Source organism: Aegilops tauschii, chromosome 3, assembly GCF_002575655.3.
Source record: "Aegilops tauschii subsp. strangulata cultivar AL8/78 chromosome 3, Aet v6.0, whole genome shotgun sequence".
Classification (NCBI taxonomy): Eukaryota; Viridiplantae; Streptophyta; class Magnoliopsida; order Poales; family Poaceae; genus Aegilops; species Aegilops tauschii.
Window position 1 is genome coordinate 614,439,625 of NC_053037.3, and position 72,089 is coordinate 614,511,713.

The window sequence follows — 72,089 nt, forward strand, 5'->3', positions numbered from 1 at the left end:
TTTTCTAGCCCTCTGAATCGAGCACAACTTCGGTAAAGAGACGAGGCCCGAAGAAAAAGTTGCGCGCGGATGAAAGGTTTGAGATCACAGCAATCGCGCGCGACGGCCAACCGATTGAACCCATCCGGACAAAGGAAGACTTTTCTGCTCAGTGCGGGGTTCTTGTTAGGGACAAGATCCCGATCAGCATCCACCAATGGTATAAGCCTAAGAACGAATACCCTGAGGTGTCTTATTTCAATGATATGCAGAAAGATGATCTTTGGACTGAGCTGAAGGCAAATTTCACCCTCCCACCAGAGGAGGATCCGAAGAAGCCAGTTATAGAGCAATTAATCAAGTCTCATTCTCTTAAGAAGATGGCAGACCTATTCAGGAGGTGGAAGAATGAGCTGAAAAGGTTTGTCGACAAAGAAGAGACACGAGAATTCATCGGCAAATATGAGAAGATCAGAGATCAATGGCCCGCATTTGTGGCCCACAAGACATCGGAAAAGAGTAAGAAGATGTCGGCGACAAACAAGCAAAATGCTGCGAAGAAGAAGCTTCACCATCGCACGGGGTCAGGGGGCTACCTCAAAGCCCGGCCTAAGTGGGCAAAGGCTGAGAGGGATCTGCTTGATAAAGGGATCAAACCAGAGACAATGAACTGGCCAGACCGTTGCCGGACTTGGTTCTTCGGGGCTGGCGGGACCTTGGACCCTGTATCAAGGAAGTGTCGTTGGACGGACGAGCAACTTGCAATACCCGTCAAGAAGCTTAAGCACTATATCAATGCAGCGCAGGAAGGGACGTTCGTTCCAGACAGAGAGAACGACGAGCTCACAATGGCCCTCGGGAATCCTGAGCACCCTGGACGGACACGGGGCACGCCAGGCTCCGTTCCGTGGAAGGCTGGTTTTCTGGATGCAGGCGGTTACAAATGCCAGGAGTGGAGGAAAAAGTGCAGAAAATCCAAATTCAGGCGCTGCACGCAAGGGTACAAGCGATTGAGGAACGAGAAGCAAATCGCAGCAAGCGACCTGCCGAAACTACCCCGCCATCTCAGCGGAGAAGCAGCCAGGCTTCCACCGAGCTGGTTCAGCCTGACTTCACGGCTCCTGCTAGCTACCCCGTAGATGCTATCACGGAGTCTCAGCATTGCCACCTTATGACGCAGTGGATGCAATTGAAAGTCAAGGCGGCTGTTGGCTCTGTTGCACCTCCTGAACCTGGCGCAACTTTTCACTGCCGGCCGATTCCAGAAGGATATGCTAGGGTGATGGTGGATGAAATCACAGAAGGATTTGAGGACCTCCAGCTTGACCACCCTACGGGTGAAGGGGAGACTCGGCTGGGTTCTTGTCTGAAGACTCCATGCCTATGGCGGAAGGAGCTCATCAACCTTCCGAACTGGATGCCTCCGCCCCCTCCTCCTCCTCCGGCGAGTCAGGGCACTCCGCCTCCTCCACCGCCTCCTCCTCCGGCGAGTGACGATCAGGGCACTCAGCCTCCTTCTCCGGCGCGTGGCGGCACTCCGCCTCCTTCTCCGCCTGCGCCGGCGCGCCCAAGCAACCACCAGCCTCCTTCTTCTCCGCCTCGCCAGCAAGGGCGGAAGAGACCCGCCGCCGCCACAGCTGCTCCGGCGCGTCGTACTCCTTCTCCTCCGCCTCGTAAGCAAGCACGAAAGAAGAAACCCGCAGCCGCCCCGTCTGCTCCGGCGTCTAGCAGTACAGCCAGAGGCGTGAGGCAATACAGATACGGTCCACCTCTCAAGCCTCTAGAGAAGTTACCGTACGAGAGGACCCCATACGAAACCGCGAAGATCGTGTGGACCGAGGTGAAGGACTTCTTTCAAGGGTTGAAAGCAAAGAGACATCCACCTCCGGAGGAGAAGGTAGATCCGGTGAAAGCAAAGCGCACTATCGATGCCCTGAGGAAACCACCAAAGTCTCCGCCGAAAACCAACTATGAGCGCATTACTGAAAAGGCATATCTTGAAGCGGAGCGGTCGAGAAGTACTGTCAGTGATCAAAGGTTAAAAGACCGACCAGCTGGGAAAGAAATTGCCCAGCTCGGAGAAATAGCGAACCAATCATTCCCCCCGCTCAATGTGTCTAGCGACATCGTCGCTAATGCTCCGGTGATGGTGCCCGGTTATAGAAATTCTGGAGATTCCCTGCCCGACGATGTACATGATGATTTGTTGGAGGTGGACGAACACATATACGAGTACGGGAAGCCTCTCGTAAAAGATGAAAAATCTCTAACAACGATGATGCGAAGATTCCATAATTGGTACATGAAAACCTGCAGAGAGTCTGGGGGGACAAATACTTTGTATCTGAGAATTAAAGATGAGCACGACCTCATTGGAACTGATCTGTTGCCTGTTCCATTTGAGGAGTTCTTCGCGTTTTTCAATCAGAAGGCCCTCGATAAATTAACGGTCACTTGCTACTGTCTGTAAGTACTGCTTCTGTCATTAAGTCTCTATATATAGCTCAGCTCTTTCATTGCATGTATTTATAATTATCCTCACTATATTATGCAGATTGAAGGTCGTCGAGTGCAGAAAAGCAGAAATGTATGATATTGGGTTCATTAACACAAATCTCATAGATCATTTTCAGGTTAAAAAGAACGCCGACAAGGCCGAGGCCAACTTGCTCAAATCATTAGTAATAAATCAAAACAAAGATTTAATAATCTTTCCTTACAACTCCGAGTGAGAGTTACTGTCGTGTGCATATTCGGTTTCCCTTATTACTCGAGCGAGGTTATAGTAATGTAATTGATGAGTTATGCATGCGTGCGCAGCTTCCACTATATTCTCCTGGAGATTAAGCTTGAGCGGGGAGTAGTAACCGTCTTAGACTCGAGACGAAAAGATCCCGAGACCTATGCGGACATGACTAAAATTCTCAACAAGTAAGTTCAATCGATCATTATCGCACCATATCGGCAACTTTTTGTTCATTTCCTAGTATCTCAAGTAATAATTATTTTCTTTGTCTTGCAGGGTTTGGAAACAGTTCACTACAGAAGCTCCGGGACTGCCGAAGGAGCTGCGATATACATACCCGAAAGTAAGTACTACTAGCTAGCTAGTTGCGCGCATCTCCTGTTGATTCTAGCTACTTTCATCAATGCCATTTATAATGCTTCATTATCAGTTTGATTGACCTCTATTTCTCATAAAGTGCTTGTGGCAGGAACAAGGGAATGATTACTGTGGATACTACGTGTGCGAGTTCATCTACAACGCGACTTGCAAAGATAACCGGGGCTACTCTAAAAGACAATATGAAGTGCGTAAGCAATAATATTCACAATTTCATTTTATTACACCATCATTTCTGTTGAGTTTCATTCATATATATGTATTAACCCCCTTCTTCAAATTAGACGTGGGAGATGCGGAATGAACTCCTACCACAAGATCGCATGAAAGCAATTCAAGAGGAATTGGCGGGATTCTTTCTTGACCACGTCATCAATAAAGCCGGAGAATACCATGTGGAAGTTGAGTTCAAATGCTAGGGGATTGTAAGAGATCTTACATATTGTATATGTATGTAGCCAGTAGCGTCGGATAGATAATACGAAAACTTGTTGTTCGACCAATCTCTCGGAGAAGGAGAGGTCGATCACTTCTCTCAGTATGCACGACGAACTTCTATACTTAATGGTTTCCTTCATTTTCTTACTAGCTAGCGTGTCGAGGGCCTCTCTATACATATAGTACGTAGCGTCAACCAAGCACGGAGATAAGAGAGGACACTTTTCTCTCTATTAATTAATTAGCTACCTAACACAATATATGAAACACCTTAATTAACCATACAAAACCCCCAAATCCACCCCCCTTTCAGAAAAAAAAAACAAAAACACCAGCCAATGAAATGCTGACGCGTGGATGCCTATTGGTCCCGGTTGGTGCCACCAACCGGGACCAAAGGCCCTCCTGCCTGCGCTCCCTGCACCAGCCACGTTGACGGCCTTTAGTCCCGGTTCGTGTAAGAACCGGGACTAAAGGGCTAGGGCATTAGTAACGACCCTTTAGTCCCGGTTCCAGAACCGGGACTAAAGGCCCTTATGAACCGGGACTAAAGGCCATTTATGTACTAGTGTCACCCGCCCCGGGTTGATAATCCGAGTCACCTGGCGTTGGTGGTCGCACCACAGGTCGGAGGGTATAAGTTCACCAAAGTACTCATGGACGGAGGGAGCAGCATCAATATCCTTTATTATGAAACTTTCCGTCCAAGCAGAGGTATCCGCACTGACAGAAACTTGTATATGGGGTGTTAATGGCCAGCCGGAAGCTTAAGCAATATTTTTTGGGTCATCCCATCACTGTGGAATTCACACACCACTGGAACTTTTCTTAACTCTGAAATGTCCACCTTGTTCAATCTTGGTTGCCGTGATATTGTTCTTTCTTAAGCTGCAATCTTTATCATCTTCCCGTGATGATGAGTAAGAATTACAGTCCGATTGAAACATTCGATAAATCCCTTGTTGGTGGTTAACCAATCCATTCCTAGGATAACATCCAGTCCCTTATTTTCCAATACAATGAGGTTTGCCCGAAACTTTAGTCCCTCAATCTCAATAACCACACCTTGGCAGTAACTCTGAGTGATTTGCTTATTCCCGGGGGACTTGATGGTCATGGATTTTTCCAAGGGAAGAATCGGAAAATCCTGCTGCAAAGCAAATTTCTTTGAAATGAACGAGTGAGAAGCTCCAGAATAAAACAAAACCTTGGCAGGTATTGTGTTGACAGGGAACGTACCGAGTACGATATCCGGGGCATTCTGTGCTTCCCCCTTGGTCACATGGTTCAAGTGACCCTTCTTGTGATTGTTATTGGGGTTGAAGTTGTTACGCTTGGGTGCTGAATTATTTCCACTGTTGTTCGGCTTGGGGGCTGAGTTTCTTGTCTTTGCGCACTGTTTGGCATAGTGTCCTTCCTCTCCACAAGCGTAGCCAGTAACACCTGGGCGATATGTGAAATCCTTGTCTCTTGCATGAAATTTTTTGTTTGGTCGTGGAACAATGGCTGTGGATTTGTTTGCTCAAGTTTTCCAAAAATCAGTCTTGTTCTGGTTGTTGCGAGCATGAGTAGTCTTGTCCCTTTTGCACTTGCGAAAATCCTCCAAGCTGCGGCGCTCATTTTCCAAGGTAATAGCTTTGTCCATAAGTGTTTTGAAATCCGGAAAGGTGTGCACGACCAGCTGGCATTTAAGTGCTGGTGCCAAACCGTCCAGGAATGTTTCCATCTTTTTATTTTCAGTCATATGTTCTTTGTTGGCATAACGAGATAACTGAGTAAACTGACTATTGTACTCAGCCACTGTCATGCCTCTCTACTTGAGGTCATCAAACTCCCTTTTCTTGATCTTCATAATGCTTCTGGGAATGTGCGCCCCACGAAAACCTTCCTTAAATTCCTCCCAGGTGAAGTTGTTTTCGTTGGGGTGCATGTGTAGGAAATTTTTCCACCATGATGCAGCTGCTCCAGTGAGGTAGTGAGGTGCATAAAGTACCTTGTCACGGTCCGAGCATTGTGCAATAATTAATTTCCTCTCAATGTCTCGAAGCCAATCATCGGCCTCAAGAGGCCTATCAGTGTGAGGGAACGTTGGGGGACGTGTCTTCTGTAGTTCAGACAATTTGGAATGCTGTTGATATGGTTCGCGGTGATTTCCCATATTGATAACATGGTTCATCATTTCTTGATGCTGCTGCTGGCTTTGCTCATAAAGGCGGCATACTTGAGAAAATGCTGCTTCACTGCCTAGCTGACTTGACTGTCCCTGTGTGAAATTGTTACTTGTCTGGGTACCATAATTTTCTTCTGGCGGACTTGGCATGGAACGAGTCCAGGGACGAGGCATTTTCCACTTTGGGGTATTTTTGCAGAACTCACGAGAAAAACTGAGTAGCAAAATAAATAATTTTGCAAAGGCGGAATCTTTAAAACTCCAAGATTTTTCAAGAAAATACTCGATTGCGCATGGAGAAGGACTGCTCAGTACATATCTTACATGCAAGCCGTAATTATACAAAACATCACTCAGGATGTGCGTACACAATCCTGACATGTAATTTAGGCTAGTGCACTTCTCCGAGTTCCTACATGATGCGCACACAAACTACTTCTCACCAAACCTATATACATATAAACATATCATACAAGCTGGTACATCACACGGCTGCTAGGCGCACTCAATCGTAGATGGTAAAAAATTCCCTCGGCCTGCCGAGGGTAAGACCCAGTGATGCTGTAGACTCAACCTCTTCCTCACTAATAGGCTCCAGGCGCGAAGTACTGGGTTGAAGGGCTGGTGCAGGCGCGGCAGGTGGTGTAGCACTGACTGGAGTAGGAGCAATGACTTGGTCAAACTTCTCAGTGGTAGGCAGGCGGCGAGCGGTGGCTCAGATGGCAGGTGTATAGGATGCGAAGGACGAGACGTATGTCAGTGGTGGTGTTGTATGGAGGAGCTCCCTCCTAATGGCGGAACAACCCTGCACTGAATCCATACGGGCGGCCACAAAGTCGTCCACGAGGTTATCAAAAGCTGCCTCAAGAGCTTTGAGATACTCAACAAGCATCTCAATAGCCTCATCTCGCTCTCCCCTAGGGCAAGCGAATGCATAGTGACAAGTGTATGGCACGTGGCAAGGGAGGTAGCGGTAGCGACGAGCCTTCATCGAAGGAAGAACATCCCGGAGACGAGCTATCGCCTCACGGGCAGCCATCTGCATGGCATGCCTCTCCGTAGGCATGGCCCTTCCAACAAATCGGAAGCGGCGTGACTCAGAACGTCCTCCCCTGAATTGCACCGCGGCCTGGTGCATAGACAAGCTGTCGCTGATCATGTGCTGGTAGAGGGTGAACTCCGGACGAGCCGATGGCCCGATCGCGTCCTTGACGATGGAGATGAGAAGCTTGATAAACCCCTCTGGTACATTGGCGAACGCCTGTGACTCACAGTCGCTGCCAGCCATCTACAAAAGTAGACAAAAATTCCAAATAGTCAAATCATAAATTTATGATGACTAACAGAAAATTGCTACAATTTGCAAAATGTTAAAATAGCACTTATTACGCTAATAACCGATTAGCGATCGCACCTAGTGGCTTCCTACAGTCAGCCTGGCTCTGATACCAAGGTTGTCAGGACCGGTTTTCCAATAAAACATTTATTGAAAAATTGACCATTTCATCAGACCAGTATAGAAAAATCTTCCTTACTGGTAGACAAATCCTTGATATAGAAATCCATAAGTACTCAATATTGTACAGGGTTGAGCTAAGGCTGCTCAACAATTTATTACAAGCACGCCGATATTATACATAAAGGCGGATATGACACAAGGGTATGGTGGCATAACTACTGACTCGTAATAAAAGTGGCGGTGGATATGTCACGGTGAAGTGGGTGACATGACTCCAATATCTTACAGCTCATCGAGCGCCGGAGTGGTGCTCGACGATTTATTTAGGGTAGCGGAAGCGTATATAATACAATGACCAACTCCAGGATCGCACGGGACTGACTGGGACTCCTCTAGGCGTCGGACTCGCTATCGTACTCTTCATCCATAAGATCGCCTTCGTCAACATCTGGCCAAATCAACAAGCCAGGTGGGTACTTTGAATGTACTCGCAAGACAGTTTGGACATAAGATATAACAAATGCAAACATGATGCACATGAGCAAATTAGTAATGCACACTCAGGTAATTAATTTGCACTGCATGATAAATAAAAATGGAAGTCAGGCGGTAGACCTCCCGAAATCCCAATAAAATAGCTGAAGACCGATCAGGTGTCTGAAGCGACGCCTCGAAAGGTAAAAAGGTAAATTAACATGCCGCAGTCGGGCGTCAGGGCGACACCACATAAAGGGCTTATATTGAAAAGTAAAAGACAGTACGTGCCACAAGCGGACGTCTATGCGACATCTCGAAAAGGGCTTATAATAAAAGTAAATAACAAGAATGCCACAGTCGGACGTCTAGGCGACATCACATAAAGGGCTTATATTCAACAGTAAATAATAAGACTGCCACAGTCGGACGTCTGAGCGACATCACATAAAGGGCTTATATTCAACATTAAATGATAAGAATGCCACAGTCGGACGTATGAGCGACATCACATAAAGGGCTTATATTTCGTGGTTCATGAAGGTAACATCATCCCAAGGAATATTCAAAATAAACTGGTTAGTCCATCCACAGGAATAACATTCGGCCGGGTTTACCATTCTCAGTTTCATGTTTACTCTCCGGAGACTGTCACTAAGACTGACACTGAGACTGACACTGACACTGAGATGTTATCCACGTCCTCGACCATGGACATGGTTACTCGAATGGTTTTGACTTTGCAGAGTTTGTACTCTTTAACCACAGCCAACACATTTCAGTAGTCACAAAGGACTAGTTCCGTTTACGGTATTTTAGGAGAAACACATCTAACCAGTACACACCCATTCCACATTCTGTTGCCAGGAATCACCCTAGGCAACGTTCAAGAAAAACTTTAAGACGGGGAGGCCACAACCTTGAATAGCATGGGATCAAATTTATACCGCGCGCTCTAAGGGGTGCCCCCCTCTCGGTCCCAAGCGGAAACACCCATGCCCCCTGACCGGATGACGGGCTTTAATCCAGGGCCATGGAACCCTCATCACAGTCCCTCTATTTGGTGTGTACAAGGAAAGAGATTTGCAACTGACTAAACCGTATCCTTTGCAGAAAACATGTGGCGGCACAAAAAGGGGGCAAACGGAAACAAGACTTGATCCATGTTAATACTGGAGTTTAAACGGTTGATATAAGACTGGCATGCTACAACAATACCAGCTTGCAACCTATCATGCCACCACATGGTTGGTTATGTCACCATCATAAGAACACATCAATATCGAAGCTCACTCGCAGCTTTCTTTGCATGAAATATCACCTTCACAATGCTCATATGAACATGCCACGAGAAAAATCACTCGAGCAAACATGCAAAACACTCATCATATCAAAGGTTCAAACATGCTTGCCTGGTTCGGAGTAGTCGGAGTCTAGCTCGACGAAGTTTGCGTCTCCGTCACCTCCTTCGGTATCTACGGTATAAAAGAAATCGGATACTAACGTAAATACCGTGCGTGTATAAAAAATGTTCCAAATATTTTTCAAATAAATATGATAAAAAACTAGATAGAAAAATAAAGATAACAGAAAAAGAATCAAGTCAAAATCCTCTTTTGTTTAAAAGTTATAAAGGTTTTAGTCCAGGGACTAATCTGTGATGAAACAGAAACTTTCCAGGGGCCAGTTTAGAAAAATAGAAAACGCTTCGGTTGGGAATACGTCTTCCAGAGGAGAAAACGTATCCGGGCCGAAGGCACCCACAAAAAACGGTTCGAAGGGAGGGGGTGAGGCTGACGAGGGGGTCCCACTCGTCAGGTTTAAACTTTGAAACATAGTACACCGGCGCCCGAGGCTCGCGGTGGTCGCCGGCGTTGATCCACGGTGAGGTAGGGGGATTGGAGGGTACCTACGGAATCACGGTGTTCTTCTGCGTCTGTGGGTGGTGAGCTTGGCCGTCGGCGAGCACCACGTCGACAGCGGCTTCTACTCCGGCGGACGGTGGTTCGGGCGAGGATGATTCTCTCCGAAGGGAGCTGCAACCTTCAAATTGAAGCGCGGATTAGTGGAGTGGGTGCACTAGGATGCTACTGGCATAGTTTGGGAGGCGGGGGTGCATTCACCAGAGTGAATCTTGCCGGAGCCCGAAGCGGATCGGGGCGGCCGGAGTCGGGGAAGAACGCCTCCTCGAAGTCCTCCTAGTGGCTGGGCGCGGCTCTGGTGAGGTGGAGGAGTGGTGCTGGGTCGAAGGCGAGCTCGGGGCCTCCATTTATAGCCAGCCCGAGGCGGTTGCCGAGAATGGGATTATTCCGGCGATGATTACGGCGAGGCAGTGGTCGGGCAGGAGGTTTAGGTGACTGGGCATTTTCGGATTGGTCCACTAGCTCCATTCAACAGCTAATCTTGGTCGGACTTGGGCCATACTCCAAGCCCTCGACGGAACGGAGCTCACGGGCTCGTCGGCGGCAGAGAGCGCGTTCTGCACCTCTCAGGCCACGGCGACGGTTCTGCAGCACGTACGGGGAAGAGGACGGCCACGCGGAGGCTCCTGGTGGTGTGGGCGGTGCTGGGCGGCGTCGTATGGTAGGGCTGGTTCCCTACTGGCCGCCACGGGCGGTTCTGCCACCGCGGGAGACGCCGGAGCTAACGCGACAGGTTGCCACCGACGCCCGCGACCGGCCAAACGACCTTGCGGCGCCTTGGATAAGAAGGAGGAGCAGTGAGCAAGAGGCCAGCGCGAGCACCGGCGAGATTGACGCCACGCTCTGAAGAAAACGACACTGTCGTCTGAACTGAACACTGAACTTTCTGAATTTGAATAGAAACAGTGCACACCAGCTGTTCGACGAAATGTTTCATGCACGTGGAAAAAATTTCTTGAGCTGAAACTTGGTGAGGAGGTCTCTTGATGCATCTAGAGGCTGCCTGATTTATCTCAGAATTTTTGGAAGACAAAAAGAATGAATTTCGCCAAAAATGGCAAATCTGGTCCAAACTTGCAGCAAGCAAATTTTAAAAAAAATGAACTGTGGACCAGTGGATCTTGATGGATCTTGGTTGAGGGCACTAAGGACTAGCCAGAGGAATTTATTTGGAACCAAAACTCAAAGGAAATCTAGTAGTTCCTTTGTAAATCCCTAAGGTCCAAATAAATGACAGAAAAAGATTTTGAGGTTAAAATAAATAGAAATAAAATCTAGGGGAAGTTGAAACTTGCTAGACTTGATGCTTGACTTGACCCAAAGTGGGGAGGTGGTTTTTGGAAGAAATATTTCAACATAGGTCATGGCAAGAGAGAAATTTTGAAAGGGGAAGAATGAATCCAAAAATTTATAGGAAATGCTTTTTAATGAAAGATATTGTAAAAAACTTCCAAAATTATCAGTGTTGAGCCAACACAAGATGAAAAACCTTCAAGACCAAAATCAAGGTTGGGAAGAACCCATAAAAGTATTTGTCATAAAAGAAAAAAAATTGAGAAGGAGAGTCTTCTAGAAATTTTTTAAATAACCTCCTTCCAATTAAATAAACAATTTGATAAAACTAAATCAAAATTTTTGGGGTGTTACATTCGTGCATAGTGCCGAAGAAGTGCTGAAGAGTCCACCGCCCTTCTGGATTAAACTCCCACATACGGAGAGGCCGCCGCTGGCATGGCAGGGTCCGACGGACTAGCATTACTTGAACAACGTTGACAAGGTCGATGCCCTTCTCGGCAAGGCTTCGGAGGCGACTCTGCAGAGTCTGCACTTCATTGAATGATCCCCAGTCCAATCCCTTATTAATCCATGAAGCAAGCCGAATTGGAGGGTCGGGTCGGAACGCAGGTGAAGCCACCCATCTGGAGCCACGCGGCTCGTTGATATAGAACCACCCCTGCTGCCATAGGTCGGAAGACTCGGCGAAAGATCCTCTGAACCAAACCGCGCTAGCAAGCTTGCCTATTGTGGCACTGCCGCACCCTGCCCGTTCCCCCTCTGTCACTTGCGTCCTCACGTCAAAGCTCTTGAGCCATAAACCAAAGTGTGGGGGAGTCCAGAGGAAGGCCTCACACGTGACGATAAATGTCGAGATGAGAAGAACGGAGTCCGGGGCCAGATCGTGAAAATCTAGCCCATAATAGAACATGAGCCCCCGGACGAAGGGGTTAATCGCGAACCCTAACCCATGAAGAAAGTGGGACACGAATACTACCCTCTCGCCAAATCTGGGGGTAGGAATAACCTGCCCCTCAACAGGAAGCCGATGGAGGATTTCTGGGGTCAGATACGTCACCGCGCGAAGCTTTGCAATACCCTCCTCTGTGACCGAAGAAGCCACCTACCTGCCTTGACGGTTGGATCCGGACATGATTGAGCTGGTGGTGATTGGAACCCGAGGGTTGGAACTCGAGGTGGCCAAGGTAGAAGAAGCAAGCGTGAAAGAGAAAGACGGGTCTGTATCCCTATATAAAGACCACGAATATCAAGCGTCTCCTCCTAGGCCTCAAACTTGCCTATCCCCGAGGAGTTGTACCCAAGGGACGGTTGGGTTATCCTTGACCGTATTAATGGGAATCCCATGATAAGGGGACACGATCTTTGCTTTGACAAGACGTGCCAATGAAACCGCATCTCAAGACGTGGGACAACCGGCTAGCCAATGGTTCGAAAATAATGACCGGGCGGGTGTGACGTCGTGTTACCAAAAGATTGTCAGCAGATTGGATTCAGGAAATATTGTATTTTCCACAAATTATGTATACAAGTCTGGATATACTTATTACGTCCGAAGACTGTTTTGGAGTTCGGGAGGGACAACCCGCCTTGCAATGCCGAAGACAAATCTGCGCGCCGGACTCCTCATCATTGAAGCCAGGTTCAGGGGCTACTGAGTGAGTCCTGGACTAAGTGGTCCTCAGGCGTCCGGCCTGTTAGCCATGGGCCGGACTGATGGCCTGTGAAGATACGAAGACCAAAGACCGCACCCGTGTCGGGATAGGACTCTCCTTGGCGTGGCAGGCAAGCTTGGCGATCAACTATGTAGATTCCCTTTTATGTAACCGACTTCATGTAACCCTAGATCTCTCCGGTGTCTATATAAACCAGAGAGCGTAGTCCGGATAGGGGGATACTCATTATCATAGTCATACAGGCTAGACTTCTAGGGTTTAGCCATTACGATCCCGTGGTAGATCAACTCTTGTAATACTCATATTCATCAAGATCAATCAAGCAGGAAGTACGGTATTACCCCCATAGAGAGGGCCCGAACCTAGGTAAACATCGTGTCCCCAGTCTCCTGTTACCATCGACCTTCGACGCATAGTTCGGGACCCCCTACCCGAGATTCGCCGGTTTTGACACCGACACTCTCTCTTATTCAAAAACTTTCAGATCTAAGCATTTTATTAAAACAACAAGTAAAAACAAAATAAAATGACATTCTAAGAATAGCACACATCATGTGAAGAAGCAAAAACATAGGCTCAACCGATACTAACCGATAATTGTTGAAGAAGAAAGGTGGGATGCCTACCGGGGCATCCCCAAGCTTAGATGCTTGAGACTTCTTGAAATATTATCTTGGGGTGCCTTGGAGATCCCCAAGCTTGAGCTTTTGTGTCTCCTTAATTCCTCTCATATCACGGTTTTCCTAAATCTCAAAAGCTTCATCCACACAAAACTCAACAAGAACTCCTGAGATAAGTTAGTATAAACAAATGAAAAAACCTTATCATTCTATACTGTAGCAAATCACTAAAATTAATATTCAACATTGCATACTAAATGCCTCTGCATATTTAATACTCCGATCCTCAAATAGAATCATTAAACAAGCAAACATATGCAAACAATGCAAACCTAACAGCAATCTGCCAAACCAGTACAGTCTGTAAAGAATGCAAGATTCATAATACTTACCTAACTCCAAAAATTATGAAAGAAAATTCCCACTGTAGAAATTTATCATATCTTATTATGCAAAAGGTTTCAACATTTTATCACATTCTGACTTTTCTAGGGAATTTTTGCAACAGCGGTAAACTTTCTGTTTTCAAACAGCAACATGTAGACTTGTAAAATAAGCATAGCAAAGGCTATCATTGCCACTTTTGTTGAAATAAAAGGTGGAAAACATTATTATAAATAACATCAAGCAAATACTAACAAAATAAATTGACTCTCCAAGTAAAACTCATATCATGTGACGCATGAAAACATAGCTCCAAGCTTAGTTGCTTGGATCTTCCATGAATATTACCTTGGGGGTGCCTTAGGCATCCCCAAGCTTACGGTCTTGTCACTCTTTATTCTCCTCATATCGACATCTCACCCAAAACTTGAAAACTTCAATCACACAAAACTTAACGGAACTTCGTGAGATAGGTTAGTATGATAAAGAGAAAACCATTTCACTATGGTACTGTCAAAGACAAGATTCTTAATTGTTCTCACACAATGGCTACTGTAGCATATCATTTCCACAATTTATATTGAGAAATATAATCCATGGAAACTAGAAAACAAGCAAACTATGCATTGAAAACATAATCTGTCAAAAACAGAACAGTTTGTAGTAATCTGTACTCAAACCATACTTCTGCTACTCTAAAACTTCTGAAAAACTTAGTACCACGTGAGAAATTTGTATATTAAACTTCTTCAAAAAGAATTAACTCAAAAGGACTCTTTGTTAAAAATGAGACTTATTTTCATGAGCATATAAGTTTCTGTTTTTCAGCAAGATCAACTCAACTATCACCCAACATTATCCCAAAGGCTTTACTTGGCACTTTATTGAAACAAAATCATGTGAACACACAAAAATAGTAGGTAAAAGTGTTGGTTTGTCTCCCAACAAGCGCTTTTCTTTAATGCCTTTTATCTAGGCATGATGATTTCAATGATGCTCACATAAAGGCAAGAATTGAAACACAACATCATGAAGCATATGAATAGCACATTTAAATCTAACCCACTTCCTATGCATAGGGATTTTGTGAGCAAACAACTTATTGGAACAAGAATCAACTAGCATAGGAAGGCAAAGCAAACATAACTTCAAAACTTTCAACACATAGAGAGGGAACTTGATATTGTTGCAACTCTTACAAGCATAAGTTCCTCGCTCATAATAATTTTCAGTAGCATCATGAAGAAATTCAACAATATAACCATCACATAAAGCATTTTTTTCATGACACAAAAGCATAGAAAACTTATTACTCTCCACATAAGCAAATTTATTCTCATCAATAATTGTGGGAGCAAACTCAACAAAATAACTCTCATGTGATTGGAAATTAAAATCACTAGTCGCCAACCCGTGCACTTGCACGGGCTAGCTATCACTGTAAACACATAATATACCACAACAATTAACTAAGTAGTAGAAACTACTCAGGTTATTAATATACCTCCGTTTAGACCCTATAATCTCTCAGCTCAGCATTTAAACATAAAAATCCATAAGATTCATGATCTTGCAGCTCATATTTTTCAGCAAGAGAGATTTTACAGTTTGATAGAACATATGGTGCACAACTATGTATGACAATCGTAGGGAAACATAAATGTTCTCACAACTTGAGAGTGGAAACCACAAATAACATTATTGTATCTCACAACATTCTATATCACTAGTAGAAAAAATCCCATTTGTCCCGGTTCATAAGGCCCATCTGTCCCGGTTGGGGAACCGGGACTAAAGGGTCGTTACTAATGCCCTCGGCCTTTAGTCCCGGTTCTTATATGAACCGGGATAGATGGGCCTCCACGTGGCCGCTCCGGCGAGCCCAGGCAGGAGGGCCTTTGGTCCCGGTTGGTAGCACCAACCGGGACCAATAAGCTTCCACGCGTCAGCATTTCAGGGGCTGTTTTTTTAAAAGGAGGTGGTTTAGGGGTTTTGGGGGTTAATTTAGGTTGTTATAGGTAGCTAATAGAGAGATGTGTCCTCTCTTATCTCTGTGCTACTGCCACTGCTATGCCTAAACATGACTTAGATTGAAGTGAGGCAACATGTGGTGCATGTCGAAAGTAATACTAATCCTAACTTGATCAAGTTTGGATTGTACTACTTTCGACATGCACCACATGCATGTTGCCTTCACTGCAATCCAATCCATGTTCATTTTACCCACAGATATATAATAACTCTTCATGCTCGCATCATGCATGATCATAATAACAAGTCCTACTAATCATCATCATACAACTTCTACTCGTTATTAATAACAAGTCATACGATCATCATCCTGATAGTCATCGAACCAACCCTACTTAATTGTTCTTAGCACATGATCATCAGTATTAGGCAGGACCTAAATACCCTATTTAAGGTAAAATAGCATAAAACAATATAGACCCTGACTCTCCATTATGGAGAATGGAGATCATCCTGTCTCCAATTCTTGCGTGGCGCTTCCTTTTGCTTCCAAGAACCTCCTTACGACTGTCCATACATTTTTTCTATTCTCTGATTAGCATGTCTCCACTTCTTTTAGAAATCCAGTATGGACAGTTGAGATACGTAGGATGACCTGGTTGTATGTTCAAAACATGGAGGCTACCATACTCATACATCAAATGAGGCACACAAGCCGTCGGGATTCTCTGTTGAAAAACATAGTAATAACTTCATAGTTAGCAATGATGTACTAGTTTTAGAAGTATGCAAAAGATGCACGGATCTCGTAATAGTAAAAAATCTTACCAGGGTATCTCCATGGTAGTTACCGTAGTTCAACACGTGCACTAGTGGCACATGTTGACCATAATGTTGAGGAGTTTGATTGTAGATATTGTAATTCTCAAGATCAGTACAAAATCCGACCAGATGATTTTTCTCCTTATAAGTTGACTCAGAGCCATCGGTGTAGTAGGTTCTGTCTACCATCTTCCGCACATTCTTTGAACAATCAAAATAAGCTGTCAATGCAAATAAGTTGTCAACTATTTTGAAATGAACAATATAAATTAGTTAATAATTAACTATGTTTGAGAAACTCACATAGCGGTAGAACTGGAGGCGTATCAGCAAGGACCCAAATGTCCACATTGTCTTGGTCGATGTCAGGATCACCAAGATCCATGGTGACAAGCTTACCCTCATCAAAACCATACATCTTGCAAAATGCTTCCCAATTTTTGCAACCAAAATGGGTTACGCTCTCAGAATTATACAGATTTACTGTTAGGACCCCGATCCCAAGTCACATCGATCCAGCGTGTAACACCACATATCACATTGCGGCCTCACGCACGGTAAACCCACGGGTGTCGCCTTACCATGGCCCGGGACCGTTTGCGCCTTTTGGCTCACGTATATGATGGTGTCGCTAGCATCCATATGACATAGAACCCGGGCCGACATGGCTAGTCGTGAACCCAAAGCGGCACTAACCTATGGGGACAGGCATACATGAATCAACATCGAGCATGTCGGTCAACAACGGGTGAAACCGGGCTATAGCACTGGGCTAACAGGACTCCGGTGAACCGGGCCGTAGCAGGCTAGGCAGGACTCCGGATGTCACCGTGTGACATTTCCCCGAAGGGACAGACATAGGAACGAAGTGAAACACATGCCGGCCAGTCAAGTGTCCAGAGCAGTAGTGCTGGGCTAGCAGGACTCCGGTGAAACGGGCTGTAGCAGACTACTATCGCTCTCGGAAGCACTTAGACTACATTTCCTCATATGAGAGGCTGCCAAGGATAAACAACTAGATTGTCGGATCCCACTCATACCAAGCATTTCAATCATACACACAATATGCTCGATATGAGTACATACAACATGGCATCACAACAAAACTCTACGACTCAAAGTATTTATTTAAAAGGCTCCGGGGAGCCATACAACATATTCATACAGGTAGGGGTCACAAGACCCAACACTCAAGTCATACAGTCATACAAGCACATGCGGAAGCAACTTAGTCTGGGTACAGACACTAGAAAGGAAAAAGGCTTGATGAAGCCTGTCTATCTACATCGGGCCCTTCACAAGGCTTAGACCACCACCTGGGTGGCAAGTCACTCGTCGATATCGAGGTCTATGTAGAACCCGTCATTGAGGGCGGTGTTGTCGTCTGAAAACATTGATTAAAGCAACATGAGTACAAAGGTACCCAGCAAGTCTTACAACAGAACCTAATATACATGCACATTCTCAAGAAGGTAGTGGAGTTATTGCAGCAAGCCAGCTTTGACTCTTGGCTAAGCTATCCTACGATAGACACCACTTGCAAAGCAATTGTCGCACACGAGTCCACTAATCACCATCACAATACTCCACCGTGGATCCTCCCTCGTCATCCTACGAGAGGGCCATCCGCGGTACTCACACTTATCTTGAGTCTTTTAGTAGTAACCATTTGCTTGTCTATGAACTGCATAGGTGACCAAGTAGTCCTTTACCACGGACGCGGCAATTCAAATAGTTTTATACCCTGCAGGGGTGTACTTCTTCACACACGCTCTCACCACTTATCGCCGCTACACGACATGTACTCGGCAACCTTCAAGCGGAAGCCCAGCGAGGGTGTCGGCCACGACCTGACTAAACACACGAGTCCCTAGTCCAGGTTTATCGCCTATTCGGGTTCCATCCGTAGGGAGTCCGGTCGAGGTTTCCACTAACGGCCCCGAACGATGTGTGCAGGGTTCCCGAGACACCAAACGGGCGACTCGGTACACCGTGCCACGTGCCTACCGCAACACATCCCACCCCTAAGGTCAGCGCTGCGTGCGGCCCCCAGCATACTACAAACACCAGAAACTACGTGCAACTCCTGGATAGAGGACGGGGGTGGTTAATAAGTCGAGAGAGTCAATTAAGGATCCCAATGTGTGGTAGTAGCTGAACTTAAATCACAGACACAGATCTCAGTTCTTAGTGACGGCCTCAATGAAACAACCCACCATGTACTCCTACATGGCCTCTCATCGATACCTTTACCAATTCGTGTTCAACACTTCACTTTCATCACCGACACAACGTTTCACTCTAGATCATCACCCTGATGAACCAGACCTGACACGACTCTAAGCATAGAAAGCATAACATGGTAGGAAACACAGACATGGCTCAATCAACTCCTACACATGCTAGTGGGTTTCATCTAGTTACTGTGGCAATGACAGGTCATGCAGAGGATAAGGGTTCAACTACCGCAGCACACAGCAGTTAGAAATGTGTTGTCTTAATGCAGTAAATGAGAGCAGAAGCGAGAACATGGGTTTGTATCGGATTGATCAATGGGCTGCTTGCCTGAGGTTGTAGTAGGGTACTGCCCTTCGATCGGAGGTTCGTGGGTATCCTCGGAGGCAGAACCTACCACGAAAGACATACCGAGCACAATCAACACATGACAATATGCAACAATATGATGCATGCTATGACATGGAAATATGAATGTGTCTTGGCCTAATGCAAGCTAAAACAGAAGGAAAAGAACCCATTTGAATCAAAGATTCAAATGTTAGCTCATTAAACCTAGCCATAATAGTGCATTACCTTATTTTGCAAAAACAGCAAGGTTATGATGTTCTCACATGCATGAAACCATTACAGATGGAAAGATTGGATTTTTTGATCATTTTTCATATATAAATCTTTTCATTTGGAGTTACAGATTAATTTCTATGATTTTTTTAAGTTTGTAATATTTTCTGGAATTTCTTATATAAAAATAATTCCAGTAATTGCATTATTGCGTCAGCATTGCGTCAGCATGACGTCAGTGGTCAAAGGGGGCGGTCCAGGTCAAACCTGACCAGTGGGGCCCACTGGTCAGTGACCCAGGCCAGGCTAGTGTGGCTTGCAGGTGGGGCCAGGTCAACGCCCACGTCAGCGGGGGTCAACTTGCCGGTGTTTAGCAGCCGGCGAGGCCAGACGCGGCGGTGGGGTGCGGGTTTTGTGCTCCGGCGACCAAAACGACGGCGGAGCACACCAACGGGTAGCTGGGAGTGAGCCGCGTCGTTTGGTGGCAGTGGGTGGAGCTGGGGTGGCCGGAGTCGTCGCCGGCGACGACCGTGGCGGACGCTGGAGTTCGGGTGAGCTCGGGGTCGACGCTGTAGTGGCCTAGGCGGGGCGGCGCTAGCACCTATAGCTCCTACGCGGTGCGGGGAGTGCAAAGGACACCAGCCCGGGACCATATGGTCACCGGAGCATCACCGGCGATGAGCACGGGCGGCGGCGCATTCGGTGAAGCATCGTGCGGTGGCTACGGGGCTCGAGAGTGAGAACGGAGAGGATGGGGCGACAGCTGGGCTCACGGAGGTTACGGCGGAGCAGACGACGAGGTCGGGGACGAGCCGGAGCAGTGGTGACGGCGAATGAGATCTTCGGCGATGGCAGGGTCGGGCGAGGTCGGTGCGGTGGCTCCGGGGCGAACAAGCGCTCGGGGCTCGGTCTACTCCATGGAGAGGAGGGTGGCGGAGCTTCTGGGCACGGCGAGACGGCGAGGGGTCGACGGTGGCCGCGGCTACGACGGTGGTGCGGCGGTACTTCCGCTCGGGCAGGGAGGAGGAAGGAACAGAGGAGGGGATGGACACGGGGGGAGAACGAGAGGGTGTCTAGGGGGGTCGAGGTGGCGTCGAGGGGAGGCGGGCGTCGCGGTGGCGCGGCGAGCGCGCGTGCGCTGTCCCTCCTCTGCCTACTGGCAGAGGTAGGGGGTGACTGGCACCAGGCCGGGTGGGCCGGCCCAGTACAGGTAAGTGGCCTCTGGCCTTTCTCTCTCTCTTTTCTAATTTGTTTTCTTTTCTATTTTTTCTGTAAGTTCTGGGCTTTATAAAAAATACCAAAACGCTTTCAAAAATCCTGAAAATAATCATGGGCTCTGTTTAGAATATTTCCAACAGCCCACACTTATTTCCAGAATTATTTGGGCATTTAAATTATTTTATAGCATTTAAATGCTCAAATGCAAAATACATATCATTTAATTCAGTGACCTTCTGTTGACCTAGAAAAATGTGCACCAATTTTGCCAGAGGTTCTGACCCAAGACAAAAGGGGTGGACTTTTTAGAAGGGCATTTCAGGTTCATTGAAAATATTGTTAGTAAACCCTAGTTGTTTTCAGGGGGGTGGGGTGCTGGGGGTTCTGTCTTCCCCAATTCAAGTTCCTGATGAAAGTAGACATGATGCAACACTCTAATGCACTCTAACTAGGGATGTGATAACTCACCCCTACTCAAAAGAATCTCGTCCCGAGATTTAGGATCCTTCGGGAAGAAGGTGGGGTACTCAAGTCGAAGACGATCCTCCCTTTGCCAAGTAGCTTCTTTCTCAGAATGGTGTGACCATTGAACCTTGAGAAACTTGATATTCTGTCGTCGAGTGGTACGCTCGGCTTGATCAAGGATATGAACGGGGTATTCCCGATATGTGAGATTATCTTGGAGATCAAGCGTTTCGTGGTCCACCCCACGGATAGGATCCGCGAAGCAACGCCTGAGTTGAGAAACGTGGAAGACATCATGAACTCTGGAAAGATGCGGAGGTAGTTCCAATTGGTAGGCAACTTCTCCTCGTTTGGCAAGAATGCGGAAGGGTCCGATGTAACGAGGAGCCAACTTGCCCTTGATACCGAATCGATGGGTTCCCTTCAAAGGAGTAACCCGAAGGTAAGCCTTCTCGCCAACTTCATAAGACATGAACTTATCTTTGCGATCATATTGGCTCTTTTGACGGGATTGGGCTGTTCTCAACCTCTCACGAATAATGCGAACTTGCTCCTCTTCTTCCTGAATCATATCCGGGCCAAAGAGTTGTCTTTCCCCGGTTTCGGACCAGTTAAGAGGCGTTCGGCATTTTCGTCCATAGAGAACTTCGAAAGGAGCTTTGCCCAAGCTAGCTTGATAACTATTGTTATAAGCGAATTCGGCGAATGGAAGACATTTCTCCCAATCCATACCGAAAGACATGACAGAAGCTCGGAGCATATCTTCCAGAATTTGATTGACTCGTTCTACTTGACCACTTGATTGAGGGTGGAAGGCGGTGCTAAAGGAGAGTCGCGTTCCCATAGCATTCTGAAAACTTTCCCAAAATCGGGAGGTGAAGAGACTTCCACGGTCTGAGTTAATCTCCAATGGAACACCATGAAGAGACACTATTCGGGAGATGTACAAATCAGCTAGCTGACTAGCAGTCATACTCTCACGAACAGGTAGGAAATGGGTTACTTTGGAAAGACGATCGACGACAACGAAGATAGCATTATTCCCTCTCTTGGTCCTGGGAAACCCGGTAATGAAGTCCATACCGATTTTATCCCATTTCCATTCAGGAATAGCCAAAGGTTGAAGGGTGCCAGCAGGCCGTTGATGCTCTGCTTTAACACGACGACAGACGTCGCAGTTAGCAATGTATTGAGCGATTTCTCTCTTCATCCTAGTCCACCAAAACCTCTGGCGTAGGTCTTGATACATTTTAGTACTACCGGGATGAATGGTGAGAGGTGAATCATGAGCTTCCTTAAGGATCAATTGTCATAGATGTTGTTTCTTGGGAACCACCAGACGGTTCTCAAAGAAGACAACACCTCGCTCATCCATGGAAAAACACGTAGCAGCGCCGCTAGCGATGTTTCCCTTAATCCGGGATATACCCTTATCGTACCGCTGAGCGGTTATGATCTGATCCGTAAGGTTAGGTTTCGCCACCAGGGTGGATAGGAATCCTCGAGGAACAATGTGAAGGTTAAGCTTACGAAATTCCTCGTGGAGAAGTGGTTGACCTTGTTGTAACAACAAGTTGTTACAATAAGACTTACGACTTAGCGCATCAGCCATGACATTGGCCTTGCCCGGGGTGTAAGTTATTCCTAAGTCGTAATCTGTGATCAACTCGACCCAACGTCTTTGCCTGAGATTCAAATCCGGTTGGGTGAAGATGTATTTCAAACTTTGGTGATCAGTGTAAATCTCACAACGATTACCGAGGAGGTAATGTCACCATGTTTTGAGTGCATGGACTACAGCTGCAAGTTCTAGATCATGTGTGGGATAATTATTCTCATGTGGGCGCAACTGTCGAGAAGCGTAGGCAATCACATGAGGATCTTGCATGAGTATGCAACCTAGTCCTTGTCGCGAGGCGTCGCAATAGATAACAAAGTCCGTAGAGAAATCAGGTGGCACGAGTACGGGAGCAGATGTCAGGCGTCTTTTCAGTTCCTGAAAACTGAACTCGCACTGTGGGGTCCACTCGAACTTCTTATCTTTCTTGAGGAGTTCGGTTAGAGGCTTAGCAACCTTGGAGAAATTCTCGACGAAGCGGCGACAGTAGCTCGCTAGGCCAAGGAAACTCCGAACTTGCTTGACCATTTCAGGTGGAGTCCAGTCAAGGACGGCTTGAACTCGCTCGGGATTGACAGCAATACCCTTACCAGAAATTACATGGCCTAGATAGGTCACTTCTGGTAACCAAAATTCACACTTGGAGAATTTGGCATATAGGCGATGCTCTCGAAGTTTCATCAATACTAGCCTTAGATGCTCGGCATGTTCTTCCTCATTTTTGGAGTAGATGAGTATATCATCGAGGTATACCACGACGAATTTATCCAAATACACCATGAAGATTGAGTTCATTAACCGAGAGAAGGTGGCTGGAGCATTGGTTAAACCGAAGGACATGACGGTGTACTCGTATTGGCCATAACGAGTAACGAAGGCCGTCTTAGGAATGTCCCCGTTCTTGATTTTGATTTGATGGTAGCCCAACCTCTAATCCATTTTGGAAAAGACTGAGGATCCAGCGAGCTGATCATACACATCGTTGATCCTGGGGAGCGGATACTTGTTCTTGATAGTGACCAAGTTGACAGGCCGATAATCTACAACCATCCGATCCGTTCCATCCTTCTTCTTAACGAAGAGGACGGGGCAAGCCCATGGAGAAGAACGTGGATGGATGAAACCCTTTTTCAAGGACTCATTGAGTTGTTTCTTAAGATCAGCTAATTCTAGGGGTGCCATCTTATAGGGTCTTCTAGAGATTTGGACAGTTCCTGGTACAAGGTCTATCATGAACTCGACCTCCCTGTCAGGTGGAACACCTGGCAGTTCTTCTGGAAAGACATCCGGAAAGTCACGGACTACCGGAATATCTTCAAGGTCTGGAAGAGGGTTGGCATTTAGGGAGTAGAGCAGGCACTTAGACTCTCGGGTCAAAACGTTGACTGTCTTGCCCGATGGATGGGTGAGTTGTACAGTTCTAGTGGAACAATCGATCTTGGCGTAGTGGGCTGACATCCAGTCCATACCCAATATGATATTTATGTCCGAGGACTTGAGAGCTATTAGTGAGGCAAGGAAGACCAATCTATCGACAAGGATTTCATTCCCATGGCTTCCTCTAGACGTTTGCCACTTAGAACCAGGGGTTTGAATTACCATGGAGGTAGGCATGTCACAGAATGTCGTGTTATGCAATCGAGCATAGCTCTCAGAAATGAATGAATGAGATGCTCGAGTATCGAAAAGAACAGATGCCGGATGGCAATTAACAAGGAGCGTACCAAGGACGACGTTGGGATCCTCATGAGTCTCTTCAGCTGAGACATAGTTGACATGGCCACGTGCAGGGGTGGCTGGCTTGGCATAGGGCACCTTTCCTGTTGGCTTGACACGGCCAACGGACTTTCCGAACTGATTGGGGTTGTTGTGCTGGGGACACTCACGACTGTAGTGACCCACCTCTCCACATTTGAAGCATGTGACAACATTGGGGTGCGAAGCAGCATTAGCAGCGGGGCCACCATAGGCCTTGGGCGGTGCAGACTACTGGTTGGGGCGAGGCGCCTCAAAGGATGGCCCCGGGGTGAACCTGGGTGGCAGGGCTGTGCTTGGAATCCACACCCGGCGCTTCTGCGGTCCAGAGCCGGATGAAGAACCAAAGTCACGGGAGTGCTTGCGTGAAGCATCATAGTCGGTCTGACTGGTCTCAGCACTGATGGCCTTATTGACCAGCTTCTGGAAGGAGGTGCACTCGTGCAGACGGAGATCGCGGCGAAGCTCGGGGTTGAGTCCCCTGCGGAACCTTGCCTACTTCTTAGCGTCAGTGGATACTTCTTCAGGAGCATAATGTGCTAGGTTACCAAACTCACGACTGTAAGCATCCACAGTCAGTCTGCCCTGTGTGAAGTTGCAGAACTCTTCCCGCTTTCGATCCATGAGACCCTCCGGGATGTGATGCTCACGGAAAGCCTCACTGAAATCAACCCACGTAGTGATTTGGCCAGCTGGGCGCATAGCCTGATAGTTTTCCCACCAAAGACTGGCAGGGCCTTCGAGGTGATAAGCCGCATAGGTAACCTTGTCAGCTTCGGCTACGTTGGCAGAACGTAGCTTGTGGATGATGCTGCGGAGCCAATCATCCGCGTTGAGAGGCTCGACCGAATGATGGAATTTCGGTGGGTACAACTTGACAAAGTCGTTGATCGACACCAGGTCGTTCCTCGGGTGACGTGCAGTATTCTCCTCAATGCGTGCCAACAAGCGGTTGGTCTCACGCTTGTTTCTTTCCGCCTCCAGCATGACTTCAGCCAGAGAAGGCGGGAGAGGCAGATTTCCATCCCTAGCTGCACTGGCTTCGCCCTGCTCCGGGGCAGCAGGGTTGTTGCGGGTGTTAACCATCCTAGGAAAAATGAAACAACGATTTAGACAAGGATGGCAAAACTGGCAAGGAAGTGCAGAATGTAATGGACGACATGGAATGACGAGATGTTCTTTGCACGACATGGTAATATAGAAACTGCCATATATATACCATCGATCATACACCGTACATAGTTTAGTACAAGCCCAGGCTAAAGTACAACTACGGTGAAAGACGTTACATCTCATCGGAGGCATTCCAAGCTCCTATACATTATTTTTCTACACCTCCGGAACGTGATACACACCAAGTCATATCCCACTAGTCACACAGGACTGTGGAGGATACCACTGTTACAATACTAGTGATACTACTACTAGCTCAGACAGCTCCATAGTAGTCCTCATAAAAGTCACCACCATAGCCCGGAAGCTCAACGTGATCATCCGGAAACAGATGGTCCTAGGGAGCTTGCGGACCATAGGGGCTAGGATGTGGTCTTGGACCAACAAACGGTGACAGACGGGGACCACGGGGTGGGGTGATGCCTCCCACATCACGCCAATCCATCACGGCGGGCAGGGCAGATCGCACAGGATACAGATCCCTCATGTCCATACATCCAACTTGCACGGCAGGTGCAAACCATGTCAAGGTGGCCCAATGATCGGCACGAGTGTTGAAGAGCTCCAAACGCAAGGCACGATTTTCACAGTCCTTGTCTTCAAGCAACTCGGTGGTGGTGCGGAGTAATGAATCCTCATAGCTGGAGTCAATGTAGAGGGCTTGGTAGTACCCCTGTGCCCCAGGGAGTGATGCTGGCATATAGCGGAAATCGGTGTTCCGAAGCAATGCAGTTCTGGCTCGTATGATAGTCATCATCGAGTAAGCAACATCTTGTACAGACATCTCAACAGTAACCCCGAGTCCATAAGAGCAATGGAGGGGTTCAGTAGCTCCAGGATATGATGGGTATATCCGGACGGTGCAAAGGTATTGGCTTTGATTGAAATCTCGAAACTGCTCCTCGACGGTATATTCCGGATACCACCGATAGCCTGTCTCGATCATCACTCGGACTAACATGGCCGTATGACCAGGCACATCAAGGCACCGAGTCAAACGGACCACTTGATTCTGGGTGCGGGTGGCCATCTGAAACACGAGATAATGCAAAGGCATTAGAATTTTCTAGGAGAAATCGGACAGCATAACGGCTATAAATGCTCAGAAAAAGATTTGAGACATCCACAACAGTTTGCAAAACCACTCAATAACATCATATCAAGGTTCTGGTTCAACTGATAACATAGCAGAAGTAGTAGAAACTGAACTGAGGCCAAATACCAACAATCCTAAGATTCTACGGATTAGTAACACGTGAACCTGATAGAGAGAAGAGAGCCTAGTCCTTAACCCACATAGAAAGAGAAGAGGATGACTCAGATCAGAGGGCATAAGGTAAAGGAGTAAAAAGAGCCTTACGTCCCTCCCACAATCAATTCCCCTACATATAACTAAAGCATTTCTAGACTCAACATCGACCAGTTTGGCTTGACGAACCTACAGGCAGTCCGGCTCTGATGCCAACGCTGTCAGGACCCCGATCCCAAGTCACATCGATCCAGCCTGTAACACCTCATATCACATTGCGGCCTTACGCACGGTAAACCCACGGGTGTCGCCTTACCATGGCCCGGGACCGTTTGCGCCTTTTGGCTCACGTATATGACGGTGTCGCTAGCATCCATATGACATAGAACCCGGGCCGACATGGCTAGTCGTGAACCCAAAGCGGCACTAACCTATGGGGACAGGCATACATGAATCAACATCGAGCATGTCGGTCAACAGCGGGTGAAACCGGGCTGTAGCACTGGGCTAACAGGACTCCGGTGAACCGGGCCGTAGCAGGCTAGGCAGGACTCCGGATGTCACCGTGTGACATTTCCCCGAAGGGACAGACATAGGAACGAAGTGAAACACATGCCGGCCAGTCAAGTGTCCAGAGCAGTAGTGCTGGGCTAGCAGGACTCCGGTGAAACGGGCTGTAGCAGACTACTATCGCTCTCGGAAGCACTTAGACTACATTTCCTCATATGAGAGGCTGCCAAGGATAAACAACTAGATTGTCGGATCCCACTCATACCAAGCATTTCAATCATACACACAATATGCTCGATATGAGTACATACAACATGGCATCACAACAAAACTCTACGACTCAAAGTATTTATTTAAAAGGCTCCGGGGAGCCATACAACATATTCATACAGGTAGGGGTCACAAGACCCAACACTCAAGTCATACAGTCATACAAGCACATGCGGAAGCAACTTAGTCTGGGTACAGACACTAGAAAGGAAAAAGGCTTGATGAAGCCTGTCTATCTACATCGGGCCCTTCACAAGGCTTAGACCACCACCTGGGTGGCAAGTCACTCGTCGATATCGAGGTCTATGTAGAACCCGTCATTGAGGGCGGTGTTGTCGTCTGAAAACATTGATTAAAGCAACATGAGTACAAAGGTACCCAGCAAGTCTTACAACAGAACCTAATATACATGCACATTCTCAAGAAGGTAGTGGAGTTATTGCAGCAAGCCAGCTTTGACTCTTGGCTAAGCTATCCTACGATAGACACCACTTGCAAAGCAATTGTCGCACACGAGTCCACTAATCACCATCACAATACTCCACCGTGGATCCTCCCTCGTCATCCTACGAGAGGGCCATCCGCGGTACTCACACTTATCTTGAGTCTTTTAGTAGTAACCATTTGCTTGTCTATGAACTGCATAGGTGACCAAGTAGTCCTTTACCACGGACGCGGCAATTCAAATAGTTTTATACCCTGCAGGGGTGTACTTCTTCACACACGCTCTCACCACTTATCGCCGCTACACGACATGTACTCGGCAACCTTCAAGCGGAAGCCCAGCGAGGGTGTCGGCCACGACCTGACTAAACACACGAGTCCCTAGTCCAGGTTTATCGCCTATTCGGGTTCCATCCGTAGGGAGTCCGGTCGAGGTTTCCACTAACGGCCCCGAACGATGTGTGCAGGGTTCCCGAGACACCAAACGGGCGACTCGGTACACCGTGCCACGTGCCTACCGCAACACAGCCCACCCCTAAGGTCAGCGCTGCGTGCGGCCCCCAGCATACTACAAACACCAGAAACTACGTGCAACTCCTGGACAGAGGACGGGGGTGGTTAATAAGTCGAGAGAGTCAATTAAGGATCCCAATGTGTGGTAGTAGCTGAAACTTAAATCACAGACACAGATCTCAGTTCTTAGTGACGGCCTCAATGAAACAACCCACCATGTACTCCTACATGGCCTCTCATCGATACCTTTACCAATTCGTGTTCAACACTTCACTTTCATCACCGACACAACGTTTCACTCTAGAACATCACCCTGATGAACCAGACCTGACACGACTCTAAGCATAGCAAGCATAACATGGTAGGAAACACAGACATGGCTCAATCAACTCCTACACATGCTAGTGGGTTTCATCTAGTTACTGTGGCAATGACAGGTCATGCAGAGGATAAGGGTTCAACTACCGCAGCACACAGCAGTTAGAAATGCGTTGTCTTAATGCAGTAAATGAGAGCAGAAGCGAGAACATGGGTTTGTATCGGAATGATCAATGGGCTGCTTGCCTGAGGTTGTAGTAGGGTACTGCCCTTCGATCGTAGGTTCGTGGGTATCCTCGGAGGCAGAACCTACCACGAAAGACATACCGAGCACAATCAACACATGACAATATGCAACAATATGATGCATGCTATGACATGGCAATATGAATGTGTCTTGGCCTAATGCAAGCTAAAACAGAAGGAAAAGAACCCATTTGAATCAAAGATTCAAATGTTAGCTCATTAAACCTAGCCATAATAGTGCATTCCCTTATTTTGCAAAAACAGCAAGGTTATGATGTTCTGACATGCATGAAACCATTACAAAAGGAAAGATTGGATTTTTCTGATCATTTTTCATATATAAATCTTTTCATTTGGAGTTACAGATTAATTTCTATGATTTTTTTAAGTTTGTAATATTTTCTGGAATTTCTTATATAAAAATAATTCCAGTAATTGCATTATTGCATCAGCATTGCGTCAGCGTGACGTCAGTGGTCAAAGGGGGAGGTCCAGGTCAAACCTGACCAGTGGGGCCCACTGGTCAGTGACCCAGGCCTGGCTAGTGTGGCTGGCAGGTGGGGCCAGGTCAACGCCCACGTCAGCGGGGGTCAACTCGCCGGCGTTTAACCGCCGGCGAGGCCAGACGCGGCGGTGGGGTGCGGGTTTTGTGCTCCGGCGACCAAAACGACAACGGAGCACACCAACGGGTAGCTGGGAGTGAGCCGCGTCATTTGGTGGCAGTGGGTGGAGCTGGGGTGGCCGGAGTCGTCGCCGGCGACGACCGTGGCGGACGCCAGAGTTCGGGTGAGCTCGGGGTCGACGTTGTAGTGGCCTAGGCGGGGCGGCGCTAGCACCTACAGCTCCTACGCGGTGCGGGGAGTGCAAAGGACACCAGCCCGGGACCATATGGTCACCGGAGCATCACCGGCGATGAGCACGGGCGGTGGCGCATTCGGTGAAGCATCGTGCGGTGGCTACGGGGCTCGAGAGCGAGAACGGAGAGGATGGGGCGAGAGCTGGGCTCACGGAGGTTACGGCGGAGCAGACGACGAGGTCGGGGACGAGCCGGAGCAGTGGTGACGGCGAATGGGATCTCCAGCGACGGCGGGGTCGGGCGAGGTCGGTGCGGTGGCTCCTGGGCGAACGAGCGCTCGGGGCTCGGTCTACTCGATGGAGAGGAGGGTGGCGGAGCTTCTGGGCACGGCGAGACGGCGAGGGGTCGACGGTGGCGGCGGCTACGACGGTGGTGCGGCGGTACTTCCGCTCGGGCAGGGAGGAGGAAGGAACAGAGGAGGGGATGGACATGGGGGGAGAATGAGAGTGTGTCCAGGGGGTCGAGGTGGCGTCGAGGGGAGGCGCGGGCGTCGCGGTGGCGCGGCGAGGCAGGCAGGCAGCCTGGTGGCGTGGCGCGGCGAGCGCGCGTGCGCTGTCCCTCCTCTGCCTACTGGCAGAGGTAGTGGGTGACTGGCACCAGGCCGGGTGGGCCGGCCCAGTACAGGTAAGTGGCCTCTGGCCTTTCTCTCTCTCTTTTCTAATTTGTTTTCTTTTCTATTTTTTTCTGTAAGTTCTGGGCTTTATTAAAAATACCAAAACACTTTCAAAAATCCTGAAAAAAAATCATGGGCTCTGTTTAGAATATTTCCAACAGCCCACACTTATTTCCAGAATTTTTTGGGCATTTAAATTATTTTATAGCATTTAAATGCTCAAATGCAAAATACATATCATTTAGTTCAGTGACCTTCTATTGACCTAGAAAAATGTGCACCAATTTTGCCAGAGGTTCTGACCCAAGACAAAAGGGGTGGACTTTTTAGAAGGGCATTTCAGGTTCATTGAAAATATTGTTAGTAAACCCTAGTTGTTTTCAGGGGGGGGGTGCTGGGGGTTCTGTCTTCCCCAATTCAAGTTCCTGATGAAAGTAGACATGATGCAACACTCTAATGCACTCTAACTAGGGATGTGACATTTACTTCAAAATCCACACCATGATGGGTCCTTAGGTGAATTTTCTTGTTTCGCAACTTTCATGGTCTTCAAAACCCATCCTCTCCAAGACATAGCGTCTTGCATGGCATGGGATAAGCTAGTCGAATTGTAAAATATGAAAAGTACACGTTGAAATATTTGAAGTCGTGCTTAATTACGAAAAATAACACTTGTCGTCGTTGCATACCGTTTCAACATCGAAGGTCTCCTCCAGCTTAATGCTGAAGCGCCGATCTTCATCCAGGTGAGGCCTGTCGCACTGACCTCGGTCGTCGTGGCACCAGCCGCACTCCCCCGGGAGACTTTTTTCGTCTGAGTACGACATTTCCTACGTTCATAATTCAAATATTAAACGTCCACAATTAAATATATGTACTAAAAAACCTAAGTTAGATCATTATTATTCATCACGGGTTGACTATCGGTCTGTCGAGTCTTTTCTTGAAAATTCTCAGCTCACGTGGTGTATACCTTCAACTGTTGGTGATGGTCGCTCCTCCATTCGTCCCCGAGTGCATTACACCAAAATATCTAGCACAAGGGAATGAAGGAGAAGCGACCCCCACGACAACAGTCGGGATTCTTCTTCCTCTCATATATATATGGTGGAACTCTCCCTCACTGATTCATGTCTGACATTTGTGACCGTCGGTGATGGTAGCTTCTCCTTTCGTTCCCGAGTGCATTACACCAAATTGTCTAGCACACGAGAACGAAGGAGAAGCTACCCCCCACGACAACAGTCGGGATTCTTCGTCCTCTTGTATATGGTGGCGACTCGATAGACTTAAAGTCAACCCGAAATATCATTTAATTATCTTTCTAAAAAAGGATTTGGCTGATCTCACCTTGAGGTCGGAGGGGGTCGGTGACGGGGACGACAGCGGGGATGATGGAGGAGGGCTCCTAGATTTCTGCGAAAAAAACCCTATAAGCTATCAACTAATCATATGCATACGCCTTGCATAGTGCTCTCCAATTTTAGCATTCAAAGTAGGAGTAGTTTTCCAATTTGAGCATTCAATAAGCAAAATCAAATCGCAAAATAAAGTAGTATTCAAATTAGGATGCATTCAATTATAAGCAAAACTACATCATCTCTTGCTTTCGTACATCGTCGAATATTATCACTAATACACCTCGAATACTATCGTACATATAGCATCGCTAGTACAGCTAGAACCGTAGCGCCCGACGGGTATCGGCGCAGGCGGTGGACACCCAAAGAGAAGGAACCATCACAGGATCATAGCTCCAGTGAGATCCTTGAAGAAGCTGCCGGGTATTTTCGAACCTGCCCTCCAACGCAACCATGTAGCGACGGACGTGCTCGTCCTCCTCGCTGACACGGTGACGTACCACCTCCGCCGTGTCCGGAAGCCTCGGCACCATCACAGGCCCACGCGACCGCCACCAAACAAGGATTGGGTCAATGATGGGCTGGCTCCTCACCAACCTACGCATCCCGGAAGGTAGCACCTCCCTATACCAGCCCGGCGGAGCCCAGTCCCAGACATGGCCCCTCTGATCAAGCCGGCCTCCTCCGCCGAGTCGACGACGAGGATGCGGGATAGGCATCGTCGATGTCGATGCGGGAATAATTGCTTGAACTAAAAAAATAAACTAGTTCTATTAAGTTTCTTGCTAAAAATAAACTAGTTCTATATATAGTAATATAAAGTAGTTTTCTTAAATCAACTAGTTCAACTACTACTAAGCACTTAATTACTATAAATAAAATAAAGTAGTACTTACTAAAAATATGGTCCGCTCCTAGCGTGCCTTTTCAAGTCAGTCTCTCGTCATACCGTGATTTAGGGAGACCTATCTTCTTAAGGCCAGGAATGAAGTCAACACAAAACCCAATGACATCCTATGTTTGATGGCCCATGGAGATGCTTCCTTCTGGACTAGCGCGGTTACAGACATATTTCTTTAGGACTCCCATGAACCTCTCAAAGGGGAACATATTGTGTAGAAATACGGGGCCCAGAATGACAATCTCGTCGAATAGATGAACTAGGACGTGCGTCATGATATTGAAGAAGGATGGTGGGAACACCAGCTCGAAACTGACAAGACATTGCGCCACATCACTCCTTAGACTTGGTATGATTTCTGGATCGATCACCTTCTGAGAGATTGCATTGAGGAATGCACATAGCTTCACAATGGCTAATCGGACGTTTTCCGGTAGAAGCCCCCTCAATGCAACCGGAAGCAGTTGCGTCATAATCACATGGCAGTCATGAGACTTTAGGTTCTAGAACTTTTTCTCTGGCATATTTATTATTCCCTTTATATTCGACGAGAAGCCAGTTGGGACCTTCATACTGAGCAGGCGTTCAAAAAAGATTTCCTTCTCTTCTTTGGTACGAGTGTCGCTGGCAGGACCTTCATACTGCTTTGGAGGCATGCCGTCTTTTTTGTGCAAACGTTGCAGGTCCTCCCGTGCCTCAGGTGTATCTTTTGTCTTCCATACACGCCCAAGAAGCCTAACAGGTTCACGCAAAGGTTCTTCGTCACGTGCATCACGTTGATTGAAGAGCGTACCTCTAGCTCTTTCCAGTAAGGTAGGTCCCAAAATATAGATTTCTTCTTCCACATGGGTGCGCGTCCCTGATACGTCTCCAACGTATCTATAATTTTTGATTGCTCCATGCTATATTATCTACTGTTCTAGACTATATTGGGCTTTATTTTCCACTTTTATATTACTTTTGGGACTAACCTATTAACCGGAGGCCCAGCCCAGAATTGCTGTTTTTTGCCTATTTCAGTGTTTCGCAGAAACGGAATATCAAACGGAGTCCAAACGGAATGAAACCTTCGGGAGCGTGATTTTCACATAGAATATGATCCAGGAGACTTGGACTCCCCGTCAAGAAAGAAGAGAGGCGGCCACGAGGGTGGAGGGCGCCCCCCCTAGGGCGCGCCCCCTGCCTCGTGGGCCCCCCTTTGCTCCATCGACGTACTCCTTCCTCCTATATATACCTACGTACCCCCGAACGATCAGATACGGAGCCAAAAACCTAATTCCACCACCGCAACCTTCTGTACCACGAGATCAAATCTTGGGGCCTGTTCCAGAGCTCCGCCGGAAGGGGAATCCACCACGGAGGGCTTCTACATCATCACCATAGCCTCTCCAATGAAGTGTGAGTAGTTTACCTCAGACCTTCGGGTACATAGTTATTAGCTAGATGGCTTCTTCTCTCTTTTTGGATCTCAATACAATGTTCTCCCTCTCTCTCGTGGAGATCTATTCGATGTAATCTTCTTTTTGCGGTGTGTTTGTTGAGACCGATGAATTGTGGGTTTATGATCAAGATTATCTATGAGCAATATTTGAATCTTCTCTGAATTCTTTTATGTATGATTGGTTATCTTTGCAAGTCTCTTCGAATTATCAGTTTGGTTTGGCCTACTAGATTGGTTTTTCTTGCAATGGGAGATGTGTTTAGCTTTGGGTTCAATCTTGCGGTGTCCTTTCCTAGTGACAGAAGGGGCAGCAAGGCACGTATTGTATTGTTGCCATCGAGGATAACAAGATGGTTTTTTTAATCATATTGCATGAATTTATCCCTCTACATCATGTCATCTTCCTTAAGGCGTTACTCTGTTTTTAACTTAATACTCTAGATGCATGCTGGATAGCGGTCGATGAGTGGAGTAATAGTAGTAGATGCAGGCAGGAGTCGGTCTACTTGTCTCGGACATGATGCCTATATACATGATCATACCTAGATACTCTCATAACTATGCTCAATTCTGTCAATTGCTCAACAGTAATTCGTTCACCCACCGTAAAAATACTTATGCTCTTGAGAGAAGCCACTAGTGAAACCTATGGCCCCCGGGTCTATTCTCATCATATTAATCTTTATCACTTTATTATTGCTTTGCTATTTACTTTGCTTTTTATTTTACTTTGCATCTTTATACCAAAAATACCAAAAATATTATCTATCATATCTATCAGATCTCACTCTCGTAAGTGACCGTGAAGGGATTGACAACCCCTGTTCGCGTTGGTTGCGAGGAGCTATTTGTTTTGTGCAGGTACTAGGGACTAAGCGTGGAGCCTCCACCTGGATTGATACCTTGGTTCTCAAAAACTGAGGGAAATACTTACGCTACTCTACTGCATCATCCTCTCCTCTTCGGGGAAATCCAACGCAGTGCTCAAGAGGTAGCAAGAAGAATTTCTAGCGTCGTTGCCGGGGAGGTTTGCGCGAAGTCAAGTCAAGAGCAATTTCTGGCACCAAGTACCTATCACAATCCCTTATCTCTCACATTACATTATTTGCGATTCGCCTCTCGTTTTCCTCTCCCCCATGTCACCCTTGCCGTTTTATTCGCCCTCTCTTCTCCGTTTGCCTTTTTCCTCGCTTGCTTGTCGTTATGGCTAGTCCCTTATCCACTCCGTTGTCCCCTGAGTTTGAAGTCTTTCACTTCAAACAAAGACAAGGAGAAAACTTAAAAGATGCCTGGTTGAGAATAATGGAGTCTTATCGTAATTGTACCTTGGAAGTAAATCTGAGAATACTGCTTCACAATTTTTATGTTGGATTAAATATGTCTCATAGACAACTTTTGGATTGCATTGCCAAAGGCAATTTTATTGAAATTGATCCCCATATTGCACTTGAAATTATAGAAGGTATAGTGGGAACACTACCTCAACAAAAGGGGCCTCATCCTACTCAGGAAATGGCACAAGTTCTTGAAAAAAATTGTGAAGTTACTAAGATTTTACAAAAGTCCCTTGAACCTCTTAAGAACATTAGCGGAAATATTCACCGCGTGAATATGTTGATCACTGTTTGCAATAAGCGGTTAGACTCTTTAGATTTAAAAATTTCAGAATATGAAGGGAAACGTAAAGAATCTCCCGGACTCGAGCTTGATCCCGCTAAAAAGTTGAAAACCAAAGATGGCAATACCTAGATCTATCCTTGCTTTTATGCCTAGCTAGGGGGATTAAACAATAGCGCTTGTTGGGAGGCAACCCAATTTTTTTTTGTTTTTTGCTTTTTGCTTCTGTTTAGTAATTAATTATCTATCTATCTTCTGTTTAGATGTGGTTTTATGTTTTAATTAGTGTTTGTGCCAAGTTAAACCTATAGGATCTTCTTGGATGATAGTTATTTGATCTTGCTGTAATTTCCAGAAACTTTCTGTTCACGAAATCAATTGTTAAAAATCACCAGAACGTGATAAAATAGTGATTCCAATTGCTGCTGATCAATAAACAAATTGCCTAGGTCGTCCTAGTTTGGATGATTTTTTGGAGTTCCAGAAGTTTGCGTTAGTTACAGATTACTACAGACTGTTCTGTTTTTGACAGATTCTGTTTTTCGTGTGTTGTTTGCTTATTTTGATGAATCTATGGCTAGTAAAATAGTTTATAAACCATAGAGGAGTTGGAATACAGTAGGTTTAACAGCAATATAAATAAAGAATGAGTTCATTACAGTACCTTGAAGTGGTCCTTTGTTTTCTTTCGCTAACGGAGCTCACGAGATTTCTGTTGAGTTTTGTGTTGTGAAGTTTTCAAGTTTTGGGTGAAATTTTTTGATGGATTATGGAACAAGGAGTGGCAAGAGCCTAAGCTTGGGGATGCCCATGGCACCCCCAAGATAATCTAAGGACACCAAAAAGTCAAAGCTTGGGGATGCCCCGGAAGGCATCCCCTCTTTCGTCTACTTCCATCGGTAACTTTACTTGGAGCTATATTTTTATTCGCCACATGATATGTGTTTTGCTTGGAGCGTCTTGTATGATTTGAGTCTTTGCTTTTTAGTTTACCACAATCATCCTTGCTGTACACACCTTTTGATAGAGCCATACATGAATTGGAAATTGTTAGAATACTCTATGTGCTTCACTTATATCTTTTGAGCTTTATAGTTTTGCTCTATGTGCTTCACTTATATCTTTTGAGCTTTATAGTTTTGCTCTATGTGCTTCACTTATATCTTTTAGAGCACGGTGGTGGATTTGTTTTATAGAAACTATTGATTTCTCATGCTTCACTTAGATTATTTTAAGAGACTTAAATAGCATGGTAATTTGCTTGATAATTTTAATATGCTAGGTATACAAAAATAGTAAAAACTTTCTTATTAATATGTTGGATACTAAGAAAAGTTTGATGATTGATAATTGTTTTAAGATATGGAGGTGATAATATCAAAGTCGTGCTAGTTGAGTAGTTGTGAATTTGAGAAATGCTTGTGTTGAAGTTTGCAAGTCCCGTAGCATGCACGTATGGTAAACGTTATGTAACAAATTTGAAATATTAGGTGTTCTTTGATTGTCCTCCTTATGAGTGGCGGTCGGGGACGAGCAATGGTCTTTTACTACCAATCTATCCCCCTAGGAGCATGTGCATAGTGCTTTGGTTTTTGATGTCTGTAGATTTTTGCAATAAGTATATGAGTTCTTTATGACTAATGTTGAGTCCATGGATTATACGCACTCTCACCTTTCCACCATTGCTAGCCTCTTCGGTACCGTGCATTGCCCTTTCTCACATCGAGAGTTGGTGCAAACTTTGCCGGTGCATCCAAACCCCGTGATATGATATGCTCTTTCACACATAAACCTCCCTATATCTTCCTCAAAACAGACACCATACCTACCTATTATGGCATTTCCATAGCCATTCCGAGATATATTGCCATGCAACTTTCCACCATCCAGTTTATCATGACACATCATTCATTGTCATATTGCTTAGCATGATCATGTAGATGACATAGTATTTGTGGCAAGGCCACCGTTCATAATTCTTTCATACATTTCGTTCTTGTTTCATTGCATATCCTGGTACACCGCCGGAGGCATTCATATAGAGTCATACTTTGTTCTAGTATCGAGTTGTAATCATTGAGTTGTAAATAAATAGAAGTGTGATGATCATCATTTTCTAGAGCATTGTCCCAAGTGAGAAATAAAAAAAAGGAAAGAAAGGCCATAAAAAAAGAGAAGGCCCAAAAAAATGAAAAGAAAAAAAATGAGAGAAAAAGAGAGAAGGGACAATGTTACTATCCTTTTGCCATACTTGTGCTTCAAAGTAGCACCATAATCTTCATGATAGAGAGTCTCTTGTTTTGTCACTTTCATATACTAGTGGGAATTTTTCATTATAGAACTTGGCTTGTATATTCCAACAATGGGCCTCCTCAAGTGCTTGATACGTCTCCAACGTATCTATAATTTTTGATTGCTCCATGCTATATTATCCACTGTTTTGGACTATATTGGCCTTTATTTTTCACTTTTATATTAATTTTGGGACTAACCTATTAACCGGAGGCCCAACCCAGAATTGTTGTTTTTTGCCTATTTCAATGTTTCGCAGAAACGGAATATCAAACGGAGTCCAAACGGAATGAAACCTTCGGGTGCGTGCTTTTCTCGCAGAATGATCCAAGAGACTTGGACCCCCCGTCAAGAAAGAATAGAGGCGGCCACGAGGGTGGAGCCCCCCCTAGGGCACGCCCGCCTGCCTCGTCGGCCCCCCTTTGCTCCACCGACGTACTCCTTCCTCCTATATATAACTGCGTACCCCCGAACGATCAGATACGGAGCCAAAAACCTAATTCCACCACCGCAACCTTCTGTACCCATGAGATCCCATCTTGGGGCCTGTTCCGGAGCTCCGCCGGAAGGGGAATCCACCACGGAGGGCTTCTACATCATCACCATAGCCTCTCCGATGAAGTGTGAGTAGTTTACCTCAGACCTTCGGGTCCATAGTTATTAGCTGGATGGCTTCTGCTCTCTTTTTGGATCTCAATACAATGTTCTCACCCTCTCTCATGGAGATCTATTCGATGTAATCTTCTTTTTGCGGTGTGTTTGTTGAGACCGATGAATTGTGGGTTTATGATCAAGATTATCTATGAGCAGTATTTGAATCTTCTCTGAATTCTTTTATGTATGATTGGTTATATTTGCAAGTCTCTTCGAATTATCAGTTTGGTTTGGCCTACTAGATTGGTTTTTCTTGCAATGGGAGAAGTGTTTAGCTTTGGGTTCAATCTTGTGGTGTCCTTTCCCAGTGACAGAAGGGGCAGCAAGGCACGTATTGTATTGTTGCCATCGAGGATGACAAGATGGTTTTTTTTATCATATTGCATGAATTTATCCCTCTACATCATGTCATCTTCCTTAAGGCGTTACTCTGTTTTTAACTTAATACTCTAGATGCATGCTGGATAGCGGTCGATGAGTGGAGTAATAGTAGTAGATGCAGGCAGGAGTCAGGCTACTTGTCTCGGACGTGATGCCTATATAGATGATCATACCCAGATACTCTCATAACTATGCTCAATTCTGTCAATTGCTCAACAGTAATTCGTTCACCCACCGTAAAAATACTTATGCTCTTGAGAGAAGCCACTAGTGAAACCTATGGCCCCCGGGTCTATTCTCATCATATTAATGTTTATCACTTTATTATTGCTTTGCTATTTACTTTGCTTTTTATTTTACTTTGCATCTTTATACCAAAAATATTATCCATCATATCTATCGGATCTCACTCTCATAAGTGACCGTGAAGGGATTGACAACCCCTATTCGCGTTGGTTGCGAGGAGCTATTTGTTTTGTGTAGGTACTAGGGACTAAGCATGGAGCCTCCTACTGGATTGATACATTGGTTCTCGAAAACTGAGGGAAATACTTACGGTACTCTACTGCATCATCCTCTCCTCTTCGGGGAAATCCAACGCAGTGCTCAAGAGGTAGCAGTCCCTCAGCGTCATTCGGAACAGCTAGTCCGTCGGGACCCTTTCCAAAGATTGCATGTAAATCAGAGACCATAGCAATTACGTGATCACCAGTACGCATGGCGGGCTTCTTCCGGTGATCTGCCTCGCCTTTGAAATGCTTGCCTTTCTTTTGACGTTGTTGGTTGGTCGTGAGAAATCGACGATGGCCCAGGTACACATTCTTCCTGCATCTGTCCAGGTATATACTTTCGGTGTCAACTAAACAGTGCGTGCATGCAGGGTATCCCTTGTTTGTCTGTCTTGGAAGGTTACTGAGAGCGGGCCAATTGTTGATGGTTACAAACAGCAACACATGCAGGTTAAATTCCTCCTGTTTGTGCTCATCTCACGCACGTACACCGTTTCCATTCCATAGCTGTAAAAGTTCTTCAACTAATGGCCGTAGGTACACATCAATGTCGTTGCCGGGTTGCTTCCGGCCTTGGATGAGAATTGGCATCATAATGAACTTCCGCTTCATGCACATCCAAGGAGAAAGGTTATACATACATAGAGTCACGGGCCAGGTGCTGTGATTGCTTCTTTGCTCCCCTAAAGGATTAATGCCATCCGCGCTTAAAGCAAACCATACGTTCCTTGGGTCACAAACTCACCCAGTACTTTCTCTCGATTTTTCTCCACTGCGACCCGTCAGCGGGTGCTCTCAACTTCCCGTCTTTCTTACGATCCTCACTGTGCCATCGCATCAACTTGGCATGCTCTTTGTTTCTGATCAGTCGTTTCAACCATGGTATTATAGGAGCATACCACATCACCTTTACAGGAACCCCCTTCCTGCGGGGCTCGCCCTCAACATCACCAAGGTCATCTCGTCTGATCTTATACCGCAATGCACCGCATACCGGGCATGCGTTCAAATCCTTGTACGCACCGCGGTAGAGGATGCAGTCATTAGGGCATGCATGTATCTTCTCCACCTCCAAGGTATACGGCCTTCTTTGATGTGTAAGTACTGTCGGGCAATTCGTTATCCTTTGGAAGCTTCTTCTTCAATATTTTTAGTAGCTTCTCAAATCCTTTGTCAGGCACAGTATTCTCTGCCTTCCACTGCAGCAATTCCAGTACGGTACCGAGCTTTGTGTTGCCATCTTTGCAATTGGGGTACAACCCTTTTTTGTGATCCTCTAACATGCGATCGAACTTTAGCTTCTCCTTTTCACTTTCGCACTTTTCACTTGCATCAACAATGAACCGGCGGAGATCATCATCGGGCACATCGTCTGGTTCCTCTTGATCTTCAGCTTCCCCCGGTGCAGCATCACTGTATTCAGGGGGCACATAGTTGTCATTGTCCTCTTCTTCTCCGTTGTCTCCCATCATAACCCCTATTTCTCCGTGCTTCGTCCAAACATTATAGTGTGGCATGAAACCCTTATAAAGCAGGTGGGTGTGAAGGGTCTTCGAGTCAGAGTAAGACCTCGTATTCCCACAGTTAGGGCATGGACAGCACATAAAACCATTCTGCTTGTTTGCCTCAGCCACTTCGAGAAAATTATGCACGCCCTTAATGTACTCGGAGGTGTGTCTGTCACCGTACATCCATTGCCGGTTCATCTGTGTGCATTATATATAATTATGTGTGTCAAAAGTAAAAAAAATTAGACAAGTAACTATGTAAAGTAAGCATTTTTTCTTTCAGAAAGAAGATAAGAACAAGAGGCTCACCACGGTGGTCCCGGCGACGAGATCGGCGCGGGCGATCCACGGCGGTGAAGACGGGGACGGGGCGTGATGGACCGCTAAACCTAGACAATTCTCGGGAAAAATGGAGCACGGAGGTCGAGCTTCGAGAGGAGAAAGCTTAACTAGTGTGGCTCGGGCATTTCATCGAACACCTCATGTGCATAGGAGGTGAGCTAGAGCACCCAATGCCCTCCCCCTCGCCGGCCAGCAAAAAACAGAGCACTGTGGAGTGCTTTGCTCGCCGGGGATGGGGTATATATAGGCAACTCATTTATCCCGGTTCGTGGTTGGAACTGGGACTAAAGGCCATCCTTCTGTCTGGTTCCTGCAACGAACCGGGACCAATGGTTGTGGGCCAGGAGCGAGGCACATTGGTCCAGGTTTGTGCCAATAACCGGGACAAATGGGCCATGACGAACCGGGACCAATGCCCACGAGGCCCCGGCCGGCCCCCTGGGCTCTCGAACCGGGACTAATGGGCTGGCCAGGCCCGAACGAAAGCCCCTTTTTCTACTAGTGTATATATCTGGTTGTATCTGTACGAATGCTTTCTCATTTTTTCCAAAGCTCCATTAGGAAAACACATACGCATTGCTAAAGGCCATGTGAAACAAAGTGTACAAAATATTTATTTGTCATGTAATTAAGTTTTTTTATTTGTGCAAAAGTGTTATAAGATAACAAAAATGGGCATACAGATACTTCTGGTAGTGTTGCAAAAGCCAGGATGTTCTATATGTGGACAAACAACATAGGCGGAAATGCTACGCAAAAAACGTAGCCCATGGCTTCTGTGAACGGCTATGTAGTCAATAGTATTAGGTGAACATAAAAGGTTAATACAGAAAATAAAGGCTAACTCTAACATGGTCCGGGTCCAGAAAGCATATTATAAAATAAGAGGAAAATAATAATGCATTTTTCTACATGAATTCTCTAGATATTGAGGTAACTGCTACATTACCTAGTGGTCATAATCAAAAATTTGCAATATTCTTTAGTGGCCAAGTTATTGACTAAATATTTCTAATGAAGGATATCCCCAGGGAGAGGAATCATCGACCATAATCCTCACGGGTTTAAACCCTTCTGGGAATTCATGCTCCATTACTTTGTCAGTGAAGCAAAGAGGGTGTGCGGCGCCTCTATATCAGGCCACACCGCGACGTAGCTCCGATGGAGTCCGTCGGCAGTTCTCGGCCCGGGCGTGACTAGGCTTGTCACGTCCGAATAGATAGCCGTCGTCGCGTGTCGGGGCGCGTCCTCGCGATCCGTAGATCAATCTGGTATGTCCTGTTCTACTGTCCAGGTCCTGCCGAAGGTCATATGTATAACCCCGAGCTGTTTTATCTCTGCCTTTATGGCGAGGTGGGGCCGGCTGGTGTTCGGCTTGAGTTGCTGCTTTGTCCCGACCATGTAGTGGTCGGTCAGCCGCATTGCGCGATGTTGGTAGGGGCTCCGGTGCCTCATCATTGAACGGAGGTAGCAATTTGCGCTTTGGGTAACTTTTGGATGGGCGCTTGAGGCCGTATTCTTTGGCTGCCAGGACATCAGTCCATCTGTCGTTGAACAGAACTTGGTCAGCTTGAAGCTGTTGCTGCTTGTTTTTCAGGCTCCTTGCAGTGGCTATTAGCCGGCGCTTAAAGCGCTCCTGCTCAAGATGTTCCTCAGGCATGATAAAATCCTCGTCGCCAAGGCTCACCTCATCCTTGGAGAGTGGAAGATAATTACTGTCCTCCGAGTCGTCATTTATTGCCTGTTCGTTAGGGCTAACTTGCATGTTTTCCCGTTCCTCCTGTTCGGAAGTTATCTCAACGGGGTCTTCATTATCTTCGGCATCGTCCGGAGTATTGTTTTCTCCCGTGCCGGTATTGCTGTCTTTTTCACGACGTGACTTAGAGCGGCGCTGCTGACGCCGGCGTTTTGGCTGTATCACAGGAGGTTCATCCTCAACTGGATCTTCTTTGTCATCGTTGTTAATTCTTTTAGGTGTATCCACCATGTACACGTCGTAAGAAGAGGTGGCCATCCAGCGTCCGGTAAAAGGCAGGATTTGGCCCTGCTCCTCCTCGGCATCGTCGTCCATACCGCCGATGTCTTCGGAGCCGTAATCAAGCATGTCGGTTAAGTCTTCGACAGTGGCTATAAAGTGGGCGGTGGGTGGGAAACGAAATTCTCCGTCATCATCCAGTTCAAACCGGATATAATTCGGCTGTGAGCCCTCCACTAAGGATAGCGCTTTTAGCGAGTTTAACACGTCGGCCAAAGGTGAGTGCCAAAAAATGTCTGCGGAGCTGAATTCAATGATCGATGACTGATCGAGCTCGACACATGTGGACGCACATGGTTCGGAACCTGTAGCCGGAAACGAGCCCGAGGCTCCGGTGACACAGATTCCACTCGAGGTTGGGTCCGTGTGCGGCTCGAACGCCGCTAGGACTACGGTATCCGTGGCGGGGTTGAGCTTCCCGTCTTCGGATGGTGCTATCTGCTCCGGATTTAAGGCCAGAGCAGTTACAGGTGCTATCCCCTGGGTATGGTCCGATGACAGATTTAAGTCATGTTCATCGTGGTGATGGGGAGCGACTGCCGTGGTCTCGAATCCGTCGAAGTTCAAGTCTCCGCGGATATCCGCGACATAGTTCAAGCTCCCGAATCTGACCTGATGGCCAGGGGCGTAGCTATCAATCTGCTCCAGATGGCCAAGCGAGTTGGCCCGCAGTGCGATGCCGCCGAACACGAAGATTTGTCCGGGGAGGAAGACCTCTCCTCAAAAAACATTGTTGTAGATGATTGAAGGGGCCATCAAACCTTTTGAGGACGGCACAGTGGAACTCTCAATGAAAGCACCAATGTCGGTGTTAAAACCGGCAGATCTCGGGTAGGGGGTCCCGAACTATGTGTCTAAGGTCGATGGTAATAGGAGACGGGGGACACAATGTTTACCCAGGTTCGGGCCCTCTCTATGGAGGTAATACCCTACTTCCTGCTTGATTGATCTTGATGAATACGAGTATTACAAGAGTTGATCTACCACGAGATCGTAATGGCTAGAACCCTAGAAGTCTAGCCTGTTTGACTATACTTATCTTTCCGGACTAAGCCCTCTGGTTTATATAGACACCGGAGAGGACTAGGGTTGTACAAAGTCGGTTACAGAGAAAGGAATCTTCATATTTGGACGCCAAGGAGAGGCCCATCCAGACAAGGGAGAGAGTCTTCGATCTTGTATCTTCACAGCCCATTAGTCCGGCCCATGTCCAGCAGGCCGGACGCCCGAGGACCCCTTAGTCCAGGACTCCCTCACCCTCCAATTGCCTGGACCCATCAAAGTGAATAGTCCAATATGTGTTATCTAGCTTTTCCTCAGGCATCAGCAGCTCTGTCCAGTCATTGATGAAATCCACCAGTGCTTGAGACTTGATGGCCGTGTGAGGCATATATTTCAAACCATGAGGTCCAAGTTCAATGGCCCACTTGGCTATCCGACCTGTGGCTTATCTATTCTGAATAATATCCCCTAAAGGAGCAGAACTAACCACAGTGATGGGATGACCCAAAAAATATTACTTAAGCTTCCGACTAGCCATGAACACCCCATATACAAGTTTTTGCCAGTGCGGATACCTCTGCTTGGACGGAAAGTTTCATAATAAAGGATATTGATGCTGCTCCCTCCGTCCATGAGTACTTTGGTGAACTTATACCCTCCGACCTGTGGTGCGACCACCAACGCCAGGTGACCTGGATTATCAACCCGGGGCGGGTGATCTTCCCGACTCCACACAATGGGCTGCTCAGACCAGTGCAAGTAACGGGGAACTGCCGGTTCAACGGCGTTCACTGCCCTTTTATGAAGCTTCTGATCCCGTTTGCACAAACTTGTGGTGAATACGTGGTACTGACCACTATTCAACTGCTTTGGGTTACTCTGATACCCAGATTGCTGCTCTTGATTCCCCTGACCAGACTATTGATGGTAGCCACCCTGATTGCCTTGATTGCCTTGATTACCTTGGAATCCAGAGCTAGAACCACCACCGCCGTAACCCGGTCCATGAGAGCCGGATCCTGAGCCACCACCCAGACCATGATTGTCTTGAAAAAGATTGGAATTTTTGTACTCCTTCATAATGAAGCAATCCTTCCAGAGGTAGCCAGACGGTCTTTCTCGTGTACCATGCCTTGGGCAGGGCTGATTCAGCAGCTGCTCAAGATTGAAGCTCGATCCTCCAGCCCGTGGGGCCGGCTTACCCTTACGACGCTGACCATTATTCTGCGTATTGGTGTTAGCCACAAAGTCCAAACTATTGTCAGCTTTGCACTTACCGTTGTTTCCATGGCTCGCCGGGTTATGCTACTGTCATCTGGTGTTGCTTCTCTTCTTTCCCTTTCCCGACTTTCATCGTCAGACTCGGGGTCCTTGGTACCATCAGAGTCAGCATACTTAACCAGAGCCGCCATGAGTGTCCCCATGTCATTGCAGTGGCGTTTGAGCCGCCCTAATTTCTGCTTTAGGGGCGTGAAACGACAATTGTTCTCCAACATTAAGACTGTTGAATGCATTGATGCGATCCGACGAGTGCAGGATTGTTGAGACCTGGCCCACCCAATGGGTTGTCAACTGAACTTCTTCTTGGACACAGGAGGCTAAATCCACAATTGACATGGGCTGCTTGCATGTATCTTTAAAATTCTGGATAAACAGGGCTTTTAACTCGGCCCATGACCCAATAGAGTTGGCTTGCAACCCTTTCAACCAAGTACGAGCTGTCCCTTCCAACATCATGGTGAAGTACTTAGCACATGCAGCGTCGTCGACATCTAGCAGTTCCATCGCCATCTCATAACTCTCAACCCATGTTTCAGGGGGTAAGTCGGCAGTGTAGTTAGGCACCTTACGGGGACCCCTGAAATCCTTGGGCAAACTTACGTTACGCAGAGCCGGTACGAAACACGGCACACCCAAATTCCTAAAGGTTACATCTGGCTCCACCGAAGTCGTCGGACGAACCAGAGAAGGTTGACGGGACGCATATTAAGCTGCCAGCTCGGCCTACCGACGCGTCCTACCTTGATCCACTACATTCAGTGCATCAGCTCCATCACCCGCCGGGTTATGTCCACGGGGCAGATTGTGGTGTCGCCTGCTGCTTGATACAGCCAGCTCATCGATATGCCTGCTGTAACTCCGGCTCAGGCGAGGGGTGGACTGAATCATGTCACGACTGTAAGAATAAGCCTACTGCTAAACCAATGCTGTCTGAAGGTGCTCTCTAGCCCTCCGTGTTTCAACAGCCGTTGGAGACTTGCCTTCAACTAGGAGAGCCGCCAATCGTGATGCTGCGGCGATCATGTTATCCAAAGGGTTAGAGTAATAACCCGGTGGTGTCGGCATGTGTTGTGGCGGGATATTGTTCTGGGGAGGCGGGTCCGTCGTGCGCAGCTGAACCGGCGTTCCCGTCCCAGGTGCTTCAACCCGGGCTACCACTGGCAGGTTACTGGTTCCTTCTCCCGGCGTGTTAGAGAGATTTCTCGCCTCGTAGACCCTGGGCAGACGAGTCTGATGCCTCCTCCTCACGACTTTGTTTGAAGCGTTCTCATCTAGCATGAGCTGGTAAGACTCCGACTTAATCCGCTGCACCTGAGCATCCAACGTAACCCGCTTTGCGGCCATCCTAGTGTCTTCAGCTGCCAGGTCTTCCTTAGCTTGAGCTATCTGATCTCGCAATTTTGCGACTTCCGCGTTATGCTGATCTTGGTTATCCGAGTTAACCTCCGTCGTCAGCAGTGTTGCCAAGGTGTCTAGTAAGTCGGACAAGACTTGAGCCGGCGGGCCCGCAGGGCCTCCTGCCCCGGCCGCCGTCGCTGCTGCTGACCCGGAAATCAATGCCGCTGCAGTTGAAGAATGTTGTACTGGCTGCGTACCGGCCATGAAGATTGCAGGGGTCCGAAATACTATCGCCATCGGAACAGCCCCCAAGCCGGCCGTCTTGCAGTTGATACATTGACTCGGTCTCACCGGTGGACGACTTACCATCAGAGTAAACAACCGTGTCACCGCCAGATGCCGATCTATCCTCAGATTCCACTCCATGGATGAATCCCACGAAGGCACGATTCATGGCGAGCTGAACTCGGGCGGGTCTTGCACGCTAAGCAGTCTCGATGATGTCATAGCAGATATCCGGCTCAAGGCTCGGTTCGCCGATCTTGCCGATGAAGACGTGAATTCCACCGATGGGGACCCGGTACCCGTACTCAATTGAGCCGGCCTCGGAGCCCCAGCCTGCGTCATCGATGTAGAGCTTGCCGCGACGACTCTTGGTCATCCGGCCCATGGCGTATCCCTTGATCCCTTTGAAGTTACCCTTTAAGAAATCGAAACCACCATGTGCTGGCCCCACGGTGGGCGCCAACTGTCGTGGAGTTTTCACGGCAGATATCCTAGTGTGAGGACTTAGTCGTGGAGCCATCGCAACGAGATTAGCTTAAAGGGGTTAATCGAAACAAAGGACACATGGAGTTATACTGGTTCGGCCCCTTGCGGTGAATGTAAAGGCCTAATCCAGTTTGAGGTGGTATTGCTAGGGTTTCGATGACCAGGGAGTGAATACGCTTAGCCTGGCTCTCGATCTGTTGTTTCTTGTCCCTAAACCGCCGCCAGGTTGTCCCTTTATATAAACGTGTCCGGCTCGGTATCTACTCTTTCCTATCTTACAATGCTAGTCATACACCTATGGCGGTTTACATTTATGGGCCCTAATTCGCCTTTGGGCTTCAGGCCTTCTTAGTAAACCTCCTTCGTAAGTCGCCACCTTTCTATGTCTTCATGGGCTTCAATACTGGTAAATCGCTATGAGTATAACCCGGCCTCTTCTGGGCGGTTTATACTCAGTAGCTATATCCTCAACACCTCTCCTTCGGATCTTCATTTTCTCCATGACGATACAAGGCTAAAGGGTACTCAGGCAGCCCCCTCAAAAGAAGAAGAAGAACAAGAAGAATGTTCCCAGTGAGCAGCGGCTTTTATAAGCGTCCCTCACCTGGTGGTTTTCCCAATCAATCAATTGCGTTTATGACCTGCACGCACAAAATCTAAGCTATTGTTACACAATCCCGGGTCCGCTAACACGAGCGTTTCTGACCCACCTGCGTCACCCAGACCCAACCGGAGAGCAACACCGACTTATGAGAGGCCTTGGGCCCTCTCCCCCCAAAAGACTAGCCTATTAGGAGGGGACACCCCCGTCCTTATAAATCGTGTTATGTCTCCTCCCACAACCGATGTGGGACTAAACCCAACAATCTCCACCCTCACACATCGGTCATCAATGGGCCCACTAACACCAGCATTTCCAGCCCACCAACCATGACCGACCACCCGTGAGTCTACCGAGATTCATTCCGGGCACCTGGGCTCTGATACCACTTGTTAGAATTAATCTGAGGCACTCCGTCGATCATCCGAGGACCAAGCAATCACACGAGGCACAACACCGAGATTTGTTAACGAGGTTCACCGATATGGCTACATCCACGGGGTCTGACTATGGGCGTGTGACGCCTGGATAATTAAGCTACAGTAAACCTCTGCTAATGATGCCATGTCACCTCAGTTACTGTTGAAAAACTTGCGTTAGTTCAAAACGATTCAAATTCAAATCTTAATTAAAGGCGAACAACAAAAGTTTTCAAACTTTAAAACTAAAATGTTCATCATTTGGAAAATATTCATTTGTTAATATTGGTGGTGAACCAACATTTCTAAAAGGTGTTTAAATGCCCTAAACTATCCAAAACTGTGCCAAACAGCCTCAAATTTTATCATTTCTATTTAAACAAAATTTCAAATGAATTCAAATACCTCTCAAACTTTTTGTGGCAGTGCCTAAAAATGCAACAACAATTTTGGACCAAGTTCCATATTTTGCAAAAAAATATTTGATGGCTTAGTTAAATACAAACAGTGCATATTAAAAGAAAAAGCAGAAAACAGAAAAGTTTTAAAAAAGGAAAAGAGGTAGAGTACTGCTACTGCTGCACTGGGCCCTAGTGGCCACAATGCAGGCCCAGCCCATCCCCGGTCATCCCCTTGCTCTCTGTTCACCAGGACCCCGTGGACGGAGGAGCGTCGTCCATAGCCGGATAGCCACGGGGCGGCCATCCTGCACCTCCCCGCCGTCTCCCTGAGTTGGATAAGAATGCCCCGCGCCCCCTCTGTCAACCCTAGATCGCCAATCCTTCTCCCTCCCGTCACCCCCTTCTTTTTCTCCGAAGCCCGAAGCCACCGTGTAGCGCACGTCGTCGATCCCGCGGCCACCAGGTTCCCCGTTGAAAAGGAGCAGGTCCGGGAGCACCACTACCTCGTCCTCTTCATCTACACCAACTCGCGCGAGCAGGAGCACCATCGAGCCATCGACATCAGCCTCCTTCCCCGACTGGATCCTCCGGTCACCGTCGCTCGATCTGCACTGCTCCGACCATCCCCGGCCTCGTCGTCCCCTACTCTGCAGCCGTGGTGAGCTGCTCTGCCAATTCCCCCTTGTCTCGACCTCGATTCACGTCGTATGTCGCCGTCCTACGCCATGGCCGGAGCTCCATTTCTCGTTTGTGCCCGCGCTGTTGTTGCCTCCCCGCGCCTGCGCCTCGTTGCGCGTGCCCCGCCCCTGGCCTCGCCTCCGCGTACCGCGGCGCGCCCGCAGCCGCCTTGCCCGCGCTCACTGCGCCCGCGCCACGGCTCGACGGCGCGCGCCCACGCCTTGCTGCTGCCGCATCCCCGCCCGCGCGGCACTACCGCTTCAACGCGCGGTACTACCGCTTACCCGCGCGTTACTACCGCTTATCCGCGCGGTACTACCGCCCACCCCGCAGAACGTTCAATAATAAAAATAATTAATTAATTAACTAAATTAATAAAATCTTTACAAAATCATATCTTTTAATCCGTAACTCGGATTAAAATATTTTCAACATGAAAGTTGCTCAGAACGACGAGACGAATCCGGATACGCAGCCTGTTCGTCCGCCACACCTCTCTAACCTATGGAACTCGCAACTTTCCCCCTCCGGTACCTCTGCCCGAAAACGCGAAACACCGGGGATACTTTCCCGGATGATTCCCCCCTTCGCCGGTATCACCCCTTACCGCGTTTGGGCACACCTAACACCGCGTTAGCTTTGTCTTGCATCGTCATGCATATGTTTGCATTATATTTATTGTTTCTTCCCCCTCTTCTCTCGCTAGACACCAAGACCGACGCCGCTGCTACCCAGTACGACTACGGTGTTGACGACCCCTCCTTCTTGCTGGAGCAACCAGGCAAGCCCCCCCTTTGATCACCAGATATCGCCTACTCTTCTCTATACTGCTTGCATTAGGGTAGTGTAGCAATGTTACTGCTTTTCATTAATCCTATTCTGATGCATAGCCTGTCTTTGCTCCTACTGTGTTACCTTTACCTACAATCCTACTTGCCTAGTATAGGATGCTAGTTTTTCATCAGTGGCCCTACATTCTTGTCTGTCTGCCATGCTATACTATCGGGCCGTGATCACTCGGGAGGTGATCACGGGTATATACTATATACATATGATACATGATACATGTGGTGACTAAAGTCGGGTCTGCTCAAAGAGTACCCGCGAGTGATTCAAGGATTGGGGGCTGAAAGGACCTTTGTCCCAACGGCCCTCTGTGTTGATCTTTGTGGCGAAGCAGGGCAGGTTGAGACTACCTAGGTGAGAGGTGGGCCTGGCCCTGGTCGGTGTCCGCGGTTATTTCAAAATAACACGCTTACGAGTTCTTGGTATTTGATCTGAGTCTGGCCATTTGGTCTATACGCACTAACCATCTACGTGGGAGTACTTATGGGTATCCCGGCGTCGTGGTATCAGCCGAAGCCTTCTTGACGTCAGCGACGGGGCGGCGCGCGCGGGATTGGACTGGAACGCCTGCTTGGCTAGGTCTGCTTCCGGCCGCCCTCGCAACGTGCAGGTGTGCTATGGGCGATGGGCCCAGACCCCTGTGCGCTTAGGATTAGACCGGCGGGCTGACCTCTCTGTTGTGCCTAGGTAGGGCTGCGACGTGTTGATCTTCCAAGGCCGGGCATGACCCAGGAAAGTGTGTCCGGCCGAATGGGATCAAGCGTGTTGGGTTATGTGGTGCACCCCTGCAGGGAAGTTTAATCTATTCGAATAGCCGTGATCTTCAGTAACAGGATGACTTGGAGTTGTACCTTGACCTTATGACAACTAGAACTGGTTACTTAATAAAACACACCCTTCCAAGTGCCAGATACAACCCGGTGGTCGCTCTCTAACAGGGCGACGAGGAGGGGATCGCCGGGTAGGATTTATGCTATGCGATGCTACTTGGTGAACTTACCATCTACTCTCTTCTACATGCTGCAAGATGGAGGTGGCCAGAAGTGTAGTCTTCGACAGGGTTAGCTATCCCCCTCTTATTCTGGCTTTCTGCAGTTCAGTCCACTGATATGGCACTTTACACATATACTCATGCATATGTAGTGTAGATCCTTGCTTGCGAGTACTTTGGATGAGTACTCACGGTTGATTTCTCCCTCTTTTCCCCCTTTCCTTTCAACCTGGTTCTCGCAACCAGATGCTGGAGCCCAGGTGCCAGACGCCACCGTTGACGACGACTCCTACTACTCTGGAGGTGCCTATTACTACGTTCAGGCCGCTGACGACGACCAGGAGTAGCTTAGGAGGATCCCAGGCAGGAGGCCTGCGCCTCTTTCGATCTGTATCCCAGTTTGTGCTAGCCTTCTTAAGGCAAACTTGTTTAACTTATGTCTGTACTCAGATATTGTTGCTTCCGCTGACTCGTCTATGATCGAGCACTTGTATTCGAGCCCTCGAAGCCCCTGGCTTGTATTATGATGCTTGTATGACTTATTTTATTTGTAGAATTGTGTTGTGATATCTTCCCGTGAGTCCCTGATCTTGATCGTACACATTTGCGTGTATGATTAGTGTACGATTGAATCGGGGGTGTCACAAGTTGGTATCAGAGCCGACTGCCTGTAGGAATCCCCTTTCCACACTCCTTGGCCAAAGTCGAGTCTAGACATTGCAAAACTCTTTACTAACATGGTTGTATGCCTTACGGGCCCACGTCGCCAATTGGGTGGTACTAGGCTCTTTTACTCCTCGACATTTACTCTGGGACTCTGAACTCTCTCCTACTCGGGTTAAATGATTTTACTAAAATCTAACTTTAGGTTCTCAAAAATACTTTCTCCCGGAGAGCCCCTTCAGTACAAATGATCGTCGGCTGCACCAGAAGATTTCGAAGATACTCTCCGATATTCTCTCGAGACCTTGTGCCCATTGCTTTTGCAATTCCCTATCACCGAAATATCCCTATGGATAAATACTTACACCTGTCGTGCTTAATTTTATTCCCAGTCGATCTTGTTATTACAAGATACCCCGAGAATACATTGTGCCTACCGCCTTGCAATTCTTTGCCTCCTGAATACCCCTACGGTAAATTTCTCGCCCTTATCGTGTATCCGCTCATCCCCCAGTTGTTCATGTGTGTCACATAAGTCCTCGAAATACCATTCGATTTTTCTGAAAATCCTCAGCAGCCCATTGCTCTTGAATTTCCTTGTCTTCCTGCATTATGGTTAATTCCATACTTCTAGTAATCTTCGTTGACATCCTCTGTCACCATCATTTCGAGTCACTTGATTTGATATGTTGTGAATGCACGCAATCATCAGTTGATCCTTTTAAATTATCTTTCCGGCTCAGATGTCATTTTGAACATGAGCTGGTTATCGACCAATCAAATTGCCATCGATTGTACCCCTAAGGCTATTCAACTTATCCATCCCTAATTAGAGCATTGCTTCTGATCCCTTGTCTTGGAATTCATAATCCCTTTGCATTTGAGCTTTGAGTTAGACAGTTGTTTCTATAATCCAATGCCTATGCATTCTTTCCTTCTTCTGATAGAGTAACGATGCTCACATCAGATTCCTTATGGACCACAAGACCCTTTGCCGGATTTTATCCGACATTGTCCTTCGTAATCAATAAGCTTGTGAGCCCTTCCTCGGATACATAATGCCTTTGGTAAATTGTACCCTGTGCTTTCTCAAGCATGCTCTACTGTCGAGCTTGTGTTATTTATTCTTGAAATTGTGGTTTATGCTCCTAAGATGCCCCGATGGGTTGAACATGTGCCTTCCTTAATCTCTGTGAGCCCGAAAGATTTCACGGGTCATACTTATCTGGTATTGCACTAGGTACAAACTTCCAACAACTAATGTCATTTTTGAAATACGAGAGGTGAATGAAAGGTTATGCGTTGAACAAGTGGGAGTCGACCTTGAACCCTGTGTTCATGCCCATGGACATGACGTATATCTTATCATGGAAGCTTCTCTTAAAATAATTATCCCCTTGTTATAAGTTCATCTTATATATGGGATCTGGCTTTTGCAATCGTGGTTCCGACCATGTTCTCCTTTAAATACCATTTCTCGTGCAAGTTTAAGCACTTGTCTTTTGCAGAGCAATACCCCAGTCCTACCTCTACTTTGATTCGTCGTCGAGTATTACCCCCTGGTATCTCGAGATTGTCATGGAACTGCATAACTGAGTTCTTCATCTAGTACTACATTCTCACCGATTCCAATCCCCCTCGGGTTCTGAGTTATTAAACACTCAAAGGCACTGATAACTGAACCGAGTTCGCACTACGGTTCAATAACTCTAAGTAATCTTCGTTGCTTATCAGTTTATTAATCCATCGAGTCGTTCCTAGCCTGATCGGCTATATCATTATCGTACTAAATTTTAACTGTGCTACCTGGTCCTTATTCCCGGAGCACAACTTTCGATGATGAGCTAAGCTTATGTCGATTTTCCTTGTCCTTTCGTTTCACCTCAAACAACAAGCTTGATTTCGAGTTTGTGTCGTACCCATGGTTCCAATAACCTTTCGCTTCATCATTCCTTTGACTTGATCTCATCGCCGATCGATTACCTCTTCATGAATTCTCTCGACAGATATGTCATGATCATCATCAGCATTCGGAGCTCTTCCTGTATATCAATTGAGTCCATGATGAGAAATACTATCCTTGCCCTCGATAATTTGTGTAGTCATCGACCACTTATTGACTTCCCTCCAACACAAACTTGTTCGTGTTCTGTGTTATACCTTGAGTTCCTTGCTATCCAGCATTTGTTCTTCTTTACCTTGGAGTATTACCATATGTTATGTCAAGAATGTTGAGGGAATTACCTCAACCATCAATTCTTGATATAATAATACTTCTCACCATCACCATTCTTCCTCGTGTTGTTTCTAACCGGAATACTGACAATGGTCTGTGATGTATAAAATAAAATACAAAAAAAATTCTAGCAACCCATTTGCTTTGAAGTTAATGGTCGATATTTCATTCTTAGACCATTAGTTATCGAATCACCATTTTAACATTGATCATGCTACCTAAGCCCATATTTCGGGTGCACCTTTCAAACAATGTTTAACTGTGTATGTTTTCCTCAAGCATACCTCATTATATCATTTGATCTGACAAATGTTATCTCCTTGTTCACATATGTGTGGAAATCGATCTTTTAAAAATCTCAATGAATTGTCGCTGAGTCAATCAGCCACCTCCTCACCTCTCCTGGATTTAATGATGAACTCTTGTTTCGGAACTCGCTTCCATAGTTCAATTCCCGAGAATCTTATAATGTCATCTCGACAATTTGTGTTGCACCTTTCTTCTCAGGCATCCCGAGTCTGAGGTATCCTAACACCAATCAGATCTGAATCTCGGTCAGATATGATGGTTGTAACCTTTTTCCAAGAGTTATAACCCTGGTCTTTTATGACCCGGTAAGGTGATGGCATGCCAACACAACTGGCCGGATGACCTGTTGTTATAGTTTCCTTATTAGCAAGGTTATCCATTCTTCCATGAGGAAAGTTGTTAGACTTATTCTATAAGTTGTTTCTGATGGATCCTTTGTATCCAAAGAATGACCTTTGCTTGAAGACCATGTCAATGCTATCTCGAAGCATGTCTGTGGTACTCCGATTTTCAACAAGAACATTTGAAGCCCAATGCTAAATGATTCTTGCACAATTATTCAAACACTGTTGTATGGGCAATATCATGAAATCCCTTCCCCTTACCTCAATGGTTTTTCCACTTTCTATCCTGTCATGGATATCATGCTCCTCTTGTCCTTGGAAAGGATATACCCTCGAATATGTGTTTAAACACATTTTACTTTCCATTGTTCTGTTTAATCTGATAATCACATTTTCCTTTCCACTGTTTTGTTTAACCTTCTTGAGGTTTATATGATCTATGCAGTAATAAGTCGCTGCTCTTGTAAGCACCTCGGTGTACAACTCTGTCAGTAAGAACCTGTTACTATTGTTGATGACATTCCGGTATCCACCGATGGATGAGAACTTTGCCTATTGGTCCGCCTCGTTCAACGAGCAGGAAAATGGTTCTCTTTGTCCCTCGCCCTTGGTACCGACATTGTTGCAGACATTACTGACAGGTTATGCTCTGACATGCCTTGCTTACATGATCGTGCAAGACGTCACCACCCTTCTACTATTAACCCACATGGTGGGCCCATAACTCACAGTTCCACAGGATCGAAACCTGACTCTCCTGTACACCCCCGGTTCGCAAAGTTAGTCCTCGCGCTTGACATCTTATGTAACTCACGGGCCACCTGCCAAGTGATCTATTCAGGTATCAGACGCAATACTTATTCTCGTTGCTCTGAACCCCTTTCACCTTCTGATTAGGCATCGGATGCTTGCTTATCCGTTTCAAATTTCTCACGGTACCTTCTTACCTTGCTCTCGATATTTCTTAAGTTTCAATTCGAGAGTTACTATCTGCCACCCTCCCTGATGTTCTCTACCAGATACGTGACCTTGTAGAGGTCAGTTCTTCTGAAGATACCCCTTATCATTATTCATAAGTACGATGAGACCCCCGAAGAAAGGATGAAGACTTCATCCTGATGACCTAAAGCAGAGAAATGAAGACATCAACGAAAGGGATTAACTTCATCGAGAAGAGCAACCAAGACTGAGGAGATTCGTTAGAATTTCGTAACCAGACCTTCCCCCCTTACTCCCCGCTTAAATCTTGGGACGAGATTTCTTGTAGTGGAGGAGAATTGTGACGCCTGGATAATTAAGCTACAGTAAACCTCTGCTAATGATGCCATGTCACCTCAGTTACTGTTGAAAAACTTGCGATAGTTCAAAACGATTCAAATTCAAATCTTAATTAAAGGCGAACAACAAAGGTTTTCAAACTTTAAAACTAAAATGTTCATCATTTGGAAAATATTCATTTGTTAATATTGGTGGTGAACCAACATTTCTAAAAGGTGTTTAAATGCCCTAAACTATCCAAAACTGTGCCAAACAGCCTCAAATTTTATCATTTCTATTTAAACAAAATTTCAAATGAATTCAAATACCTCTCAAACTTTTTGTGGCAGTGCCTAAAAATGCAACAACAATTTTGGTCCAAGTTCCATATTTTGCAAAAAAATATTTGATGGCTTAGTTAAATACAAACAGTGCATATTAAAAGAAAAAGCAGAAAACAGAAAAGTTTTAAAAAAGGAAAAGAGGTAGAGTACTGCTACTGCTGCACTGGGCCCTAGTGGCCACAGTGCAGGCCCAGCCCATCCCCGGTCATCCCCTTGCTCTCTGTTCACCAGGCACCCCGTGGACGCAGGAGCGTCGTCCATGGCCGGATAGCCACGGGGCGGCCATCCTGCACCTCCCCGCCGTCTCCCTGCGTTGGATAAGAATGCCCCGCGCCCCCTCTGTCAACCCTAGATCGCCAATCCTTCTCCCTCCCGTCGCCCCCTTCTTTTTCTCCGAAGCCCGAAGCCACCGTGTAGCGCACGTCGTCGATCCCGCGGCCACCAGGTTCCCCGTTGAAAAGGAGCAGGTCCGGGAGCACCACTACCTCGTCCTCTTCATCTACACCAACTCACGCGAACAGGAGCACCCTCGAGCCGTCGACATCAGCCTCCTTCCCCGACTGGATCCTTCGGTCACCGTCGCTCGATCTGCACTGCTCCGACCATCCCCGGCCTCGTCGTCCCCTACTCTGCAGCCGTGGTGAGCTGCTCTGCCAATTCCCCCTTGTCTCGACCTCGATTCACGCCGTATGTCGCCGTCCTACGCCATGGCCGGAGCTCCATTTCCCGTTTGTGCCAGCGCTGTTGTTGCCTCCCCGCGCCTGTGCCTCGTTGCGCGTGCCTCGCCCCTGGCCTCGCCTCCGCGTACCACGGCGCGCCCGCAGCTGCCTTGCCCGCGCTCACCGCGCCGGCGCCACGGCTCGACGGCGCGCGCCCACGCCTTGCTGCTGTCGTATCCCCGCCCGCGCGGCACTACCGCTTAAACGCGCGGTACTACTGCTTACCCGCGCGGTACTACCGCTTACCCGCGCGGTACTACCGCCCACCCCGCATAACGTTTAATAATAAAAATAATTAATTAATTAATTAATTAACTAAATTAATAAAATCTTTAGAAAATCATATCTTTTAATCCGTAACTCGGATTAAAATATTTTCAACATGAAAGTTGCTCAGAACGACGAGACGAATCCGGATACACAGCCCGTTCGTCCGCCACACCTCTCTAACCTATCGAACTCGCAACTTTCCCCCTCCTGTACCTCTGCCCGAAAACGCGAAACACCGGGGATACTTTCCCGGATGTTTCCCCCCTTCGCCGGTATCACCCCTTACCGCGTTTGGGCACACCTAACACCGCGTTAGCTTTGTCTTGCATCGTCATGCATATGTTTGCATTATATTTATTGTTTCTTCCCCCTCTTCTCTCGCTAGACACCGAGACCGACGCCGCTGCTACCCAGTACGACTACGGTGTTGACGACCCCTCCTTCTTGCCGGAGCAACCAGGCAAGCCCCCCCTTTGATCACCAGATATCGCCTACTCTTCTCTATACTACTTGCATTAGGGTAGTGTAGCAATGTTACTGCTTTTCGTTAATCCTATTCTGATGCATAGCCTGTCTTTGCTCCTACTATGTTACCTTTACCTGCAATCCTACTTGCCTAGTATAGGATGCTAGTTTTTCATCAGTGGCCCTACATTCTTGTCTGTCTGCCATGCTATACTATCGGGCCATGATCACTCGGGAGGTGATCACGGGTATATACTATATACATATGATACATGATACATGTGGTGACTAAAGTCGGGTCTGCTCGAAGAGTACCCGCGAGTGATTCACGGATTGGGGGCTGAAAGGACCTTTGTCCCAACGGCCCTCTGTGTGGATCTTTGTGGCGGAGCGACAGGGCAGGTTGAGACTACCTAGGTGAGAGGTGGGCCTGGCCCTGGTCGGCATCTGCGGTTATTTCAAAATAACACGCTTACGAGTTCTTGGTATTTGATCTGAGTCTGGCCATTTGGTCTATACGCACTAACCATCTACGTGGGAGTAGTTATGGGTATCCCGGCATCGTGGTATCAGCCGAAGCCTTCTTGACGTCAGCGACGGAGCGGCGCGCGCCGGATTGGACTGGAACGCCTGCTTGGCTAGGTCTGCTTCCGGCCGCCCTCGCAACGTGCAGGTGTGCTATGGGCGATTGGCCCAGACCCCTGTGCGCTTAGGATTAGACCGGCGGGCTGACCTCTCTGTTGTGCCTAGGTAGGGCTGCGACGTGTTGATCTTCCGAGGCCGGGCATGACCCAGGAAAGTGTGTCCGGCCGAATGGGATCAAGCGTGTTGGGTTATGTGGTGCACCCCTGCAGGGAAGTTTAATCTATTCGAATAGTCGTGATCTTCGGTAACAGGACGACTTGGAGTTGTACCTTGACCTTATGACAACTAGAACTGGTACCTTAATAAAACACACCCTTCCAAGTGCCAGATACAACCCGGTGGTCGCTCTCTAACAGGGCGACGAGGAGGGGATCGCCGGGTAAGATTTATGCTATGCGATGCTACTTGGTGAACTTACCATCTACTCTCTTCTACATGCTGCAAGATGGAGGTGGCCAGAAGCGTAGTCTTCGACAGGGTTAGCTATCCCCCTCTTATTCTGGCTTTCTGCAGTTCAGTCCACTGATATGGCACTTTACACATATACTCATGCATATGTAGTGTAGATCCTTGCTTGCGAGTACTTTGGATGAGTACTCACGGTTGCTTTCTCCCTCTTTTCCCCCTTTCCTTTCTACCTGGTTCTCGCAACCAGATGCTGGAGCCCAGGAGCCAGACGCCACCGTTGAAGACTACTCTGGAGGTGCCAATTACTACGTTCAGGTCGCTGACGACGACCAGGAGTAGCTTAGGAGGATCCCAGGCAGGATGCCTGCGCCTCTTTCGATCTGTATCCCAGTTTGTGCTAGCCTTCTTAAGGCAAACTTGTTTAACTTATGTCTGTACTCAGATATTGTTGCTTCCGCTGACTCGTCTATGATCGAGCACTTGTATTCGAGTCCTCGAGGCCCTGGCTTGTATTATGATGCTTGTATGACTTATTTTATTTGTAGAGTTGTGTTGTGATATCTTCCCGTGAGTCCCTGATCTTGATCGTACACGTTTGCGTGTATGATTAGTGTACAATTGAATCGGGGGCGTCACAGGGCGCTCCTCGACATGACACCACTACAATACCGCACCCGGTTGCCCTGGATGCTAGCACATACCGCCGGCTTCCCCTGCGTTCCTGTGTTATTATGTTGGCATAGGTTACATCATGTGTCTACCCCCGCTATATTTGAGAGGCCTAGGATACAAGTGTCCTAGTCCATTGTTGGGGAACGTAGTATTTCAAAAAAAATCCTACGATCACGCAAGATCTATCTAGGAGAAGCATAGCAACGAGCGGGGAGAGTGTGTCCATGTACCCTCGTAGACCGAAAGCGGAAGCGTTTAGTAACGCGGTTGATGTAGCCGGACGTCTTCACGACCTAACCAATCCATGTACCGAATGCACGGCACCTCCGCGATCTGCACACGTTCAGCTCGGTGACGTCCCTCGAACTCTTGATCCAGTTGAGGCCAAGGGAGAGTTTCGTCAGCACGATGTCGTGGTGACGGTGATGATTAAGTTACCGACGCCTGGCCGAGGTGGAAAACTGTGGAGGGGGGCACCACACACGGCTAAAGATCAACTTGTGTGTCTATGGGGTGCCCCCCTCCCCCGTATATAAAGGAGGGGAGGAGGAGGCCGGCCGGCCACAAGGGGCGCGCCCAAGGGGGGATTCCTACTCCTAGTAGGAGTAGGTTTCCCCCCTTACCTAGTCCAACTAGGAGAAGAAGAAGGAGAGGGAGAGGGAGAGCGAAAGAGGGGATGCGCCCCCCTCCCCTAGTCCTATTCGGACTCCCCTTGGGGGGCGCGCGCCACCTCCTGGTTGCTGCCCTCTCTCTCTCCTAAGGCCCACTAAGGCCCATAACTTCCCTGGGAGGGTTCCGGTAACCCTCCGGCACTCTGATTTTATCCAACACTCTCCGGAACACTTCCGGTGTCCGAACAACATGGTCCAATATATCAATCTTTATGTCTCGACCATTTTGAGACTCCTCGTCGTGTCCATGATCTCATCCGGGACACCGAACAACCTTCGGTACATCAAATCACATAAACTCATAATACCAATCGTCATCGAACGTTAAGAGTTGGGACCCTACGGGTTCGAGAACTATGTAGACATGACCGAGACACATCTCCGGTCAATAACCAATAGAGGAACCTGGATGCTCATATTGGCTCCTACATATTCTACGTAGATCTTTATCGGTCAAACCGCATAACCACATACGTTGTTCCCTTTGTCATCAGTATGTTACTTGCCCAAGATTCGATCGTCGGTATCACCATACCTAGTTCAATCTCGTTACCGGCAAGTCTCTCGTTCCGTAATGCATCATCCCACAACTAACTCATGAGTAACATTGCTCACAAGTCTTATAGTGATGTGCATTACCGAGAGGGCCCAGAGATACCTCTCTGATACACGGAGTTACCAATCCTAATCTCGATCTATGCCAACTCAACAAGCACCATCGGAGACACCTATAGAGCATCTTTATAATCACCCAGTTACGTTGTGACATTTGATAGCACACTAAGTGTTCCTCCGGTATTCGGGAGTTGCATAATCTCATAGTCAGAGGAACATGTATAAGTCATGAAGAAAGCAATAGCAATAAACTAAACGACATAGTGCTAAGCTAACGGATGGGTCTTGTCCATCACATCATTCTACAATGATGTGATCCCGTTCATCAAATGAAAACACATGTCTATGATTAGGAAACTTAACCAACTTTGATTAACGAGCTAGTCAAGTAGAGGCATACTAGGGACACTCTGTTTGTCTATGTATTCACACATGTACTAAGTTTTCGGTTAATACAATTCTAGCATGAATAATAAACATTTATCATGATATAAGGAAATATAAATAACAACTTTATTATTTCCTCTAGGGCATATTTCCTTCAGTCTCCCATTTGCACTAGAGTCAATAATCTAGTTCACATCGTCATGTGATTTAACACCAATAGTTCACATCTTTATGTGATTAGTTCACATCTCCATGTGACTAACACCCAAAAGGGTTTACTAGAGTCAATAATCTAGTTCACATTGCTATGTGATTAACACCCAAAGAGTGATCATGTCTTGCTTATGAGAGAAGTTTAGTCAACGGGTCTGCCACATTCAGAGCCATATGTATTTTGCAAATTTTCTATGTCTACAATGCTCTGCATGGAGCTACTCTAGCTAATTGCTCCCACTTTCAATATGTATCCAGATTGAGACTCAGAGTCATCCGGATTGGTGTAAGAGATTGCATCGGCGTAACTCTTTACGACAAACTCTTTATCACCTCCATAACCGAGAAATATCTCCTTAGTATTCTAAGGATAATTTTGACTGCTGTCAAGTGATCCACTCCTGGATCAATATCGTACCCCCTTGCCAAACTCCTGGCAAGGTACACAATAGGTTTGGTACACAGCATAGCATACTTTATAGAACCTATCGCTGAGGCATAGGGAATGACTTTCATTCTCTTTCTATTTTCTGCCATGGTCGTGTGTTTTCTTAGTCTTACTCAACTTTACACCTTGCAATACAGGCAAGAACTCTTTCTTTGACTGTTCCATTTTGAAGTACTTCAAAATCTTGTCAAGGTATGTACTCATTGAAAAAAAAACTTATCAAGCATCTTGATCTATCTCTATAGATCTTGATGCCAAATATGTAAGCAGCTTCACCGAGGTCTTTCTTTGAAAAACTCCTTTCAAATACTCCATTATGCTTTCCAGAAAATTCTACATCATTTCGGATCAACAATATGTCATTCACATATACTTATCAGAAAGGTTGCAGTGCTCCCACTCACTTTCTTGCAAATACAGGCTTCACCACAAGTCTGTATAAAACTATATGCTTTGATCAACTTATCAAAGCGTATATTCCAACTCCGAGATGCTTGCACCAGTCCATAAATGTATCACTGGAGCTTACACCCTTTGTTAGCACCTTTCGGATTGACAAAACCTTCTTGTTGCATCATATACAACTCTTATTTAAGAAATCCATTAAGGAATGTAGTTTTGACATCCATTTGCCAGATTTCGTAAAATGGGGCAATTGCTAACATGATTCGGACAGACTTAAGCATCGCAACAAGTGAGAAAATATTATCGTAGTCAACACCTTGAACTCGTCGAAAACTTTTTGCGACAATTTGAGCTTTCTAGATAGTAACATCTACTATCAGCGTCCGTCTTCCTCCTGAAGATCCATTTATTCTCAATGGCTCGCCGATCATCGGGCAAGTCAATCAAAGTCCATACTTTGTTCTCATACATGGATCCCATCTCAGATTTCATGGGTTCAAGCCATTTCGTGGAATCTGGGCTCATCATCGCTTCCTTATAGTTCGTAGGTTCGTCATGGTCAAGTAACATGACTTCCATAACAGGATTACCGTACCACACTGGTTCGGATCTTACTCTAATTTACCTACGAGGTTCAGTAGTAACTTGATCTGAAATTTCATGATCATCATCATTAACTTCCTCACTAATTGGTGTAGGAATCACTGGAACTAATTTCTGTGATGTACTACTTTCCAACTCGGGAGAAGGTACAATTACCTCATCAAGTTCTACTTTCCTCCCACTCACTTCTTTCAAGAGAAACTCCTTCTCTAGAAAGGATCCATTCTTAGCAACAAATATCTTGTCTTCAGATCTGTGATAGAAGGTGTACCCAATAGTTTCCTTTGGGTATCCTATGAAGACGCATTTCTCCGATTTGGGTTCGAGCTTATCAGGTTGAAACTTTTTCTCATAAGCATCACAGCCCCAAACTTTAAGAAACGGCAGCTTACGTTTCTTGCTAAACCACAGTTCATATGGTGTCGTCTCAATGGATTTTGATGGTGCCCTATTTAACGTGAATGCAACTGTCTCTAATGCATAAACCCAAAACGATAGCGGTAAATCAGTAAGAGACATCATAGATCGCACCATATCTAATAAAGTACGGTTACGACGTTCGGGCACACCGTTACGTTGTGGTGTTCCACGTGGCGTGAGCTGCGATACTATTCCACATTGTTTTAAATGAAGACCAAACACGTAACTCAAATATTCGTTTTCGTGATCAGATCATAGAAACTTTATTTTCTTGTTATGATGATTTTCCACTTCACTCTGAAATTCTTTGAACTTTTCGAATGTTTCAGACTTATGTTTCATTAAGTAGATATACCCATATCTGCTCAAATCATCTATGAAGGTCAGAAAATAACGATACCTGCCGCGAGCCTCAACACTCATCGGATCTCATACATCAATGTGTATAATTTCCAATAAGTCAGTTGCTCGCTTGATTGTTCTGGAGAACGGAGTCTTAGTCATCTTGCCCATGAGGCATAGTTCGAAAGCATCAGGTGATTCATAATCAAGTGATTCCAAAAGCCCATCAGCATAGAGTTTCTTCATGCGCTTTACACCAATATGTCCTAAACGACAGTGCCACAAATATGTTGCACTATCATTATCAATTTTGCATCTTTTGGCACCAATATTATGAATATGTGTATCACTACGATCGAGATTCAATAAACCATTCACCTTGGGTATATGACCACAGAAGGTTTTATTCATGTAAACAAAATAACAATTATTCTTTGACTTAATTGAATTACCGTATTGCAATAAACATGATCCAATCATATTATGCTCAACGCAAACACCAAATAACATTTATTTTAGGATCAACACTAATCCCGAAGGTAAAGGGAGTGTGCGATGGTGATCTTATCAACCTTGGAATCATTTCCAACACACATCGTCACCTTGCCCTCAACTAGTCTTTGTTCATTTTGTAACTCCTGTTTTGAGTTACTAATCATAGCAACTGAACCAGTATCAAATACCCAGGGGCTACTATGAACACTAGTAAAGTACACATCAATAACATGTATATCATATATACTTTTGTTCACTTTGCCATCCTTCTTATCCGCCAAGTATTTGGGGCAGTTCCGCTTCCAGTGACCATTTCCTTCGCAGTAGAAGCACTCAGTTTCAGGCTTGGGTCTAGCTTTGGGCTTCTTCATGGGAGTGGCAACTTGCTTGCCATTCTTCTTGAAGTTCCCTTTCTTTCCCTTGCCCTTTTACTTGAAACTAGTGGTCTTGTCAATCATCAACATTTGATGCTTTTCTTGATTTCTACCTTCATCGATTTCAGCATCACAATGAGCTCGGGAATCGTTTTTGTCATCCCTTGCATATTATAGTTCATCACGAAGTTCCAGTAACTTGGTCATAGTGACTAGAGAACTCTGTCAATCACTATTTCATCTGAAAGATTAACTCCCACTTGATTCAAGTGATTGTAGTACTCAGACAATATGTGCACATGCTCACTGGTTGAGCTATTCTCCTCCATCTTGTAGGCAAAGTACTTGTCAGAGGTCTCATACCTCTCGACTCGGGCATGAGTCTGAAATACCAATTTCAGCTCTTGGAACATCTTATACGCTCCATGGCGTTCAAAATGTTTTTGAAGTCCCGGTTCTAAGCCGTAAAGCATGGTGCACTAAACTATCATGTAGTTATCATACCGAGCTTGCCAAACGTTCATAACGCCTGTTATCTGCTCCTGCAATAGGTCCGTCACCAAGCGGTGCATCAAGGACATAATTCTTCTATGCAGCAATGAGGATAATTCTCAGATCACGGACCTAGTCCGCATCATTGCTACTATCATCTTTTAACATAGTTTTTCTCTAGGAACATATCAAAAATAAACGGGGAGCTACATCGCGAGCTATTGATCTACAACATAGTTATGCAAATACTATCAGGACTAAGTTCATGATAAATTAAAGTTCAATTAATCATATTACTTAAGAACTCCCACTTAGATAGACATCCCTCGAGTCATCTAAATGATCATGTGATCCATATCAACTAAACTATGTCCGATCATCACATGAGATGGAGTAGTTTTCAATGGTGAACATCACTATGTTGATCATATCTACTGTATAATTCACGCTCGACCTTTTGGTCTCAGTGTTCCTGGGCCATATCTGCATATGCTAGGCTCGTCAAGTTTAACCCGAGTATTCTGCGTGTGCAAAACTGGCTTGCACCCGTTGTATGTGAACGTAGAGCTTATCACACCCGATCATCACGTGGTGTCTCAGCACGACGAACTGTAGCAACGGTGCATACTCAGGGAGAACACTTGTACCTTGAAATTTAGTGAGAGATCATCTTATAATGCTACCATCGTACTAAGAAAAATAAGATGCATAAAGGATAAAAATCACATGCAATCAAATAAGTGATATGATATGGCCATCATCATCTTTTGCCTTTGACCTCCATCTCCAAAGCACCGTCATGATCACCATCGTCACCGGCTTGACACCTTGATCTCCATCGAAGCATCGTTGTCGTCTCGCCAACTATTGCTTCTACGACTATCGATACCGCTTAGTGAAAAGTAAAGCAATTACATGGCGATTGCATTTCATACAATAAAGCGACAACCATATTGCTCCTGCCAGTTGCCGATAACTGTTACAAAACATGATCATCTCATACAACAATTTATATATCATCACGTCTTGACCATATCACATCACAGCAAGCCCTGCAAAAACAAGTTAGACGTCTTCTACTTTGTTGTTGCAAATTTTACGTGGCTGCTACGGGCTTGAGCAAGAACCGTTCTTACCTACGCATCAATACCACAATGATTTTTCATCAAGTGTGTTGTTTTAACCTTCAACAAGGACCGGGCATAGTCACACTCGATTCAACTAAAGTTGGAGAAACAGACACCCACTAGCCACCTGTGTGCGAAGCACGACGGTAGAATCAGTCTCATGAACGCGGTCATGTAATTTCGGTCTGGGCCGCTTCATCCAACAATACCGCCGAATCAAAGTATGACATGCTGGTAAGCAGTATGACTATTATCGCCCACAACTCTTTGTGTTCTACTCGTGCATATAACATCTACGCATAGACCTGGCTCGAATGCCACTGTTGGGGAACGTAGTATTTCAAAAAAAATCCTACGATCACGCAAGATCTATCTAGGAGAAGCATAGCAACGAGTGGGGAGAGTGTGTCCATGTACCCTCGTAGATCGAAAGCGGAAACGTTTAGTAACGCGGTTGATGTAGTCGAACGTCTTCGCGATCCAACCGATCCATGTACCAAACGCACGGCACCTCCGTGATCTGCACACGTTCAGCTCGGTGACTTCCCTCGAACTCTTGATCCAGTTGAGGCCAAGGGAGAGTTTCATCAGCACGACGCCGTGGCGACGGTGATGATGAAGTTACCGACGCATGGCTTCGCCTAAGCACTACGACAATATGACCGAGGTGGAAAACTATGGAGGGGGCACCGCACAGGGCTAAAGATCAACTTGTGTGTCTATGGGGTGCCCCCCTCCCCCGTATATAAAGGAGGGGAGGAGGAGGCCGGCCGGCCACAAGGGGCGCGCCCAAGGTGGGGATTCCTTCTCCTAGTAGGAGTAGGTTTCCCCCCTTTCCTAGTCCAACTAGGAGAAGAAGGAAGGAGAGGGAGAGGGAGAGGGAGAGGGAAAGAGGGAAAGAGGGGCTGCGCCCCCTCCCCTAGTCCTATTCGGACTCCCCATGGGGGGGGCGCCACCTCCTGGCTGCTGCCCTCTCTCTCCCCTAAGGCCCACTAAGGCCCATAACTTCCCCGGTGGGGGGGGGCATTCCGGTAACCCTCCGGCATTCCGGTTTTATCCAAAACTCTCCGGAACACTTCCGGTGTCCGAACAACATGGTCCAATATATCAATCTTTACGTCTCGACCATTTCGAGACTCCTCGTCATGTCCGTGATCTCATCCGGGAATCCGAATAACCTTCGGTACATCAAATCAAATAAACTCATAATACCAATCGTCATCGAACGTTAAGCGTGCGGACCCTACGGGTTCGAGAACTATGTAAACATGACCGAGGCACATCTCCGGTCAATAACCAATAGTGGAACCTGGATGCTCATATTGGTTCCTACATATTCTACGAAGATCTTTATTGGTCAAACCGCAAAACAACATACGTTGTTCCCTTTGTCATTGGTATGTTACTTGCCCGATATTCGATCGTCGGTATCACCATACCTAGTTCAATCTCGTTACCGGCAAGTCTCTTTACTTGTTCCGTAATGCATCATCCCGCAACTAACTCATTACTCACATTGCTTGCAAGGCTTATAGTGATGTGCATTACCGAGAGGGCCCAGAGATACCTCTCCGATACACGGAGTTACAAATCCTAATCCCGATCTATGCCAACTCAACAAACACCATCGGAGACACCTGTAGAGCATCTTTATAATCACCTAGTTACGTTGTGACGTTTGATAGCACACTAACTATCCCTCCGGTATTCGGGAGTTACATAATCTCATAGTCAGAGGAACATGTATAAGTCATGAAGAAAGCAATAGCAATAAACTAAACGATCATAGTGCTAAGCTAACGGATGGGTCTTATCCATCACATCATTCTCCAATGATGTGATCCTGTTCATCAAATGACAACACATGTCTATGGTTAGGAAACTTTACAAATCTTTGATTAACGAGCTAGTCAAGTAGAGGCATACTAGGGACACTCTGTTTGACTATGTATTCACACATTTACTAAGTTTCCGGTTAATACAATTCTAGTATGAATAATAAACATTTATCATGATATAAGAAAATATAAATAACAAATTTATTATTGCCTCTAGGGCATATTTCCTTCATCCATATCCTATCTAAACACAATACTACTCAGAGTCCAATTGTAATCTACCTTGTACACAATATTCGACACAACTCCAACAACTATGATGCACGTGCAGAAACTGATTGATGGCACTGTTAAGATAAATTTTGATGCATCTTTTCACCTTGGAACACTTTCTGGAGCTAGTGGAGTAGTGGCGAAAGACCACAAGGGGAACTTCATAGTTGCTGCCATTTGGGTTTTACCTCATGTTTGCAGTGTTGAATCAGCTAAGATAAATGCTATCCGGATGCAACAAGCTGGTCATTGAATCTAACTGTATATCTGCAGTTGAGTCGGTTACCCATGCAGCTGATTATATGGATCCGTATGTGGCAGTGTTAGCTGAATGTACTCATCTCGCTTTGGACTTTGCAAGTGTTGGCTGTTGTCTGTTGCAGAGAAGCTGATTTAATCGCTGATAGTTTAGCCAAACGCTCCTTTATGTCTAGCTCGTCTGAATTCTGGGAGACTACTATCCTTGACTTTATTCTTCCTCAAGTTGTAAACGATATGTACGTTATATGAGGAATAAAGTTGTTGATGCAAAAAAAAACTAGAAGCGTCAAAACGCGCTTCGCTGCGCTGGTTTCTCCTTGCTGTTTTGGCACTGGTCATCTGCTGGATAACAGATATTTTCGCGTTGATCTTAGGTGTTCTATGACATCGCGTTGTCTTAAGTCCTTCCTGTGTACCTTTTCAGCAACATAGTTGTTTGCGTTTTATGCTGTCCGATTATTCCGGGATCAGCTTTGTAAAAGGGATACCTCACTACCTTGCATTATTCGGCCGTGTACTTTGATTCATGCTTGACTTTCGGTTTTTTATAGGCCAATGATAAGCGCCAATCGGCCAACCAAAATTTTGGCCGGTCGCACCGCGCACGTACAATCTGTGTAGTTATAGCTGCACGATATCCTCTCTCTTCCAAATGCTTCATTCAAAAAAGGGAAAGGAAAGCCATGGCTCCTGTCCACCGCGTGCATGTCATGATCCATAGAGGCGCCAACCAGCTCGTCGCCCGTCCTCGCTCCCTTGCCTCACTGCCGATCGCGGCCCTTGTCGCCAGTGGTCGCCCTCGCAGCACCCATCCCCGCCGGTTCCAGCACGACTACGTTACCCTTGTAGAAATTCACAGTCGTCTTGTAGCACGCCCGCCGTATCTATAATTGCAGCACGTAGCCACCGCTGTCATTGCACGTCTATCGCAGCAGCACCGTGCTGCCGGCCGCAGCTCTCAACGTCACTGTTCGCACAAATCGGCATGCCGGTTGAAGCATTTTTCACAAAGTTGAAGCATTTCACCATGCCGGTTGAAGCATCATTGCCATCCACAGGTTGTATCATCGCCACATGTCGCTTACAACACTATAGGTCGCCAGACCAAACTTCCATATGAGAGTACGGTTGTAGCTCTTTTAATCCGCAGTGGTTCGGTTGAATATTTTTCTAACTATGGTTGAAGCTTTCATATAAGCGGTTGTACAGTCACACAGTCGTCCACTTGAATCTTTATATACCACTGGTAGAAGTTTTCGATTCAACGGTGGAAGCTTTCCTTGTGAACGGTCACAGCATCGTCGCCATCGACGGTCACCAGTGCCGCGCGCAACCTCTGGCAGCCCTCCTCCCCCGGCGTGACCCCCCCCCCCCCCCCCCCCGGGTCACCCTAGTAGCTAGGTCTCGTCATGCCTGTGCGCTGCACATGGCGGTGGAGATGGAGGAAAAGAACGGTTGCAATAACCTGCGTTCATGGGCAAGAAGAAAGAGGAAAGGTGGAAAACACAATTTGAACCGGGGCGCTCCCGTGGCTTGCGTGACGCACGATCGAGACGGTCGCAAGGCTCGCCTGCGACTGGCCTAATCTTCGGCTGGCCGCCCGGCCAGAATAGGTTACTACTACGCGTCATCCGGATGATTTTCGGCGGAAATCATCCGGCTGGTGTGCCGTTTGATCCTATCCGATCTGACGTCTCTAGTGGGTCCTAGGTAACGAGGTTGATGATTTCAAAGGCCCAGTGATCAACGCTACCTGCCAGCCTTATTTTACGTGCATGGCCCATGTGCGTAGCTTTTTGGTGTCTCTTTTGACTAGACTACTGAGTATGCTTCCTGTATCATTGTACGTAGGCTGCCATGAATGAAAACAAAGCACGAAGGCAAAACTATGTACATTGTGTGAATATAACATGCGGATCAACTGCATCCACCGTAGCAATTAAATCCATGTGACAGTCGTTCGATCTGCGTCAACTGTTTAGCTGCGATATATCATTTGCAATGTAATCGATGTTGCCCTCAAGGGTTTGCAACATGATACAGCGACCAATTGTTTGCAACATGACTTATGTTACACTCATGTTGATTGTGACTCATCGTTTGCAACATGCATTCAGGGGTTTGCAACATGATCCATGTTGCGCTTGCTAGCATTGTAAACAATCATCGGTCATTCAGCTGCGACCCATTGTTTGCAACATGACACATGTTGCGCTCACATTGCAAACACTACTCAGCTGTGACTCATGTTGCGCTCGTTCGTGTTGCAAACACGCCTCAACCATTCAGCTACGACCAATCGTTTGCAACATGACCCATGTTGCACTCGCATTGCAAACACTCCTCAGGAGCGACTCATCGTTTGCAACATGACTCATGTTGCACTCGGCCATTTAGCTATGACCTGTCGTTTGCAACATGACCCATGTTACGCTTGGGTTGAAACACTCCTCGGTTGCGACACATCATTTGCTGCATGACTCATGTTGTGCTCGTGTTGCAAACAATTCACGGTTGTGACTTACCATTTGCAACATGACCCATGTTGTGCTCACATTGCAAACACTCGTCAACTACGACCGATTATTTGCAACATCATAACCTATGTTGTGCTCAAGAGGTTGCAGCAGCCAAAAAAAAGGATATAGTGGAAAGCTTGTAGCTTCGACATAATTCTCGCTTGCGTGTCACGTGTCTCATGCACATTAGCGGCGCCTGGCTTTCGAGCAAAAAGAAGTATGTGGCTGTTTGCAACATTGATGTGATTCGGCTTGTAGCGACATACGCTCCGCACGCAATAGAGGTGGTCGGCCTTGCAATGTCGAGCATCGGCTCTACACACACGACCGTTCGGCTTTTGCAATAGAAAAAAAAATGCATCCTACTTGAAAGATTGACATCTAACATGCCAACACAAGTACTACGCAACATGGGAAAAAATATTTTAGTGTGCCTAAAATATTTTGAAGCATCCAGCATGGCATCCTTTGTTGAGTTATTGGCGGTAACAAAGCTGCCACTTTTTTGCAATAAGAGTGAATACTA